General features: G+C 32.0%; 2 protein-coding genes across 2 annotated transcripts; both read right to left on the reverse strand.

Moving 5' to 3' along the window:
* Positions 1-17,923: 17,923 nt before the first annotated feature.
* On the reverse strand, positions 17,924-22,480 carry LOC107422142 (MLP-like protein 31). The gene is made up of 2 exons (XM_016031549.4): positions 22,223-22,480; positions 17,924-18,719 (listed from the first exon to the last, which is right to left on the reverse strand). The coding sequence occupies exons 1-2, from the start codon at positions 22,407-22,409 to the stop codon at positions 18,430-18,432; spliced, it is 477 nt and encodes a 158-aa protein (XP_015887035.2). The 5' UTR covers positions 22,410-22,480; the 3' UTR covers positions 17,924-18,429.
* Positions 22,481-57,678: 35,198 nt separating this feature from the next.
* LOC107422136 (plant UBX domain-containing protein 11) lies at positions 57,679-65,328 on the reverse strand. Its single transcript, XM_016031542.4, has 10 exons — positions 65,160-65,328; positions 64,129-64,228; positions 63,489-63,541; positions 63,302-63,383; positions 62,303-62,368; positions 62,124-62,191; positions 60,736-60,951; positions 60,138-60,642; positions 58,835-59,086; positions 57,679-58,193 (listed from the first exon to the last, which is right to left on the reverse strand). The coding sequence occupies exons 2-10, from the start codon at positions 64,226-64,228 to the stop codon at positions 57,961-57,963; spliced, it is 1,575 nt and encodes a 524-aa protein (XP_015887028.2). The 5' UTR covers positions 65,160-65,328; the 3' UTR covers positions 57,679-57,960.
* Positions 65,329-72,089: the final 6,761 nt, after the last annotated feature.

Genomic DNA, 72,089 nt, shown 5'->3' on the forward strand with positions numbered 1-72,089 from the left:
GGTATATCAATACTAGAGAGCATTTATTCCTTTGATTTATGCAACCTTGCTGTAGGCACATATATTTTTGACAATATTTGTTAGGTATATATAACTTGTATAATATTTGTTTAAGTGCTTAAAGGTATTTTTAATATTTTCGAAATGATTATTTTTGAAAATTAAAAAAATAATTGAAAATTTAGTGTATTTAACAAGTTTTTGTAGTGCGAATAGAACTTCCATTTTTTTTTTCTCCCATTAGATTTTTTCTAAATTTTTAAAAATACACTTCATTATTAAATGCTTGTTAGAATCCAATTAAACAATATTAAATTATTCATTAGACTCACGCTAAACAATACTAAGCTGTTTAGCATATACTAAACAATATAAATATGACGACGAACTAAAATTAAATGTATTTTTTATATTAAAAATCTAATTATTTTCTTATTCAAGTATAGTAGAATTTATTCATAAATTTTATTAAATTATTTTAGATATAGTTATATTTCAACGAAGAATGTTTAATTCAACAAAATATTTATCAAAAAAAAAATCAAAATTGAAAATTATTTATTAAAATATAAATATACAAGAAAATATGATTACCATTGGAGCCTTGGAGGATATTTAATCTCTTTTTCTAATAAAATTATATTTAAAACAATTAAATAATAAACACGTCTAAATTTTATACATTATATGTTTTTATTAGAAAATTAATTATTCTTTAAAGATTAAAAATATATTTAATTCTTATTAATTAAATATTATATTATTTTTTCTAAATATTATTAAAAAGATATTATTTAATTGATATGTAATAAACAACTTAACATTATTAATATTAACGTTCGGATGATATATAGAAAACGCGGTAAACCTTTAATGAGAAACGGTATTTTAAAAAATTTATATAAAAAGTAAGTGTTAAAAAAAAAAAAAAAAGTGTATTGCAAAAAGAAGAACAGCCCAAATACAAAAGAGCGACCCAGCCCATCTTTGTCAAAAGAAAAATGGACCCAACTATATCTACCTTATTTCCTATTAAAATATAATATTTTATGTATAATAAATTTCTTATTTCAAAATTTATAAATGTGAACTAATAACACACGTGTTTAAAAAATGCATCATTTTAATTTTTATTTATTTTATAAAAAAATTTAATAGAATGTCATATATTTCAAATATATTAATTATAATAGTTTTAAGTATCATTAATATTTTTTTTTTATATTGGAAAGACAAACGCACCAATGCTTTAGGGTTTACACCTTGTCTCATGAGAAATGTAACGTCTCATTTTGCTCATTTTGCGTTTATGTAGTCTTTTAAACACCACTTGGAGCTTGGCAACCAGCCAAATTGTGGTAAGACCTATTCAAAATTTCTCAGCGAAACCCTAGACAAGCCCTGATTCCAGGGAAACCCTATCGGACCCTCCAATGGAAAATCTGGCAGAACCTCCCCTAAGGGTTGGACTTACCATAATTTTCTTGCACTGAAAACACACTTCTAGAAACATCCCTTTATTCCTCCCATATTACTACAATATAATTCCACAAATTTGAAGTACTCCAAAATAATAACAGGGAATTAATGCAGTATTGAATAAAATGTGTCTAATACAGTATACATAGCATTATACAAATAAATATGAAATTAATACAATGACAGATAAAGAAGTAATACAAGATGGAGAGGAAAAAGGGAGAAAATGCTTCTTGGACTTTCAGCAATGAACTTAGACGTCGGGCTAACCCCGGACAATCAACGTCTCCCAATATTTGTACTTAGGGGAACGGAATTTAAAAATATGAGATACTAATCATCTCAGTAAGTGATCCTATGTACTGTACAATTATAATAGGAACGATAATTATAAAAGAAATTTAATTAATCAATACCAAACAATTAAATAAATAATTATAATAAATATTTGAAATAATGTTTTCTCTAAAAAACCCTTACAGTTCACTCAGTTGGAAAAGTTTTCCTTTTAAAATATTTTTGCAAAACCCAACCTTTTATGCCCCAAAAATCAAAGAATAACTAATCAAATAACTTTCAAATAAAATACAAGAATTTAAGGATCCAAATTTATAATGGAAATATAGAATAAAACATCATTGGATACAATAAATAAAATCATAAATAAACTTGTATTAAAGAAATTTGGCATAAGAAAAAAAATAAACCCAATATATAAATTATAAAATTTATTAATTAAATCAATAAAATAATCAAAGAAACATTTTAAATCAATTTAAACATTGATAAAAAACAAATGATAAAAATATAATAGAATTTATTTTAAAATACCAATCAATTTAAATAATAAAATCAAGCCAAATAACTTTTAAACATTAATGAGAATAGGTAATAAAATCACTGATATCAATTTTATAAAATTTGTGTAAAGCTTTAAATTTAAATAAATAATAAAAATAACATTAAATACATTCTAATTTAAATACTGCTTTAAAACTTTAGGAATTGAAATTTATATCAGAAAAATAATTACTTGATGCATCACACTATATACCAGTTATGTCCCACGATACCCAGCGTCCCGAGTACCGTGTAACGGGAGGTTAAAGAGAGAAACTTGCATACGGTCACTTCGACGTTCCGACAGCACCGCTACTTAAACCGTCATCTTGGCCATGGAGGGGGGCAGCTTATGACCAATATCAAACTTGCCTGCTCTCGGTCCGATGGCAACTCATAGGAGACATTATAACTTGCGCGCTTATCCACATATACAGCACATAACACCAGTACTATATGAGTGCGTATAAAACAAATAACTAAATTTGTTATCAAAATACCAAATTTTCCAAAATTCACCGTGGAAATTATACCATTTTTTAAATTCACCTTCCCACATTTTTCTTAAATAACACCAGCATAAATCCACCGATAATAATATACAATTAATTTTTTCCCAAATCATAAAATCAATCAAATAATATTCCAAGGCATAATTATACAATTTGAAACCACCAAACTTAAACCAATATTTCCTTGAAATATTTAAAATCAAATCATGCCCAAAAATAATGTTAAAACCACATGAAATTCATATATAATTTAATTCCACAAATCCTCAATACCATAAAATAATTTCCACAATGCATAAATTTATATAAATGCATTTTTTTATTAATCAAAATAAACACACAAATAAATTCCACAATAAATCAAATAATATTACTTTTACAATTCCTTTAAATATCAAATTGTCATAAAATCTAGATTCATAATTTATCAAAAATCATATGTGATTTAATGCACATATACATTTCAATTTATCCAAATTGTGCCATCAAAATTTCAAATATAATTTTACTAAATATTTAACACATAAATATTAAATCCAAACATTTAATCACCGCCAAATAAATATAATTTAACATCCGAAAATAATTTTGAAGGTGGATCACTCACCTCGAGCATGCAATTAATCCAAGATCCTCCATGGGATCAATTCACTGACGTACACGTGCTCCTAGAACAACAATATTACACAACTCAAATGAATTAATATTTTATTCGGGTAAATAATACCTGGTACCTGGGGGACTAACACAAACGTTAACCAAAATTTACAAGTAATATACCGAATCGAAGCTTGTGGAACGAGGATAGTATTACCGGCCTCCATTGACCCCAATTCCGCCGGTGGTGGTTGGAATTTGCCCGGGAAGTACCAGCCGAACTTCACCTCCTCATAACTCGCGAACCACTTCGAATTTAAACAATTGGAGACCATATTTGAACTCAGAGGACCCAAACTAGGGGAAAAAGGGTGGAAGATCAGACTGGGTTGGCCGGAGACGGTGAGAATTGCCGGAAAACTCAACCCACCTCCACCGACTTCACCGGTCTGATCTGGGCACGTCCGGCGGCATTTGGCCGGGAAATTTGGAGGTTGGTGTCATCAGGGACTGGGCTCCTTCCCTGGCCAGCCCGTGTGGCTGTCCGGCGACCGGAAACTGAGAAACGGCAAGGATCTGAGAGGAGGAAAAGGAAGGAGAAGAAAGAAGAAGAAGGAAGAAGAAGAAGAAAGAATTGGGGGGGGGGGGAGGTGGGCTGTTTTTTCCCACGTGGGGGAGGGAAAAAAAAAAGAAAAAAGAAAAAAAAGAAAAAGAAAAAGAAAATAAAATAAAATAATTAAATAATATTATTGTATAGAATAATAATAAAATAATATGGTATTTAACTATAGTTGACATGTGGCATCTCACCGTTGTGACACATGGCATACTGTTCACATATTTAAAAATAATATTAAAATAATACTGTATTTGAAAAATTTTACAAGTCCATAACTTTCAAACCACATGTCCAAATCGGACGTACCGCTAGTCTATGAACTCATGTCGATAAGTACTTTACAACCATGCATGAGTCAAAACTCAACTTTGTATGATAAAAAGTCAACTCCGCACCCCTTGGACAGTTTGGACCTCAATTTGTTTTGCTCATAACTTTCAAACCGTAGCTCCGTTTTCAACGTGTTACTAGTCTATGGACTTGTGACAACGTGTACTTCGTAACGGTATCTCGGTCAATGTGAAATTCCATTAGGAACAAAAGTCAACATTTGACCTCTTCTCGGTCAACAATGGTCAAACCCGGTCAACCTTGGTCAAATTTGAGAAATTTCTAGTGTACTTCGGGACGGGGTGTTACAATATTCCTCCCTTACAAAAATTTCATCCTTGAAATTTTATACGTCACAGAAACGCATAAGAATATTGGTTGCGGATTTATGCCTTGAGCTTTCACGTCGCTTTCTCGACTAGATTAATTCACCATGAGACTTTTGACTTGAGAAAATAGTCTTATTGACCCATACACATTCTTCATGATTTAAAATCTGCATTGGTCAATCCTTACATGATAGGTCTTCGATGTCTTTTTGTAGCTCCGATGTGTGAAATACGTTACATACCTGTGTTAACTCTTCCAAAAATGCTAACTCGTACGTTACAACACCAATTCTTTCGCTAACCTCATAGAAACCAAGATAATGAGAACTTAGCTCTCTCTGTCAACCAAAGCATACGTGTAACACCCTGTCCCAAACTACATCGGAATCCTTGCACGTTGACCGAGGTTGACCGTTGACCGAATGAGTCAAAAAGTTGACTTTTTATTCTGGTTGAAATTTCTAGTTGACCGTGGTACCATAGCAAAGTACATGATATCCCAAGTTCGTAGACTAGTAGCACGTCGAAAAGGAAGCTACGGTTTGAAAGTTATGGGCAAAATAAGTCGAGAGCCAAACTGTCCAAAAGATGCCCCAAGTTGACTTTTTATAGTTGTAGAATTTTGTTTTGATTTTTGTATGGTTGTAAAATACTCGTTGATATGAGTTTATAGACTAGCGGCACGCTTAAATTGGACATCTGGTTAAAAAGTTATGGACATGCGAAATTTTCCGAATACCGTAATATTTTAATATATTTGGCTTGAGTGAACAATGTGTGCCATGTGTCGCAATTTCAGCCAATTTTGTGAGTGAACAGTATCACCCATGGGTGGCTTTTATTCAGGCAAAAATGCATGAGCCGACGGAAGGAGAGAGAAAGAGGGGAGGAGAGATAGAGAGAGAGAGCTAGAGAGAGAAACCGACCGACCATCGCCACTTAGCCATTTTCCGGCCACCCTTTCCTCACACGCGCCACCCCACCTTGAAGCCCACCTGAAAATCGACCGGCCAGCCAAAAACCACGGCCAATCGACCACCGACGCGCCCGAATCGAGGCTTTTTTCGGTGGCGGTGTCGATTCCTTCAAACCCCGATTTCTCCCTATTTCAGCCACCGTTTGCCTCACCACCAGTCCCATTGAGTTACCCATCACCAGATCTACCTTCCCACCAAAAATCACGGCCAGTGGCCACCGGACGCGCCGCCGGCGGTGATGGGTTTCGGTGACCACGGTAGGTCGCCGGAAAAATTGACTTTTCGGCAAGTTTCCGGCTGCACCGCCCCTCCTTTCCCACTAATTCCGACCCTTTGAACCCAAATTCAGTGTCCCCTTTCCTCAAATCTCAACGGATTGTGAGAATCGAGGGTCTAAAATCCGTGAGATTTCCGGCGAGATTCCGGCCACCTCGGGTCCGATCTCCTGGAAGTAAGACCAGATTCATAATCCTCGTTACTCAAGCTTCAATTCGGTATATTACTCGTCAATTTTGGTTGTCGTTTGTGTTTGCTCCTCCGGTACCCATTTGGGAGTTATCCGATTAAAATATTAAAATAATTAGTTTTGTGTATTGTGAATATTTTAGGTGCACGTGTGGGTAGTGGAGTTGATCCTGCGGAGGATCTCAATTGATACACATGCTGGAGGTGAGTGATCCACCTTTAAAACTATTTTGGGGTGATTAATTATATTTATTTTGTGTGAATGAATATTTGAAATTTATATTCTATGTGATAAATATTTAGTGCATTTATATGTGGAAAATTGATGCCCAATTGAGTGAATCAAAATATTTATATATTAAGAAATATTTTGATTTAAAGAATTTTATGAAATTGAAAAAATATTTATTTTAATTATTGATAATTTCATTGATGGGTTTATTATGTGTTTGAAATGTATATTTATGAGAATTTTGATTATTGTGGATTTTATGAGGATTAAATGACATATTTGATTCAAATTGGTTTTTGAATATTTGAGAAAGAAATATTGATTTAATTTATTATATTTCAAAAATATTTATGCCATTGGAAAATTTGAATATTTAAATTGATGTAATTGAGAGCTGGTGGATTTGAAATTGATGGAATTTATGCAATAAATTTATGATGATGATTTAAAAAGAGAATGTGGAAAATTACGGGTTTAATTGGATGGAATAAACCCGATGATATTTATGAGAGTTTGAGATTTGAAAATAAATATATTGATTTTATGATTTTTAGATGCACTATACACGTACTGGTGTTCTGTGTACATGGATGTGATTAGTACGCACATGGATATGATTAGCGCGCAGGTGGGTGTGAGTAGCGCACAGGTGATTTGTGGGGTTGTCCTGTGGTTGCCATCGGATGAGGGTGGCCGCCCCTCCAAGGGCGGAACGCCTGTTTGCAGCGGTCCGGTGGGACGCCACGCGACCGTATGCCGGTTTCTCTCTTTAACCTCCTGTCTGGCAGTACCTCGGAATGCTAGGTACTGTTGGCGCCGCTGGTATATAGTGGGTGCATCAAGTGATTTTCAGAATTTGGATTTCAAAATAAATATTTTGAAATTGTATTTAAATTGAGAATATATTTAATGTTGTTTTTATTATTTATTTCAAACGGAGGTTTTAATTTGATTTAATTTTTCCTTTGCTTAATTATTCAATAAATTGATTTATTTTAATTATTTAATTATTTCCTGAATTGTCTTGACGTAAGTTTCATTAATATTTTTTGTATTATTTGTTTATGACATTTATTAATAATTTAGTAATTGTTACGAAATTATTTTTATTTCTATTCCTATTTTATTTTCATTATAAATTTTGGATGCTTGATTCATTATATTTTATTTGATATTTAGTTGAATAATTGATTCCTTGGTTTTTGGGGAACACAAATACCGGGTTTTGCGAAAATGTTTTAAAAGGGGAAGTTTTCCAACCGAGTGAATGGTGAGGGTTTTGAGAGAAAATATTATTTTCAAATAATTAATTATTATTTATTTACTTATTTATTGTTAATTAATCAAGTGTACTATAATTATTATTACTATTATAATTGTACAGTAGATAGGGTCACTCACTGAGATGATTAGCATCTCATGTTTCTAAATTCCGTTCCCCTAGGTACAAAGATTTGTCGACGTTCACCTAGAGCGAACTTAATCTCCGTCGTTGTCGTAATTCGAGAAGTTATCTTTGTCTTCATTCATTTCTATTGTAATATTTCTTTCATCCTTATTGTATAATTTCCATACTTAATGGTACTTTATGAAGCTCTGTATATTGTCTTGGATATTTATTTATTAATTATGCACTGATTTCGTATTATTAATTTGAAGTGCTGCAAATTTGTGGAATTATATTGTAGTAATGTGGGAGCAATAAGGGGATGTTTCTAGAAGTGTGTTTTCAGTGTAGGAAAATTGTAGTAAGTTCAACCCTTAGGGAAGGTTCTGCCGGATTTTCCATTGGAGGGTCCGACAGGGTTTCTCTGGGATCAGGGCTTGTCTAAGGTTCCGGTGAGGAATTTTGGATGGGTCCTGACAATACGATTTTCTCCTACGGAGATAATTTCAAAAACTCAATCTCGGACTTTGAATTCAACATCTTTTCCATGCATGTCAGCTTAACTCATTATTGATCCTAAGTGGTCTTCAAACTCTCTCGGATGACCTTCACCTTATTCATAGTCATCCGTAGGTGTTCGCATCCAATTTAAGTTGGTCGTCGTATGGTGCTTCTCCTCACCCACGTCACTTCAACACTGTGGGGTTCGGTGTTGTCTCTTATATAGAGCTTCGTATGAAGACATTTCAATACTTGCTTGGTAGTTAATATTACAACGGACCTTATCAACGACAATTGCTTATTCCCACTTCATTCGATATTACATAATGCATGGTTTCAGTATAACTTCCGAAGTATAAATTTTGCACTTCGCTTGTCCAATGACCTATGGTGGAAGGCGATGCAGTAGTTAAGTCTCGCTCCAAGTGTATCTGTTAACCTTCATCATAGTCTTGAAGTAAAGCTCTAATCTCAATTAGATGTAATGGCGATTGATGCTCTATGCAGACTCATAATACGCTTTACGAACAGCTTGGCCGACTTGCCTCAGTGAGAACCACTCTCGTACCAACAAAAAGTGCGCTAACATTTCTACTTCCCGCTTCCACTAGTCGGCAACTTACGTACCTTGATTCTAATTCGGCAACTTCCTTTATCGTGCCAATCCACCAATAATACTTGGTGAGCATTCGATATATCTTTATACCTTTGGGGTGTATCACATACATCGAATCACGTGCTTCCTTTAGGATCTCTTTTTTGAACTCAATGATATCCTACTCTTGGATTCTCAATTGGCGATACTTAAACCTTAAGTCGCTCTTGGAAAAACCATAACATAAAACAAATGATAAATATATTTTTCAAATATACCACCAACATAAAATATATACGATTCATCAACCTAAATTAAATTTTCAAATTTCCTCAAAAATCAAAAATCAAAATATAATTTATGAAATTTACTAATTAAATCAATGAAATAATAAATAATAAGCAAATTATTTTAATTAGTTTAAAATACCTTAACTTGCATAGTCAATTGTTAAAATTCCACATTGAAACAAAAATAAAACATGAATAAATGCATTTTAATAATCATTTTAAAATAAGTAAAATGAATCGATTAAATAATAAAAGAAATATTTAAAACATGCATTTAAAATAAGAGTAACAATATAATAAAATTTATTTTAAATCATCCAATCAATTTAAATAGTAAGGTCATGGTAAAATGCACATTTAAAACATTAATTGAATAAATGATAAAAACACATTTTATGTAAACTCTCATAATCAAGGTAAATTATAAAAACATGTCAAAATATATTTTAAGTCACAATTTTAAATAAATAATAATATCAATGTAAATGAAATTCATGCTAAAACATCGATTTAAATACATAATAAAAACATGAATAAAATACCTTTAATTTCAAATATCACTTTGAAAAGCATTTAATTTTTGATAATCTATCGGAAAAATATCTTGACACCTTGAGGTTGATCGACACACATTCATACTCGACAATAAGTATCGACTATGGGTGGTGACCTTGTTAAGTCATTGGTAACCGATACACACCCTTAGGCAATCATCCTTCTTCTCCATGAACGAAACGGATACCATTCACGATGATAAGCTTGATCTAGTGAAACCTTTATTCACCAAATCTTGCAGCTGGGCCTTTCAGTCCTTTAACTTTGATAGAGTCGCACGGTATGGCGGTACTGAAATAGATCGGTATCCAAAGCCAATTCAATGGTGATTTGATATCCTTTTTACGGTTGTAATCCAGGTAACTTGTTGGGAAAATGCTTTCGAATTGCTTCCCACTAGGAGCATTTCCAACGCTCACCATCTACTCGAGCATCAACCACATGGGTCAAATACCCTTGACAACCATTCTCCAATAGCTCCTTGGAGACGAGGATAGAAATTAACTACGGTAAAGGCCTCCTAACTCCTCCACGAAGCACTACTTCAAGTAAGCTGAAACATTTTAACTTTACTCCTTTATGCTAGCGGTCCATAAACATAAGATTCATAACTATTCAATCCATATCTAGGACCACTTCGGATCCCAAAAAGATTCACAGAATTGGATCTGCCCCCATTATTTGACCTTCGATAAGTAAAAGGCAATCCTCGACCATTGACTAGGCCATAGGAATTCCCCGTTAGGATAGGTGAGTCTAATTGACACCCTCGTAGACTAGAGTTATTTCAACTTGGGCAACGAATTTGCTTCGAGATAAAAGGAAAGAATGCTTTAAGATGATTAAAACAAGGGAATAGATGCGGATGGGACACACAACAATGCACAGTCCCTTAGGATTACTAGAACCTAGAGCTCTGATACCAATTGTTAGGACCCGTCCAAAATTACTCACCGGAACCCTAGACAAGCCCTGATCCCAGGGAAACTCTACCGTACCCTCCAATGGAAAATCCGGCAGCACCTCCCCTTGCACTCTTGCACTGAAAACAAACTTCTAGAAACATCCCCTTATTCCTCCCACATTATTATAATATAATTCCACAAATTTGCAGCACTCCAAAATAATAACAGGGAATTAATGTAGTATTGAATAAAATGTATCCAATACAGTATACAGAGCATTATACAAATAAATATGAAATTAATACAATGACAGATAAAGAAGTAATACAAGATGGAGAGGAAAAAGGGAGGAAATGCTTCTTGGACTTTCGGCAATGAACTTAGACGTTAGGCTCACCCCGGACGACCAACATCTCCCAATCCTTATACCTAGGGGAACGAAATTTAAAAATATGAGATGCTAATCATCTCAGTGAGTGACCCTATCTACTGTACAATTATAATAGTAACGATAATTATAAAAAAAATTTAATTAATCAATACCAAACAATTAAATAAATAATTATAATAAATATTTGAAATAATGTTTTCTCTCAAAAACCCTTCCAGTTCACTCAGTTGGAAAAGTTTTCCTTTTAAAATATTTTCGCAAAACCCAACCTTTTATGCCCCAAAAATTAAGGAATAACTAATCAAATAACTTTCAAATAAAATACAAGAATTTAAGGATCCAAATTTATAATGGAAATATAGAATAAAACATCATTGGATACAATAAATAAAATCATAAATAAACTTGTATTAAAGAAATTTGGCATAAGAACAAAAATAAACCCAATATATAAATTATAAAATTTATTAATTAAATCAATGAAATAATCAAAGAAACATTTTAAATCAATTTAAACATCAATATAAAACAAATGATAAAAATATAATAGAATTTATTTTAAAATACCAATCGATTTAAATGATAAAATCAAGCCAAATAACTTTTAAACATTAATGAGAACAGGTAATAAAATCACGATATCAATTTCATAAAATTTGTGTAAAGCTTTAAATTTAAATAAATAATAAAAACAACATTAAATACTTTCTAATTTAAATACTGATTTAAAACTTTAGGAATTGAAATTTATATCAGAAAAATAATTATTTGACGCACCAGACTATATACCAGTGATGTCCCACGATACCTAGCGTTCCGAGCACCGTGTAACGGGAGGTTAAAGAGAGAAATTTGCATACGGTCGCTTCGGCGTCCCGACAGCGCCCTGCTTAAACCGTCATCTCGGCCATGGAGGGGGGCAGCTTATGGCCAATTTCAAACTTGCCTGCCCTTGGTCCGATAGCAACTCACGGGAGACAATTATAACTTGCGCGCTCATCCACATATACAGTACAGAACACCAGTACTGTATGAGTGCGTCTAAAACAAATAACCAAATTTATTATTAAAATACCAAATTTTTCAAAATTCACCGTGAGAATTATACCATTTTTCAAATTCACCTTCCTACATTTTTCTTAAATAACACCAGCATAAATCCACCGATAATAATATACAATTAATTTTTCCCCAAATCATAAAATCAATCAAATAATATTCCAAGGCATAATTATACAATTTGAAACCACCAAACTTAAACCAATATTTCCTTGAAATATTTAAAATCAAATCATGCCCAAAAATAATGTTAAAACCACATGAAATTCATATATAATTTAATTCCACAAATCCTCAATACCATAAAATAATTTCCACAATGCATAAATTTATATAAATGCATTTTTTTTTATTAATCAAAATAAACTCACAAATAAATTCCACAATAAATCAAATAATATTACTTTTACAATTCCTTTAAATATCAAATTGTTATAAAATCTAGATTTCCATAATTTATCAAAAATCATATGTGATTTAATGCACATATACATTTCAATTTATCCAAATTGTGCCATCAAAATTTCAAATATAATTTTGCTAAATATTTAACACATAAATATAAATTCTAAACATTTAATTACCGCCAAATAAATATAATTTAACACCCGAAAATAATTTTGAAGGTGGTTCACTCATCTCGAGCATGCAATTAATCCAAGATCCTCCATGGGATCAATTCACGACATACACGTGCTCCTAGAACAACAATATTACACAACTCAAATAAATTAATATTTTATTCGGATAAATAATACCCGGTACCCGGAAGGACTAACACAAACGTTGACCAAAATTTATGGGTAATATATCGAATCGAAGCTTGTGGGACAAGGATCACATTATCGGCCTCCATTGACCCCAATTCTGCCGGTGGTGGTCGGAATTTGCCCGGGAAGTACTGGCCGAACTTCACCTCCTCATAACTCGTGAACCACTTCAAATTTAAACAATTGGAGATCATATTTGAACTCAGAGGACCCAAAATATGGGAAAAGGGGTGAAAGATCGGACTGGATTGGCCGGAAAAGGCGAGAATTGCCCGAAAACTCAACCCACCGCCGCCGGCCCGATCTGGGCACGTCCGGTGGCATCTGGCCGGGAAATTTGGAGGTCGGCATCGTCGGGGACTGGGCTCCTTCCCTGGCCAGCGCGTGTGGCCGTCCGGCGATCGGAAATTGAGAAACGGCAAGGATCTAAAAGGAGGAAAAGGAAGGAGAAGAAAGAAGAAGAAGGAAGAAGAAGAAGAAAGAATTGGGGGTGGGGGTGGGGGGGGGGGGCTGGGCTGTTTTTTCCCACGTGGGGGAGGAAAAAAAAAAAGAAAAAAGAAAAAAAAGACAAAGAAAAGGAAATAAAAAGAAAATAAAATAAAATCATTAAATAATATTAAAATAATATTATTGTATAAAATAATAATAAAATAATATGGTATTTAACCATAGTTGACATGTGGCATCTCATCGTTGTGACACATGGTACCTTTTATTAAGTCACATGTGGCATACTGTTCACATGTTTAAAAATAATATTAAAATAATACTCTATTTGAAAAATTCTACAGGTCCATAACTTTCAAACCACATGTCCAAATTGGACGTACCGCTAGTCTATGAACTCGTGTCGATGAGTACTTCACAACCATGCATGAGTCAAAACTTAACTTTGCATGAACAAAAAGTCAACTCTGGTATCCTTTGGACAGTTTCGAGCTTAATTTATTTTACTCATAACTTTCAAACCGTAGCTCCGTTTTCAATGTGCTACTAGTCTATGGACTCATGACAATGTGTACTTCGTAACGGTACCTTGGTCAATGTGAAATTCCATCAGGAGCAAAAAGTCAACATTTGATCCCTTCTCGGTCAACGACGGTCAAACCTGGTCAACCTTGGTCAAATTTGAGAAATTTCCGGTATAATTCGAGACGGGATGTTACAGTAGAGATTTCAGTAAACATTAAGTTTAAAAGGTTTTGTCTCGAATAACTATAATTATATACAAATGTCAGTAATACTTCTAATGAATTCAAAGACTTTAGATGATCAATTAATAATCATTTGATAGCTAGGAAAGAAAAGAAGATGAAATATGCATGAAAGCTCTAATTTTGGTATTGTATAATTATTGCTTAAGTTTGTTAGTCTCTTATCCTCTATGAAAGTATTATTTACTTCCTAATATGTTTCTCTTATGTGTGACACATTTTTTCACATTTGGTTAGTATAAACTTCATTTCCTTTGTTTTTGGTTAAATTGCATAAAAAATATGCTTTATAAGGAAGATTTTAAATTTACAATCTTTTATGGTGAATGTACATATGTATTTTGGTCAATATTTGGGTTTGGTTGCAGGTGTGTACTTGATTTTACATATTAAGAGAAAATTTGGAAGCGAATAACAAAAAAGATGCAGAAAAACAAGATGTTTCTGTCAAAGCGTGAAGGCTTTGTTTTGTTGTATTTTAATTTTCTCAAGCTCTTGAAACTCAATTATTTGATTACTTTTTTTATTTGATATTTCTTTTCCTTGAAAAAACTACAAAAATAATATTTTCTAATTTTTATGTATTTAAAATTTTATGTTGACAGTGAGTTCTTCAAAAGAAAAAAAATTAATGGAAAAAATCCATTTTGAAAGCAATAAATACGATCAACTTGCAGATTTCAAGATGGAAGTTTGTTCTTATTGTTAAAGTGTGTAATCATTACATTTTTATAGTATTTATTCAAACTTTAATTTTCTAAAATTATTTTCAAACTCACACTATTTTTTGCAACTTATTGTTTTAAAATTTATTTATATTTTAATATATAATGTATTCAAACGTTATATTGGCTTAATAGGAAATAGCCATATTTGGATGGAAATAATGGATCTTTTTAACACAATTGTATAAAGACTTTTAATTATGTAAAGATTAGATGAGAAGAGGATTTTTATCCTAATTTTTTTTAGCTTCTATATGATGACGTTTGATAAGCTTTCAGATGGAATATGAGAAAACAATAAAATATTTGCTTGTATAGAACTACTCATGAGCTTAAATATTAGTATTTATCACTTACAGCCCATTTGTAATTTTAATTTTCACCAATAATATTATCAACTGCTAAACCTCCTTCACATTTTAAATAAAATTTTAAAATAACCAAATTAATGTGATTTGAAATGAACTATACTTCTTAATTGTTCGTGAATGTATATTACTTTTGGCAAGAAGTACAATACCAGTGACAAATCTTACCATACTCAATGATATTATCAACAAAAACACAATAACATAAGTTTTCAAGACATAAAAAGAAAATAAGTTTTCAAAATTTAATTTATTTACATATTTTAATAATTGATAAGTGAGTTTTAGCTCACTTATTTAGTTTTTTATATCTCGATTATTTGTGAAAAGCTCAAGCATTTATAGTTATATGTTATTGTATGCTTGTGTAAGTGAACTCTATAGTGAAATTAAGGCTAATTTATATAGTGTTTAAAGCTTTGGGATCAGTTTGGAGAGGAAAAATGTTCATCATGCCTAAATCAACTCAAACATGCCACTCATTATTCAAGATTTTCAAAATTTGACTGTCCATGCCTTTGATATCTAATTTTGACTTTTATTTACTTTGCTTAAAATAGAGTTTTAATGAAAGCATGTGCAAGGCATGTGCCTTTAGTATAGGATTTGCATGTGCGAATCATGTGAACTCATGAGAGTTACGTGCATATCTAGGACCTGTAATTATGATTTAAAGGTTGGAATTAACTTAAAAAGGCTAAGTGTTTGAAGATTATTTTCGGAGGCTTTATCTGGATGGCCTATATATATGGAAATAGGGGTTAGAAGAAGAGGAGGCAGCCACATTGGAGAGAAAAATTTGGCTAGAGAGCTTGGAGAAGAAGCTAAAGAGCAACACCCAATTTATATATATATATATATATATATAGAGAGAGAGAGAGAGAGAGAGAGCTAATTGTAAAGAGAGAAAGCTTGGGTTGGGAAGAAGATTGAAGAATTGAAGGGATTCATCTTAAAATTTCTCCTACTTTTGAGTTTTCTCTATTTCCTAATCTCTCTAAATTATATTTGAATATGTAGATATTGTGTATTTGCAACAAGGACTTAATGATATATATATATATATATATATATCTATATTATTTTGGATTTGATTTATATTTTGTACATGGATTGTTAGATTTATTATTTAGGATTTTGATAGAACTTTTGTCTTGATGATATTTGATTGATGGGTGGGTTGATGTTATTTTGTCTAGATTGAATTTTCTTGTGCAAATCTTGCAATTAATGCTTAATATATTCTTGCAATTGGAAAATTGCTTAGGCGTGGGGTAGATTTTCTAATTAAGAGTTGGAAAAGTTTAATTTAGTAAATTGGCCACTATATTTACACAATCTAAGTCCTAATTGATGTTGGTAAACTTAATTGGGGATTGAATAGCAATAAAATAGATAATTTAATGTACGAGGACTTATGAATTTTAAGAAGTAATTTATAATTTTCATTAATAATTCATAGTTTCTAATTTCACTTTTGAAAAAGGGATTGGATTAATTTATAAACTGTCTATATTAGAATTTAGATAGAATTGGTTTTCGGTCAACTTAATTAATTAATCAAATATAGGAGGGGTAGAGGGGAAGTCAAAGTCCTAGAGCTTAGATTACAATATTATCATTTTCATTACCTTGTGTGTCGTTTCTTTTGCATTGTTATCCTATTATCTTAATTTAGAACTAGGTTTGAATCATATTAGTATTTAAATGTTAGTTTAATTTCTCTTTATTTGATGGCCTAAATAAAGTTGAGTTGCGATTATTATGGTACTTAGCACTTAAACAATTCTATAATCCCTGTGGGTACGATATCCGACTCTCATGAGTCCACTTTATTACTTAATATGACCCTTGTACTTGCGGTTTACAATAAAGTTGCCAGCAAGTTTTTGGTGCCGTTGTTAGAGATTGACACTAGATTTGTATCTAACATTGTAAGAAAGTGATCTGGCTTCAATTTAGGGGAACTTTTCAAAGAATATAAGTAAGGTTTTGAGACACTTATTTCAATGATAAATGATTATTTTTATATTTATTTGATTCCACTTAGAGCTTGTCTCATAGTTTTGTTTTTAAATTGTTCCTCTAGACCTTAACTAACAAGTTACATCCACCATGTCTAGGAATTTTCGATGTTTGTATGGTATTCTGCTACTGACGTATTGTCTTTTTTCCTTTGATTTTAATAAAGGTAAATAGTTTTTCTTTCACTGAATTCCAATATATGCACTATATTCAGTATTTTCCACATTTTGCATTTGTTCATTGTACTACTTAGATTACTCTGTTGAATTAATCCAATACTTATGACTTTTATATTATTTTTTGATTGATATTTTTGTGAGAATTGCATTAAAAATATTTATGATTATCTTATCTATACAGTTGGATTACATCTAATTACAATAAGGTTTTACTTGATTTTGATAGGAAATTCAGCAAGGCTTTCCTAAACGGGACCACTTTGGGTCTAGGAGTAGTCTTGTCACGCTCCATAAGTCTCTTACTATATTATTTCTATATATATTTATATATATATATATATATATATATACAGTGTAGATCACATCAGGACTACCTAATTTTTATGTAAAGTTTTTCTTCATTAGTTAATAGATTATATCAAAGGTTACGATTTAAAATTCAAAAATAATAAAATATGAATTTAGTGACATATTAAAATTTTATTTAGAAAAAATAAACTTCATTGAAACTTGATATAAATATACCTGTACATTTGAAAAGAAAAAAGTGAGGCAATTATTATCCAAAGACATAAAAAGTGACACAACATGCAAACTTTTATTATAAAATTATACTTGATAATTTAAGCATAGGGTTACTAGCACCTATGCCTTTTCAATTATCAGTGATTTGCATCCTTGATTATTTTTTTGGCAGACCCTTTGAAATAGGATGAGCATTCCAATTTAGTCCCTTTTTCAATTTACATCCAATTTTTAACGAATTCATGTATGTGCAGGTCAAATAAGAGGGATTAAAGTGCAATTTTATATAGTTGGCCATGTTTAAAATCTGATAAAAAAATGCACTTTGGTCTGCATCACGTGATGTGCACATGTCTAAATATGTTAAAAAGTGGATGGAAAATGAAACAGGGACTAAAATGCAATACTCTTCCTATTTTAAGGGTTATCTGCCCCCCAAAAAAAAAAAAAAAAAAAAAACAACTCTTAAATACTCATAGTTGAGGAGTTATAGGTGCTATTACTCCTTAAGCATAGGAAAAGCTGTTGGAAAACAACATGATTGCAGAATTGATGAAGCACTAGGCGTGTTGCGTTTTTGGCTTCAAAAGGAGAGCATCAACATTTTTTATGATATGGACAATAGATTCAGCTGCTATTTGGGGGTTGGGGTCTGGGATTCCATCATGAAGCTTTTCATAGTCACTAATCCACTTCACCACGCTGCCTTCTCCTTTTGGAATAAATTGCATGGTGACATTGAAGCTCTTGAAGTGTTCCATAAATTCTCCTCCAATCTTTCTGAGAGTGATCGATTTGTTTTCTTCATCTATTGCTTCTACTCTCTCTATAGCAACTCTAGCTTTCCCATCTGTGACCAGCCAGAGTTTAATTTAATTAAACACGCTAAAATAATGAATACACTGTTACCTTGTTATTTATATGTCATTGCTAACATATAACAAGATTTCTCCATTTGGCTTCTCCAATAGAAATTGCACCAAATTTGCAATTGGCACAATTAATAGTGTATTCCAATATCAAGTCCGTGAGTTTCATTTCATTTATTGAATATATTATTATTATTATTATTATTTAAATTATTGAGATATGGATTCTATTATCATTTAATAAGATTTAAAGTCTAATATTTATTGGAATACCAATATTAAAATTTGACATTAATATTAACATTTATCATTAAAAAACTCATATCAATATCAAATTTTAAAATTACAATGTTAAAAAGCTATTTATATCAGATATGCTCTGTAAAAGTACATTAATAATTTTTATTTTTTTAATTTTTTTAAGCATCAATATCCCTTGAACTTCATGAATTGGAATCTAACCTTTAAACATAATGAATTTTTTTAGCTATTTGAACACACTTTTTTTTTTTTGGTCCCCAAAAAAAAAAAAAAAAAAGAAAACTAATTTCTCTTTCCACCTACTGTACGTAGCCAACCAATCTTTTTAACATGTAAAAGAAATATCTCCGAATACAAGAAGTTAAAACATGTTTAAAGCTTAGAGATTGTAAACATTTTTTTTTTTTTCTCTGATGAATGAGAGATTGTAAACATTGTTTATAAAGTCCATGAATGTTAATACCAGTAAAATGTTCAGATTAAAGTGCAAAATCGTTAAAATATAAGTATGGGGGCGCACATAGGACCATTTCTTTTATTGGTAAAGCCCGCAGGACCATTTTCTTTTACAAAAACGTTCTATTAAAATTTTGACATGTGGCTAATACGGGTTTTAAATTGCCAAATCAACTTTTTTTTTTAATTTAATTTAATTTTTTTTTTTTTGAGACAGAGTAAGGAATAGTTACTGCCAAAATGAGAGAAAACCAAAATATTAATTGGGAAAAAAGTTATTTTTATGTGGCAAAAATGGAAAAGAATTAAAAAATTAAATTGGGAAAAATCTTTAACAAAGAAGAAATTTTAGGTAGCAAAAATGGAAAAAAATAAGAAGGAAAAAAGAAAAAGCATTAAGCTGGGGAAAGAATTTTCAGATACATTAACATTTTTAATGTTTTGATCTTTTCGAATTTTGTAACTTAAAAAATTTCTTTCATTAAAATTTTTTCCCTAGTTTAATGCTTAGTTTGTTAATGTCAATAAATAAATAAATAAATAACTGTTTTTTTCTTTTGTTTCTTTTCGTTTTTGCTACATAAAAATTCTTCTTTATTAAGGGTTTTTTCCAATTTTTGGATAAGATGTTTAGATTGATCCATTGGACAATTTTTTTTTGAATGATTATTTATTTTGTTGATGTAATAAAAAAACAAAAATCTAACAATATATAGCCATTGGAGATATTTATTCTTCAATGGTTGTCAATTGTTTGCCTAATAAGATAAATGGGTAGTTTTTTTTTTTTTTTTTTAAAAACTCTCTTTAATAGTTCTATGCAATAGCTCAATTAAGCTGAGATGGTTGAAAAAAAAAATATAAATTATCAAAATGACCTTTTATTTCTGAATGGTCTGTTAGACATACTGAATCAGCAATTTACGCTCTCTCTTCTTTTTTTCCTTTCCAAAAAGCTAGACCCTCTATCTCTCCTTCCTTTGCAAAGTTCAAACTAAAACCTAATTATATAAAATTTAATTATTTGTCAAATATGAATTTAATGACTAAATAAAACCTAATTGACCAAATTGAACTTTGTAAGAACCAAATGATCATAAATGTATTTTTAAATATTAACCATCAGAGGTGTAAATGAGTCGAGTCAAATCAAATATTAGCATTCTCAAGCTCGTACTCATGTGATTTTATGAGTGTTTAAGTTTGGTTCAAGCTCAGTAAATTTTAAAATAACTTACTCAAGCTTGGTTTAACTTATTCACTAAAAGTTTGAGCTTAGTTCAGTTTAACTCATTATAATATAAAAATTTAAAAACTTAAATATTTGTTTTCTTAAAATAAAATTTTTTACATTAGTTATTAATGAATTTCATTTATTCTATTAATTTTATTATAAAATTAATTTATTTTTTTTAAAAATTATAAATTTAAAATATAAAAAATAGTGTTTATGCAGTATAAATATTCAATATATTTAAATTTATAATATAATTTTTATATAGATACATATAAATAACAATTCAAGCTCCTTAAAAGATAATCAGAGGTTTTATTTATTGTTCAAGATTAACTCGTGAGCCTTATTTCTTTCTCAACCTTGCCTTGTTTTCTTTATGAGTCGAGTTTGAGCGAGCTAAAATTAAACTGAACTCAAACTAATCACGAGCTGCTCGAGCCCATTTACAACCGTATTAACCTTTAAAGCAATCTAATGATTGAAAAAAGGTAATTTTGATAGTAAAAAAATTAGATTTACTTGATAGGAACTAGATTATATGTATAACAAAAATATCCTAATATCAAAAGAATATATACACAACCATATTTATATGTCAATTTACTTTACTATCAATATATATATGTATATAAGTTTGTTTCTTATAAGGGAATCCTTATTTAATACACTAAGGATGTTTATGTGACAAATACTATACTTATTGGTTGGTTGCATGGTATGACTAGGCTGGAGTGAAATCCCCCAAATTAATTAGAATATATTATATTCTCTAAAAAGAAAAAATTTAAAAATCTAAAGTGGAATATGACATTCTTTAGCAAGTATACATAAAAATCTTGATTTAAAAAACTCAAGGATAGATTAGTTTAAAAAAATATATATATATATATATCAGGGATAGAGAATTATTGTATATATATATATATATAGATATATATTTAATCAAGCTTGCATCGTTTTTTATTATAAAAAATCCATTAGATCAAAGTGATAGTTTTAATACCACATCTTCCTTTATTACTCTTAGATGCAAGGGCGGAGCCAGAAAGTTTAATTTTGGGGGGCTACGTAGAAGTAAAACAAATTTTTAAACAAATATATTGTATGTGAGATTAAATCAAAATAAATTTTTTTAAGTCTAATGAGAAAACAAATAAATAAAAACTCTAAAAATCTACAATGATATTTATTCATGTTGGTTTATAACTTCATAATTAAAAAGGGGAAAAACAAAACACAAATTATTAGTCTGAGTTTTTTTTTTTTTTTTCAGATATATACTTAAAATATAAATGAAAATCATTTAATTTTTAATAAAAACAATTGATATTTGAATTAAAAGTTTTATGGTAAAATTTTTATATTTATACTCTTATATATATATATATATATATATATCAATTATAGATGTTTTTAAAGGTGGAGATTTGAAAATCAATAGATGATAGACATGATAGTATAGAATATTTACCGAATGAATTGGGGTTTGTAAATCCAAAATGAAAGTAGGATTTGAAGCTTTAGTCTTACCCTTAATGTGAGTCCAGGAGAGAACGGAACCCACTTTTCCCCATTCACCTTCTTGCAATTCACAACTCTGAAGTTTGTCTGGTACAGCATCAGGGATTTGGTATGGTTTATCCTTCCAAATATCAAACATCTTATTAGCAGAGGCTTTGACTTCTATATCTGTCTCTTGTTTTTGGACGAGGGACATTTTTCTCTTCAGATATGAAAATGTGACTTTGAGAAAAACAATTTGAAGGAGGAATTGCTTGGATAAAGATTATGCTGTGTTCATGACCTTCTTATATAGAAAAGAATTGAAGCTGTTCTTGCCGAATCCAACTATTGAAAACCACTTTTAACTGGTTATATCATCATTTATTTATTTAGGTTGGCAGAATTAATTGTGGGCACCAGAAGGATGGAACAACCACAAACAATGTTGGGACAACTTCGGGGAAAATGCAATAAAAGCTAGGAGACCAAACCCACACATCCAAACGGATCCACATATGAGTGGAGGAGAAGAACGCTTGTGGCAATTCAGTGGCCATGCATGCAGGCAAGATGGGGCAGAGTAATTCCTAGGAGAGAAGAATTGACGTGTCCCAAATGAAGGAAATATAGGAGTGGACTAAAGAGACGAAAGAAAGAGAGAGACGCAACGTTTGATAATATATATTTTAGGGAATATTTCATATAACCTTGAAGTTAGATCTAATTATTCAAGTAAAAATAGAAGTTAGATCTAATTAAAAAGTCATACCTTTGGCTTAAAAGATATTAAATGCAACCCTGTAGCTATTTACTTTCCGTTAGAATTAAATGATGAAGGACAAGTGAATAATTTCAACAGCCATATACTCAGAATTGAAAGTATGGAGTTTCAAAACGTCAATTTTTTTTTCCCTTTATCTTCCTCTCCCCCTTCCCTTCTTCTTTTCCGATGGCACTAAAAAAATCCTACATCAGCAATGAATATTCTTGTTTTCTATAAATCTTTTTTTTTTTTTTAAACATAATCTGTAATTTTACATGCCATTTTGATAATTACAATAATTTTTCACATGAATATTGTTACATGTCTTTTTGATTACTACAACAATTTTTTCTTAACTACGGTATCATAGATTTGAACAGTATACTAACTGAATCAATAATATTGTTATATGCTTGATGATGACTTGTTACACAAATTACTTTCACCTATATAATAATTGTATATAAAAGTTTTTCTTGATAGGATATATTATTAGGCCAACCTCGCTCATCAAACTCACATCACAGTTTTTTTTTTTTTGAATAATTTTATTTGAATTTTCTACCGTTTGGCTGAAATACAAACACTTCCTTTAAATTTAACGAATCATCTATGCCTCTTATTGTAAGGCAAATTCTGTTAAAATTAACATTTAAAGGGCTGAAAAGTACTAGTATACCTTTAAATGAGGATAAAAATCACTACAATAATGAAAAAAAACTCTTTTAATCAAGTAAGAGGAAATTGTAAAAAGATAGTTATGTTGGAACCTGTAAAAATAGAGCAAGCATCTTCTTCTTCCCACTTTTTCATCTTTTCCATGTTTATTTTTCCTTCCCGTTTCTGTTAATTTGGACTCTTCAAATTTCAAACGAGGATAAAATTTGTAAGCCTAAAATCCAAAGGCATGGCTAAATACCTCTATTGTCTCACAAAAATTACTACCTCTAATAGCAAAATCTACGACCAAGCTTTTTAAATTTGCAAGAATTAATCAAGCAAAACGAAAAGGAAGAAAAACAATGATGCAACAAAATAATATGGTCTCAATACCACCATCATTAGTGGGTTCCATGCTTGATTCATCCGATTTTGGTAATGAAACTCTTCTCACTGAAAAATATTTGGAGCTTTGAAATCCTTCTTTGCAGACCCATAAGAATAAGGAAACACAAGAGAATGGGAAGAGGAAAAGAAACAACGATATTTTAAAATTATTTATTAAGGGTAAGAAAGTAATTCAAAATTGTCACAAAGCATGTACGAGAGACATGGTCAATTTCAAATGGTGTGAGAAAGTAGATTTAGCAAAAAAATAAAATAAAAAATGGTGTTAGAAAGTAGGGGGTGCAAATGATTTCTTTAAAACTCAGAAAGTTTTTGTAATTAAACCAAACCTTGTGGTATGCAGATGAAATTATCCTTTTTTGTTTTTTTGTTTTTTTTTTTTTAACTAATTCACATTTAATTTAATTTTTATTTTATTCTATTTTTTAAAAAAGACTCCCATTCCATTCGACAGTGAACAAGTGGATAAAGTCGTAATAGTGACCTCACTCATCACACTCATATTCTATATGTTTTTGGTGGAGCAATTACATTCCATTTGATAGCAAACAAGTGGATAACAAAAGCATCTGGCATGGTGTTTATAAGCTGTTATTGCTTATGAGCTATAATGACTATTCAATGGATAGTGATACTTAATAATTCTTCTTCAATGAATTCTGTTAAGAATATATTCAATGATCTATCCAGTGTTAAAAATTAGCATACCAACAAAAAACAAACAGATTTTAAAAAAATTCTCTCCAATAATTTTTGTGAAAAAACTCTATCAAGTTGATATGGTAGAAAAGAAAATAAAAACTGTTTAGTAAAGTTTTTATTTATGAAGAGTCTGTTAGATATGCTGATTTACCAATTTAGTCTCTCTTTATCTCTCTCTCTTCCAAAGCGCCACTTTCTCTTTCTAAAAAAAATTGAACCTTCTTTTTTTTTTTTTTTTTTTTCTCTCTCTTGCAAGGAGGCCTTCATCAACTGGCAACGATTTCCTTTCTTTCTCTGTTTTATTCAACACATTATATACCATATCGTCATTTGCCCATGATGAAGAAAAATTCAACAAATTGAAAGCAAAAATTACCAGGAAAAAAAAAAAAAAAAGAACAAAGAATTAAAGGAATCCAAAGAGGAAGAAACTCTCACTACTCTCCTAGGCCATTTTGGCCGAAATTGTTAGTGGGGTTCATTCTATTTATTTATCCAACTACTACTAGATAAAATTCTCATATTGATTCTGGGATTTGCTTGAAAAATTATATATATATATATTTTTTTCAGAGTTCTGTTTAAGGGTTGAAGTAGTGTTTGATACTATATTGGATCGCAAAAAAAGTATTCTTTAACTAGATGGGGGTTCCATGGAACTTGGAGATTGATATATGGATTGAATCAAAGACGATTGATGGGTAGAATAAAATGTCTAGGATAAAGCAAACCTAGATGATGAAAATATGATACCCTTGAGATTTTTTTGGGGTTTAATGGCTAAAATTACAAAATATAATCTTTTTCTTCTTTCTTGTTAGAATCTAAACAGGAACCCCAACAAAAGTCCTAAATCATTTGTTTTCGTGAATAGGCTGGCATGGATGTTTGTACACTAAGACGAAGAGAAATCAAAATATTCCACAAAATAGGAAATAAATAATAATAAAATAAAAGTAAAAAAATTAATCATTTAGAATTTTTCACAAAATCCATTGGAAAATAATTTTTAAAAGTCACGATCTGTTAAATAGACATTATGCCATATTAATATCAATATCTTCCAACTTTCATACTATATATATTCTAATGGACAGAACCATTAGAGATGCTTTAACTATATAAATTAATTGATCATGCATAATTTTTTTAAAAATTATATTGTTGTTTCAACTCTATTTCTTTCCTCCCTCATCAACACAGTGTAGAGCAAATATATCTCATCAACCTTATCCGACCATTAAAACTTCTACAAGAACAAAGAGAAGAATCAAGGATCAATAGCTAATTTAATTGTAGAACATATAAATTTAGATTCCTCTAGGAAATCACAAACATATTTGACCAAAAAGAAAAAAAAACAAAAAAAAAACAAAAAAAAAGGTCGAGCAGATGGAAAGAATGAGCAAGTGATGATGGAGATTTGATCAAAGACACTAAAGGCTTGAAAATCAAGGGAAAGATTGGAAAATTGGAATTAAAATGATTGGAAATACAGGAAACCCTAAAACATATGATCGCTTCAATTAGAGGATGCCATAAACATTGAAAAAAAAAGAAAAAAAAAATTGCTTTGTAGATCAACTTCATAGAATGGTTCATCGGAAACTAATTCGCTTTTCCTTAAATAGGATTTTAGTATGTTACTAAATCTATATTAAATTATTTTTTATTTTTTAAATCCTAATCATTGAAGTGATCTAATTGCTAATAAAAGAAAATTTAGCGATGAAAACATCAGGTCAATTTGATATAAGTCTAACTATGTATATGTACATGCAACCAAACTTCAATTAGATCACTCCAAAAGCTAAGATTTAAAATTTCATTTATGGTTCATCGAACCTTTATAGAGTTAATTTTCTCCAAATAGGGTTTTAATACATTACTAAATCTATATTAGATCTTTTTTTAAGTTTTAAATCCTAATTGATTAAGTGACTTAATGGTTAACAACAAAAGATTTAATGATAAAATTATCAATTCGACTCGATGTGAATGTGATCTATATACATTTTTCATTGTAACTAGAAGATAACAAGAAACTTTTTTTTTTTTTTTGGTCTTAATAACTTGTAACAAGAAATTGTTAGGAATGAACAATTTAAGAAATCAATCAATATATACATATATTTGTTTTGGTAATAAAGAAATCAATCAATATTCATACATGTATAACTATCGAGAGAAAAAATGACATAATATGTTAAGCTGGCAAACTTCTCTTATAAAATTATACTTGTTGATTTAAGCATAGGATTACCAACAAAGTGCTAGTCAAGTTGGTAGCAGACTATAGCCCCAAGAACTTTACGTAATGCCTCTTTCATTGGTGTCTTTTCACTCTCTTATTCCACCAATATTGTTTCCAATTTAGCCACTGCATTCTAGACAATATATGATTTATTATTCAGATTTTCTAGGAGGTCATTCATTCTAGCTAGGATTGCTCTTACTAGAGCATGCTTAATCCCAAAATTCATTTGTACTTTAAAGCCAACCACTTTGAAAATGTTTCGGTTGTTAAGAGAGCTTATTTACGTTACATTTGAATCATTATCATTCTACACTCAAGCGATGTGGGATTGGATATCAAGCGGCCTTTACTAGTAAGATAGTCTGTCGGTGCCTCTCACCTGCCTACACTTACCCTAATAGCATCACACTAGTTCACCCTTGATCGTCACAATCACTTTAATGTATTGTTCATTGATTTTGCCCATTTTTCCTTGCATCCTTCAAGGTTTATAGGTCTAACAATAAACCTTCCTTAGGACTTAAACATCTTCATTAACATACTTCCGATTAGGACTTAAACATCTTCATTAACATACTTCCGATTAGGTATAGACTCTGATACCAAGCTAATAGGACTTGTTTCAAGAACATTCCCGTGAACTCAGATGGTCTCATCTAAAGAAGTCCTACTGAGCAATCTTTATAGAAAATCCAATAGAACCTTACCTAAACAAAGAACAACTAACTTATGCAATATAAAATAATAACTTGATATCTATAGATAAAGCCACAATAGTATACAAGTTCCCATATACAATAAACAATTGTAGCCCATTACACTATAGGCTATTACTAAACATACATACTATGGTCACTAGCATGTTCATACTTTAGATTAGAGTATTGTAAGAGTAATTATAAATATAGATTATTCAAAAAACATATACAAGTGTAGAAAGATAAAAACAAAGCAATGAAAGATAAAATATTGTTGCTACTATAGAAAATACATAAATGACAAGTGATGTGCAAGGTAACCTGTTCGTGAACTGCTTGAACCTAAGGGAATAAATTAAAAAATAAAAAATAAAAAATAAAAATATCTCAATGTGTAACATAGTACAATAATAAAAAAATAATTTTTGATTTTATTTGGGTATTAAAGCTTGTACCTGCTGGAAGTATGCTAGCGAGGACAATGGATCACATAAGGGGTCGATTGTGACGATCAGAGGTGAACTAATATGATGTTGCCATTGTAACACCCCGTCCCAAATCACACCGGAATCCGTGCACGTTGACCGAGGGGGGTCAAAAGTTGACTTTTTATCCTAGTTGGAATTTCTAGTTAACCAGGATACTGTGGTGAAGTGCATGATACCCCGAATTCGTAGACTAGTAGCACGTCAAAAATGAAGCTACGGTTTGAAAGTTATGGGCAAAACAAGTCGAGGTGCAAACAGTCCAAAAGGTGCCGGGAGTTGACTTTTTCTTGTTGTGTAATTTTGTTTTGACTCTTGTATGGTTGTAAAGTACTCGTCGATACGAGTTTATAGACTAGCGGCACACTTAAATCAGACATTTGGTTAAAAAGTTATGGACGTTTGAAGTTTGACGGATACCGTAATATTTTATTATATCTGGCTTAAGTGCACAGTAACACCACGTGTCATCACCTGATTGGTCCATGTGGATGAACAGTGTCACCACGGTCGCTTTTATTTGGCAAAAACACCGGGGAGGAGAGAGAAAGAGAGAGAGGAGAGAGAGAGAGAGAGAGAGAAAATCGACCGGCCGCTGGAATCGTCCAATTTTCCGGTTGATTCTTGCTACACGCGCTGGCCAGGTGGAAGCGGCTTCCCATTTTCGGCCAAACCCCAAAATCTCACAGCCGTTGGTCGCCGGACGAGCTCGGATCGAGGCGGCGAAGCTCGGTAGGGATTTTCCCTCCACCGCCGGCCACCGCCGTTTGCCCTGTTTTCGGCCATTTTTAGGCCACACACGCCAGCCACCCCTCACCACCTCCTCAATTCAGGCTTACCCACCAAATTTCATGGCCACCGGACATCCGACGCACCGGGATCGGAGCGTTTTTCGCTGAGGGGCCGAAAATCTTCAAACCCCAATTTCTCCGCCGTCCGGCCTCCGTTTGCCTCACCGCCGGTCCCGTTGGAATCCTCTCCCCTCGATCTACAAAACTGCCAAAAATCTCAGCCAACAGCCACCGTACACGCCGCCGCCGGCGACGGTTGTCGGTGATCGCGGCAGCTCGCCGGAAGTTACTGTTCCGGCGAGTACCTAATTGCATCGCCGGTCCCTATCCACTGATTTCGACCTCCTGAATCCAAATCTGTCATTCTTTTCCACCAATTCGCAATGGTTTGGGAGAATTGAGAAGTCGAATCCCGAAAGCTTTCCGGTGAGATTCCGGCCACCTTGGGTCCGATCACCAGAAAGTAAGACCGAATATGTGATCCTCATCACTCAAGCTTCGATTCGGTATATAACTCGTAACTTTTAGATGTCGTTTGTGTTCGCTCCCCGCGTACCCATTTGGGAGTTATCCGATTAAAATATAATATATTTGGTTGGTATACTGTGGATGTTTTAGGTGCGCGTACGTGTAGTGGAGTTGATCCTGCGGAGGATCTTAGCTAATATACGCGCTTAAGGTGAGTGACCCACCTTTAAAAATATTTTGGGCAATTAATTATGTTTAATTGGTGTTTAATTGGTATTTAAATTATGCTCATGTGGAACAATTTAATTATGATTTTATTGTGATTTAATTTATTTATTATGCATGAGCAAAGTATATTTCGGTAATAATCATATGTGGTTTTAAAAATTAACTTGGGCATAATTGGTTTAAATATTTTATGAAAATATTTGTTAAATTGGTGGTTTAATTTTATAATTATGCCCACGGTATTTTATTTATTGAACCTCGTATTAGGAGAAAAATTATGATTTTATTTGTTATCGATGTTTTCGTACCGGTTTGTTAAATAAAAATATGTGGGATGGTAAGTGTGAAATTTTAGTATATTTTCCATGGTAATTTTGGAAAGAAAGGTACGGTTAATTAAATAATTATTTTAGACGCATTCATACAGTATTGGTGTTCTGGTATATGTATATGTGGTTTAGCGCACAAGTATTATGTCTCCCGTGAGTTGCCATTTGGACCGTGGGCAGGCAAGTTTGATATTGGCCACAGCCGCCCCCCTCCTTGGCCGGGATGACGGTTTCAACAGCGGTACTGTCGGGACACCGAAGTGCTGTTTGCAAGTTTCTCTCTTTAATCTCGCCGCCAGTCGGTGCTCAGGACGCTGGGTATCGGAGGGCATCACCGGTATATGGTGTGGTGCATCAAATGTAAATTTTCAGATAAAGTTCCAAACCCCAAAAGTGTTCAAAGTTATTTATTATGATTTACTACATTTTAATTATATATGGGGGTATTTATTTATTTATTGTTTATCAAATGGTTTGATCCCTTGGTTTTCGGGAAGTACGAATATCGGGTTTTGTGAAATTGTTTTAAAAGGGAACATTTCCAACGGAGTGATTAGTGAGAGTTTTGAGGGAAAATTATTATTTCCAACTGTTATTATTATCTATTTTTTAATTATTGGTATTAATTCAATTCTCTTATTTGTTATATTATTATTATTATTATTATTAAAAGTGTTCAGTAGCTAGGGTCACTCATTGAGATGATTAGTATCTCACGTTTTTAAGTTCCGTTCCCTTAGGTGCAAGGGGTGATAGACGTTCTTCCGGGGCGAACCAGTTCTCCGCCGCTATCGTGTTTCGAGAAGTACTTTTGTACTCATTCCTTTCAGTTGTATTATTTCTTTCATCTGTGTTGTATTTTTCTGTTGATTAGCACTTCATGAAGCTCTGTATACTATTTGGACACTTATATTTTATTTATGCACTGGGCTGCAGTTATTGTTGTGAAGTGCTGTAAATTTGTGGAAACAATTTGTAGTTTTGCGGGAGGAATAAGAGGATGAGTATAGAAGTGTGTTTTCAGTGCAGGTGATTTTTGGTAAGTCCTACCCTTAGGGGAGGTGCTGCCGGATTTTCCGTTGGAAGGTTCGGTGGTATTTCCTTGGGATTAGGGCTTGTCTAGGGTTCTGGGGAAGGAATTCTGGGCGGGTCCTGACAGTTGGTATCAGAGCATAGGTTCTTGTAATCCTAAGGGACTGTGCATTGCTGTAGAGCCCATCCGTCAATTCTTCCTTTTGTAATCGTGCTTAAGTGTCCCTGTTTCTAAACTCTTGTTTGTTCCTCAGAATTTGCTACGATGAGCAGGCGGGACACACGTAGAACTCGGGAACGCTCGGCTGAGAGTTCAGGGAGTAGATCGAGCCTTAGAAATCTGGTCTCTCAACTAACTAGAGCCTTAGGAGGTTCAAGCTCTAGTAATTGATCCGTGGATCAGGCTCAACGTTTAGGAGCCGTGAATTTCGATGGAAGCCAAGGCCCAGCTGCAGCCATGAATTAGCTATCCAACATGGAGAAAATCTTGGAAGAGGGGATGCAGTGCCCCGAAGAGGATATGGTGAGGATTTCTGGTTTCATGTTAGAAGGAGACGCCCGAAAATGGTGGCAAATAGAAAAGACTCGCAGAAGGCATACGTGGGATCAGTTTAAGGTTGCCTTCTCTACTGAGTATTGTCCTCCTGCCTATCGTGAGGCAAGAAGGAGAGAGTTCGAGAAATTGCGACAGGGGAACATGACAGTGTCCGAGTACGAGAGAAGATTTGGGGAACTATCAGAATTCTGCATGCACATGATTCCCGATGATCATGCGAAGAAGGTGAGGTTCATAGACGGCTTGAACGAGAACATAGCCTTCACCCTTTCTGGATCAGTACATCCCACTTATCAGTCCGCCAGGGATGTAGCGCTTGAGCTAGAGAGACAGGCGGAGATGCGCAGACCCTCGAGGCGCAGATCATTCGAAGGTTCATATAGTGGGGTACCTCGACAGGGGGCAGCTAAGAAAAGCCATAGTTCAGGCTCAGATAGTGATGGGTTAAGCCCACGAGGCAGATTTCAGAGGCGAGGTAGTTATCGTATGCCCCAGTCAGCTCGCCATTCGATCAGTGGGGATACAAGCTCGTATCAGCAGTCACACTTTGGTTCTCCGCGGATTTGTCCAATTTGTAGGAGGAAGCACTCTGGGCCGTGTCAGATGGATGGTTTATGCTTTCAGTGTGGGCAGCCAGGCCACATAAGGAGGGAGTGCCCTTATGGTAGTGGTAGTGTGCTAGAAGCAGGTCGACGAGCGCAGCATACTGGTGTATTTCCAGGTCAGAGTTCCCAGGGGAGTCAGGCAGTAGGAGCTTCTTCGGGATCAGCCCAACCGTCTGCAGGATCAAGTCGAGGTAGAGGAAGGAAACCCCAGCAGACAGGTTAAGGTCGGGTGTTTGCTATGATGCAGCAGGAAGCCAGGACTACGCCTGACGTTGTTACAGGTACTTTGAATATTTTTGGTAATGATGCACGTGTGCTTATAGACCCGGGAGCAACACATTCGTTTATCTCAAGAGCATTTGTCGTTCGGGTCGGTATGACCCCTACTCCTTTAGAATGTCTGCTAGAAATAGCCACTCCTATCGGAGAATCCTTGTGGCCTAGCCAGTTAATCAAGGAATGTTTCTTCTGCATCGAAGATCAAGTGATGGAAGCGGACTTGATCCTGTTGGATCTATCCGGACTTGATGTAATCTTGGGCATGGATTGGTTGGCAAGGAACCATGCATCCGTAGATTGCTTTAGTAAAGAAGTTACATTCAGGAGGCCAGGGTTGCCAGAAGTGGTATTCTGTGGGGAAGTTGGGAGGCCCTTGCCGAGGTTGATATCTACCCTTACCACCAAGAAGCTACTGAATAAAGGTTGCCAAGGGTATTTGGCTCCTGTGATAGATACCCGAGTAAGTGGGGTCAGGTTGGAAGACATGCTCGTTGTGCGGGATTTTCCGGATGTGTTTCCTGAGGAGTTACCAGGATTGCCTCCGGAAAGGGAAGTCGACTTTCCCATTGAATTAATTCCGGGTACTGTGCCTATTTCTCTACCGCCGTATCAGATGGCTCCAGTAGAGCTAAGGGAGCTAAAGGTCCGATTGTAAGATTTGGTAGATAAGGGGTTTATTAGACCAAGCATATCACCATGAGGAGCTCCAGTTTTGTTTGTGAAGAAGAAGGATGGTAGTATAAGACTATGTATCGACTACCGGCAACTCAATAAGGTCACCATCCCTAATCGCTATCCGTTGCCAATGATAGATGATCTCTTTGACCAACTCCAGGGTGCCAAAGTGTTCTCCAAGATCGACTTGAGATCTGGATACCATCAGTTAAGGATCCGAGAGTCGGACATTCCTAAAACTGCCTTTAGGACGAGGTACGGACATTATGAATTCCTAGTGATGTCGTTCGGACTCACCAATGCCCCAGCAGCTTTTATGGATTTGATGAATAGGGTGTTTCGTCCGTATTTGGATCGTTTGTCATTGTATTTATAGATGACATCCTGATCTATTCAAGGAGCCAAGAAGAGCACGTGAGACATTTGAAGAGAGTGCTCCAAACTCTAAGGCAGCATCAGCTATAAGCTAAATTCGACAAGTGTGAGTTCTGGTTGAATCAAGTGGGTTTTCTCGGACATATCGTGTCAGCCGAAGGCATCTATGTGGACCCCGATAAGGTGAAGGCAGTGTTGAGTTGGGAGCGCCCTACCACTGTGAGGGAAGTACGAAGTTTTCTTGGATTAGCAGGATATTACCGTCATTTTATAGAAAGGTTTTCGAAAATTGCTGGACCGCTTCATAATTTAACCAGAAAGAAGGTTGAATTTAGTTGGACGGACAGGTGTGAACAGAGTTATCAGGAGTTGGAGCAAAGGTTGACATTCGCATCTGTCTTAACTTTACCTAATGGGAATGAAGGTTTTGAAGTCTATTGTGATGCATCCCATCAAGGGTTGGGTTGCGTGCTAATGCAGAATCAAAGGGTGGTAGCGTACGCATCACGTCAATTGAAGCAGCACGAACAGAATTACCCTACGCATGACTTAGAATTGGCGGCGGTAGTCTTTGCTTTAAAGAAGTGGAGACACTACTTGTATGGGGTCACATGCCAAATTTATACCGACCACAAAAGCCTCAAGTACATTTTCACTCAGAAGGAGTTAAATATGAGGCAAAGGAGATGGATGGAGTTGTTGAAGGATTATGACTGTGTGATTGATTATCACCCAGGCAAGGCGAATGTAGTGGCAGATGCTTTGAGTAGGAAGGCTATTGGATCTCTTGCTCACATCCAAGCCATCCAACTACCTCTTATGGTGGAGTTGAAGAAGATGGGGGTGTTAATGCATATGCATCCTTCGGGAGTTCTTATGGCTAGTTTTCAGGTGCGACCGGTGTTGGTGGATCGTATATTGGAGACTCAAATGGAAGATCCTAAATTGAGAAGGATTAAGGGCAAGGTACAAGAAGGTCTTGATCCGGAGTTCTCCATAAGGAGGGATGGAGCCCTCGTGTATAAAGGACGACTTTGCGTTCCTGATATCCCAGAACTCAAGAAGGAGATTTTAGAAGAGGCGCATAGCTCGATGTATGCGATGCATCCTGGAAGTACCAAAATGTACCAAACGCTTGTTAAGTATTATTGGTGGATTGGCATGAAGAGAGAAGTGGCAGATTTTGTATCAAAGTGTTTGATCTGTCAACAAGTAAAGGCAGAAAGACAGAAGCCTTTAGGACTACTCCAATCCTTACCGATTCCCGTGTGGAAGTGGGAAGAACTCAACATGGACTTTGTATTCAAGCTTCTTTCCACACCTAGAAGGTATGACGGCATTTGGGTAATCATCGATCGTCTTACCAAGTCGGCACACTTCTTACCGGTACGAGAACGTTTTTCACCCGAGAAGTTAGCCCAGTTGTTCGTGCAACGTATTGTAAGTCTTCATGGGGTACCGTTAGCCATCGTCTCCGATCGAGATCCGCGTTTTACTTCACGAGTATGGCGGAAGTTGGCGGATGCACTAGGAGCAAGACTTAACTACAGCACCGCTTTTCACCCGCAATCTGATGGACAAGCTGAGCGCACAATTCAGACATTAGAAGACATGCTAAGGTCGTGTGTTATGCAATTTCGTGGTAGCTGGGATGAACAATTGCCATTGATAGAATTTGTCTACAACAACAGTTATCAGGCGAGTATTGGGATGTCCCCGTATGAAGCTTTATATGGGAGGCAGTGTCGGACACCTTTATGTTGGAGTGAGGTAGGAGAAGAGAGACTCCTTGCAACGAATAATGTGGTTGGATCTGAATATTTAAGGATGACTTTGGACAAGGTGAAAATCATTAAGGACCGATTGAAGGTTGCTCAAGATCGACAGAAGAGTTACGCCGATGTGCGTAGGAAGGATTTGGAATTCGAAGTAGGAGATTGGGTATTCCTAAAGCTATCTCCATGGAAAGGAGTCGTACGCTTTGGTCGACGAGGTAAGTTGGGTCCTCGTTATATTGGGCCTTACGAGATTACGGAGAGGATTGGCCCTGTGACTTATAGGTTGGCGTTACCGGAAGAGCTAGCCCGAGTGCACAACGTGTTTCATGTTTCGATGCTACGGAGGTATATTGCAGACCCCTCGCACGTACTCGAGACTCCTGACATAGAATTAAGGGAAGATCTTTCGTATGTGGAGCAGCCAGTGCAGATTTTGGATCGCGAGGAGCGGGTGCTACATAACAAGACTATTCCTCTAGTTAAAGTTTTATGGCGGAACCATTTAGCTGAGGAAGCAACGTGGGAGCCCGAAGCGCAGATGCGTGATCAGTACCCTTATCTGTTCCAGTGACGTGCGGAATTTCGAGGATGAAATTTTTTATAAGGGGGGGAGGTTGTAACACCCCGTCCCAAATCACATAGGAATCCGTGCACGTTGACTGAGGGGGGTCAAAAGTTGACTTTTTTTCCTAGTTGGAATTTCTAGTTGACTAGGGTACCGTGGCGAAGTGCATGATGCCCCGAGTTCATAGACTAGTAGCACGTCGAAAACGAAGCTACGGTTTGAAAGTTATGGGCAAAACAAGTCGAGGTGCAAACAATCCAAAAGGTGCCGGGAGTTGACTTCTTCTTGTTGTGTAATTTTGTTTTGACTCTTGTATGGTTGTAAAGTACTCGTCGATACGAGCTCATAGACTAGCGGCACGCTTAAATCGGACATTTGGTTAAAAAGTTATGGATGTTTGAAATTTGTCGGATACCGTAATATTTTATTATATCTGGCTTAAGTGTACAGTAACACCACGTGTCATCACCTGATTGGTCCACGTGATGAACATTATCACCACGGTGGCTTTTATTTGGCAAAAATGCCGGGGAGGAGAGAGAAAGAGAGAAAGGAGAGAGAAAGAAAGAGAAAATCGACCGGCCGCCGGAATCGTCCAATTTTCCGGCCGATTCTTGCTACATGCACCGTCCAGGCGGAAGCGGCTTCCCATTTTCGGCCAAACCCCAAAATCTCACGGCCGTTGGTCGCCGGACGTGCCCGGATCGAGGCGGCGAAGCTCGGCGGCGATTTTCCCTCCATCGCAGGCCACCGCCGTTTGCCCTGTTTCCGGCCATTTTCAAGCCACACACGCCAGCCACCCTCACCACCTCCTCAAGTCCGGCCTACCCACCAAATTTCACGGCCACCGGACCTCCGACGCACCAGGATCGGAGCGTTTTTCGGCGAAGGGCCGAAAATCTTCAAACCCCGATTTCTCTGTCGTCCGGTCTCCGTTTGCCTCACCGCTGGTCCTGTTGGAATCCTCTCCCCTTGATCTGCAAAACCACCAAAACTCTCAGCCAACGGCCACCGTACGCACCGCCGCCGGCGAAGGTTGCCGGTGACTGCGGCGGCTCGCCGGAAGTTACTGTTCCGGTGAGTACCCAGTTGCACCGCCGGTTCCTATCCACTGATTCCGACCTCTTGAATCCAAATCCGACATCCTTTTCTGTCAATTCGCAATGGTTTGGGAGAATTGAGGAGTCGAATCCCAAAAGCTTTCCGGCGAGATTCCGGCCACCTCGGGTTCGATCACCGGAAAGTAAGACTGAACCCGTGATCCTCATCACTCAAGCTTCAATTCGGTATATAACTCGTAACTTTTAGATGTCGTTTGTGTTCGCTCCCCGGGTACCCATTTGGGAGTTACCTGATTAAAATATTAATATATTTGGTTGGTATACTGTGGATGTTTTAGGTGCGCGTACGAGTAGTTGAGTTGATCCTGCGGAGGATCTTAGCTGATATACGCGCTTAAGGTGAGTGACCCACCTTTAAAAATATTTTGGGCAATTAATTATGTTTAATTGGTGTTTAATTGGTATTTAAATTATGCTCATGTGGAACAATTTAATTATGATTTTATTGTGATTTAATTTATTTATTATGCATGAGCAAAGTATATTTCGGTAATAATCGTATGTGGTTTTAAAAATTAACTTGGGCATAATTGGTTTAAATATTTTATGAAAATATTTGTTAAATTGGTGGTTTAATTTTATAATTATGCCCACGGTATTTTATTTATTGAATCTCGTATTACGAGAAAAATTATGGTTTTATTTGTTATCGATGTTTTCGTACCGGTTTGTTAAATAAAAATATGTGGGATGGTAAGTGTGAAATTTTGGTACATTTCCCACGGTAATTTTGGAAAGAATGGTACGGTTGATTAAATAATTATTTAAGACGCATTCATACAGTATTGGTGTTCTGGTATAAGTATATGTGGTTTAGCGCGCAAGTATTACATCTCCCGTGAGTTGCCATTTGGACCGTGTATCAGGACCCGTCCAAAATTCCTCACCGGAACCCTAGACAAGCCCTGATCCCAGGGAAACCCTACTGGACCCTCCTATGGAAAATCTGGCAGAACCTCCCCTAAGGGGATGTGAGTGACCCACCTTCAAATTAATTTCGGGAATTAAATTGGTGAATATTATGTGTGATTTGAATATTTGGAAATTAAAGTCTATGTGCCAAATATTTAATTGATTTATTGTGGAATTATTGGTGAATTTATTTTGATTAAAGAAAATATGCATTATATAAATTTATGCAAATGTGAAAATTATTTTATGGTATTGAGGATTGCGAAATTCTTGTGGTTTTAACATCAATTCGGGCATGATTTGATTTTCAAATATTTCAAGGAAAATATTTGTTTATGTTGGTGACTTCAATTTTTATAAGTATGCCCATAGAATATATTGTGATTTAATTATTATATTTCAAAAACAATTATGCTATTGGAAGAATTGGAATATTTAAATTGGTGGATTTGGGAGTTGGTGGATTTGAAATTTATGGAATTTATGAAGTTGATTATATAGGAATTGTGGAAAATTTACGGGTTTAATTGGATGAAATAAACCCGGTATATTTATGGAAAATTTGAAATTTTGAGATGTATTGATTTATGATTTTTAGATGCACTTTACACGTACTGGTGTTCTGTTTATATGTGATATGATTAGTGTGCACATGGATGTGATTAGCGCGGGTGGGTGTAAGTAGCGCACAGGTGATTTTATGGGGTTGTCCTGTGGTTGCCATCGGATGAGGGTAGGCCGCCCCTCCATGGCTGGGACACCAGTTAGCAGGGCGCGGTGGGACGCCACACGACCGTAGGCCGGTTTCTCTCTATAACCTCCTGTCTGGTGGTACCTTGGGATGCTGGGTACTGTTGGCGCCACTGGTATATAGTGGGTGCATCAAGTGATTTTCAGAACTAGGATTTTAAAATAAATATTTTGGAATTGTATTGGAATTAAAAATATAATTATTACTGTTTCTGGTATTTATTTGATTGGGGATTTTAAATTGGTTTAATTTTTTTTTCCCTTTACTTAATTATCCAATAAATTAATTTCTTTTAATTATAAATTTTGGATGCTTGACTTATTCTATGTTATTTGATATTCATTTGAATGAATTGATGTCTAGGGTTCCAGGAAGGAATTCTGGACGGGTCCTGACACCGTGGGCAGGCAAGTTTGATATTGGCCACAGCCGCCCTCCTCCTTGGCCGGGATGACAGTTTCAGCAGCGGTACTGTCGGGACGCCGAAGTGCCATTTGCAAGTTTCTCTCTTTAATCTCCCCACCAGTCGGTGCTCAGGACGCTGGGTATCGGAGGGCATCACCGATATATGGTGTGGTGCGTCAAATGTAAATTTTCAGATAAAGTTCCAAACCCCAAAAGTGTTCAAAGTTATTTATTATGATTTACTATATTTTAATTATATATTGGGGTATTTATTTATTTATTGTTTATCAAATGGTTTGATCCCTTGGTTTTCGGGAAGTACGAATATCGGGTTTTGTGAAATTGTTTTAAAAGGGAACATTTCCAACGAAGTGATTAGTGAGAGTTTTGAGGGCAAATTATTATTTCCAACTGTTATTATTATGTATTTATTAATTGTTGGTATTAATTCAATTCCCTTATTTGTTATATTATTATTATTATTATTATTAAAAGTGTTCAGTAGCTAGGGTCACTCATTGAGATGATTAGCATCTCACGTTTTTACGTTCCGTTCCCTTAGGTGCAAGGGGTGATAGACATTCTTCCGGGGCGAACCAGTTCTCCGCTGCTATTGTGTTTCGAGAAGTACTTTTGTACTCATTCCGTTCAGTTGTATTATTTCTTTCATCTGTGTTGTATTTTTCTGTTGATTAGCACTTCATGAAGCTCTGTATACTATTTGGACACTAATGTTTTATTTATGCACTGGGCTGCAGTTATTGTTGTGAAGTGCTGTAAATTTGTGGAAACAATTTGTAGTTTTGCGAGAGGAATAAGAGGATGAGTATAGAAGTGTGTTTTCAGTGCAGGTAATTTTTGGTAAGTCCTACCCTTAGGAGAGGTGCTGCCGGATTTTCCGTTGGAAGGTTCGGTGGTATTTTCCTGGGATCAGGGCTTGTCTAGGGTTCCGGGGAAGGAATTCTGGGCGGATCCTGACAGCCATGGTAAGTGTGGATGGGTATGAGGCATTACTAGACTACCTGTAACAGCCTAGTCCACCGGCATGTGATATTGTCCGCTTTGGGCTCCGTCCGCACGGGTTTAAAACGCGTCACAAGGGAAAGGTATCCACACCCTTATAAGGCATGCTTCGTTTCCCTTTCCAATCGATGTGGGATCTCACAATCCATCCCTTTTGGGGCCCAGCGTCCTCGCTGGCACTTCGATCCGGGTATTGGCTTTGATATCAACTGTAACAGCCCAGACCACCCGCATGTGATATTTTCTGCTTTGGGTCCCGCCTGCAAGGGAATAAAATGCGTCATAAGGGAAAGGTATCCACATCTTTATAAGGCATGCTTCATTCCATTTTTCAACCGATGTGGGATCTCACACTACCTTACTGGTAAAGGCTACCTTACTAAAGCTACATGATTAGGAATGTCAATGGGGCAGGACGGGGCTGATTTTTAAAATTCCATCCCTGTCCCTAGGGAGAATTTTCCATCCATCCCTGCAGTTTTTCCCGTTTCTTTAGAGACGGGGCAGGGACGAGGACTCCCCCAATCGGGGATGGGGCAGGGTGGTTTTCCCTTCTTTCCATGGCCATGCCTACGTCCCATAAATCATTCCCAACATGCTTCGGCTATACACCAAAAAAAGAAAAAAAAAAAAAGAAAAAGAAAAAGAAAAACCCACAAATTATTATTTTTTTCAAGAACCCCCATTAATTTTTTTGGAACAAAACTATATGAAAAAGGGATTGGAGTCGGATCTACACCCTAAACGAGGATAAGGAAAGAAAAATAGCCGGCCATGAGCGGCTTTGTGGATGTAATATTGAGCATTTCCCATCACACAAAGCATTCCCGCTATGATTCCAAGTGGAAGTGCCGCTTCCAACCATATCATTGTCATCTTCTTCTTCTTCATCCTCTCTTGTTGCCTTTCCTTGTACACTATAGTTCTGCAATTGAATCCTTTTCAAGCCCATTTTTGCCCTTGTGGACTTTCTCTTTTGGGCTTTCTCTCGTATACCCACAAATCCATCTCTTTCAAAAAGCCCAATATATCAAATGGGTCGAGTTTAAATTTGTATTGACTTATACTCTTGGGACTTGGAATGCAATGAATGATTAGCCCACTTATTATTAACTAAAATTACTTTGAATAATAAATAAATATACATCGGGCTGGGTTTAGGCCAGGGTTTTTATTCCTTGGTCCCGGCCCGTCCCGCAACCTCAATTTTTTCCCCAAAAAACCGCATCGTTAAGGGTGGTGCACCGCGGATTTTAGGGCTTTCGAGGCAAATTGCCATTCTTATACATGATGTCCAATTCTACATCGCTTGGGTATGGAATGGTGATGATGATTCAAATGTAAAGTGGATGCTTTTCTAACAACTAAGGCTTTTCAAAGTAGTAGGCTCCAAAGTTTGAGAGAATTTAGGGGTTAAGCATGCTCTTGTGAGACCAATTTTAATATTAGTAACTTCTTGAGAAGTCTAAATAAAATTAGATACCATCTATAGTGTAGTGGAGATAAGATTGATGGAGTAAGAGAGTAGTAGAGCCTTATAGTATCCCTCAATTATACTAGTTTTTGCATCGAGATAATGTTATTAGAGAGCCTTGAGTTATAATGTTGGTGATAGTTAGCCCTATAAACTTTTTTTTTTTTTGGGGACAAATTTGTTATTAAACTTGCTAACTTGTTACACTGTTAGTTCTTAATTAACTTTTCATCCACAATTTCGTCATCATAAGGGATTAAAGTGGAACTTTTATATAGTTTAGGGACTATACATATAATAAAAACACTAAAAAAAATAAAATAAATAATATTTGTAAAATATATTTTCAATAAAAACAATATTTTTTATCAATAATTATTTAAAAATATTAAAGATATTTTTTTAATAGAAAATCATGAAGATAAAATTGGAAAAAATAGTTTATTCTTTGAAATATTTTTAAGAAAATAAAAATCCTAAAATATGTATAACTTATTTTTGAAAAAAAAAATATTACTCTTAAAATCAAATCCATATAGTTAAGTTTCTTTCTATATTCTTTATTTATTTATTGTAAAAAAATATTTTTAAATTATTGAAATTCTTAAATCATATGTACCAACAACTAAAAAATGTCGGAGAAAAATATTTTTTAGAGATAATTTTAAAGTTAAAAAATCTTATGATTCATAAAATTCAACGGGCATGCTTAGTATGTGGAATAAATATAGAAATATAAAAACTATTTCATATGTTTGAATATTATTATGTTCAGTATATTTTTAATTTCAGAAAAATCTATTCCATATGAATATTTAAGTTTCGTTCCGAACTGATTTTTGAAGCTCCAAGACTGATTATCAAAGAATCTAAAATGTATTTGGTAAAATTTTAAAAATTATATTCTCTAGCAGCTGTTTTGGTAAGCAACAAAAGAATATCTATGAGATTTTGATTTTAGCTTCTCAAATAATCTATAATTAATAAACCAATGTTATCCCTTATTAAAATGTTAGTATCAGTTCTGTTATAGATCTATTGATATTCTACTAAAACAAAATTATAAATCTATTCTACTTGAATGGATATATTCATATTAAAAAATTAAAAATGGCCATTAACAAATCATAAGCAATTGGTATGCTTTAAATTTTTGTATTCTTTTTTTATTTTTCTCATTTACTATATATTTTTTGGATCAATATTTATTATATTTGTGATGAAAATAAAAATTATGCTAAATATTTATTAACATATGTTATATTTAAAATAAAAAAATAATATTACAAATAAAAAGATAATAAATATTGATAAAAAAAGAGGTGATAATAAATAATGTACTTCTTAGTCATTATATGATGTAACAATAATTAATCTTTATTATTTACTGGACAATTCTATTTACATTACAAAATTTGCTAGACACACTATAATTTTAATAATTTTTTAATATTACAATAATATCCATTTATAAAATATTAAGAAGGACAAATTCCTTAAAGAACCCTTCAAGTTTAGGGTAGTTACGTATTTGCTCCATGATTTTGTGATAACAGTTGAAATGTAACTATCTGGCTAGTTTGACCATGAATTTGACTATTTTGCTCTTAGTCAAAGTCAACTGCATATTAAAAAAAGTGAATATTATATCTGAACCTTGAGTTTTGGATTAACTATAGGAAATATCACATTTGAATCTTTAAAAATTTGTATTAATTACAATTTAATCTTTTGGATTTTAAAAGTTATAACTAGTAACCCTAAATAGGTATGAATAATATTATTCTTATGGGTGTGTATGAAACAGTAAGGGGGAAGATGATAACTTTTTTAAACTAGGCAAGGTCGATGTTATTTTTGTTATTTTTGATTTGTTTTCAGGTTTTATTTATTAATTAGGTTAAGATAATAAAAAGGGAATATTTTTTCTAATATTAGTTGAAATAGGTTTTTGAAAACCCTAAGACTATTTAAAGGTTATGTTAAGGTTCTATTTATTTTTTACCATACAAAACCTAGAGGGGAAGAGAGAAAATACAGAGGAGAGAAAACAAAAAATCCATAGATTTCTTTGAGGGTTTTCGAGGGAAGAGTAGAAGAGATTAGGAGTCATTAAAGATTAAGGTAAATGCATCATTTGGTTTGTGATTTAGGTTTTAGCTTAGTAACCTAGTCTAGAACTAAAATTTGTTTTTATTTTTGTTTTGTTGTTCGTAGTTGGGAATCAAATCAAGGAAGGCATTTTGATTTGTGAAAACCCAATGTAATTTACCTTGTTATGGAGAATAGTTAGCATGTGTGTTATATGTGCTTTGATCTTGTATCTATATGTTGTTTTGATTTAGTATTTTTGTATGGTTAGATTTGTGTTTAACCTATGTTTTAATATGAATCAAATGGTTTTATATTTGCTATAAGATGGTCTCTTTTTACTGCATAAGATGTTCTTTTGTTATGATTCTTTTTGGAATAAGATTTTGATGTTTCAAATGAAAAATAGCTTTTGGTCTCACTTAAACAAAACTTGTTTCAACCCCCCTTTCAACCTCTTAATGAAATTATTTTTCAAAACTGGATTTATCCTAAAAACTAAACTTATCAATGAACATTTTTCAATTTAAATGAGCTCTAAACAATTTTTTTAGATTTAGTTATGATTTTTCAAATCTAACCAATTTGCTCTATCTGCAAATCTAGACCAGATTAGAAACTTAAGATTTCGTTTTTATTAACTTGATTATTAGCCTTTAGATATATTATTTTCAAAGAGTAGGCTTAAAATTTTTCTTTTTAGTTAATAATAATTTATTTTGGATTTATATAGAATTAATTATGATATTTGGAACTTGATTGAGATACTGAAAAATTTGAAACATGTTCTTTTTACTTAAATAACTTATGTTAAATGATCTCTTTGAATGTATACACTTTTACTCTTGATATGATATGTATAATGCATAAACTAGACATAGTAAAGAAAATTTAGAATTTTATGTTATGTCATTTGGATTTATATTCATTTGTTAATGAATTTTACAATCTTGAGCTTGTCTGCTGGAAATTTACAATGGGATCACTAACACAGTTTATTTATTCTTTTTAATGGGTTAAATGAACTAAACTTCTGAAATTTATATGCAAATTCTCTTATATGTCTATTAGTTTTTGGTAAATTTTTAGGACTGATCATTTGTATTGTAACATCCTAACCCGATAAAATGCTCTGAATTTGAATTTTTAACCAAGTTTGATCAATGTTGACCGAGATTGACCAAGTGGGTCATATAGTTGACTTTCTACTGTAGGAGGAATTTCATGTTAATTGAGGTACCATGACAAAGTAATCATCAACAGGAGTTCATAGATTAGTAGTACACCAAAATCGAAGATAAGAGTAGAAAGTTATAGTAAAAAAAAGATGCGATTTGGACTGATCGACGAGCCTGAGTTAACTTTTTATTTATATAAATGTTGATGTTGACTCTTATACTATGTGATAGTACTCATCGATAAGAGTCCGTGGACTGGTAGCACGTTTAATTTGAATCTACAGTTGAAAAGTTACGAGCTTATAAAATTATATCTATTTTTTTGGTGACTAATTTTATCGGGTAGTAGAATATTCCAAGGAGTCTTTGAATTTTGCCACATGTCACCAATTGGGATGTACCACATGTCACGTTAATAAAGTGCCACATGTCATCCTTAATAAAATATTATTATGGTATATTATATTATATTATTATATTATTATTTTACTTTTTTTTCTTTTTCTTTTATCTTTTATCTTTTTTTCTTTTTTCTCCTCCTCCACCAAGAAAAATACCTTCTTCTTCTTCCTCTCTCCTTCTCCCTCTGGAGTTCCCACCAGAAAGCATGATTCTGGTCCTTCGTTGATTACATGCCCTGGATAAGGAGGGAGATGGTGGGAAGTTCAGCTGGTAGCCAAAAAATCATGGCCAGCAGTTGTCGAACGCTGCCAGATGGGGCCTCTGTCATCGACCATGGCGAAGCCTGTTTTCTGGCGATCCGGCCACCCGAGCCGAATTAACCCCCATTTCCATCATTTTTGGACCTCCTGAGCTCAGTTTCGAGGTCCATTCATCTCAATTCCTCGCCGTTTGGGAGATATGACAAGTTGAACTTTGGCCAAAACTTTCCAGCCAATCTTGGCGGCTTTGAGCACAACTAAGGTTAGTTTCATGTTCCTCATTCTCTTAGATTTCCATTGGTACCTTGTTTGTGAATTATAATAGTGTATTTAAAAAGATATCTTCTGAATAAATTATTATAATAATTGTGAAAATAAAAAAATAAAGTTAAATTGTGTATATATACATGTTTATGTACACATATGTATGTGTATGTTTGTAAGGATATATGTTTCATATATATATATATATATATATATATGTGTGTGTGTGTGTGTGTGTGTGTGGGTGTGTGTGGGTGTGTAAGTGTGGGTGTGCACTATCGATATGTGTCAGGACCTGTTCAAAATTCCTCACCGGAACCCTAGACAAGCCCTGATCCCAGGGAAACCCTACCGGACCCTCCAATGGAAAATCCGGCAGAACCTCCCCTAAGGGATGGACTTACCATAAATTTCCTGCACAGAAAACACACTTCTATATTCATCCCCTTATTCCTCCCACATTACTACAGTGTAATTCCACAAATTTGCAACACTTCAAATTAATAACAGTAATCCAGTGCATAATTAATACATAAATGTCCAATACAGTATACAGAGCATTATATAAATAAATATGAAATTAATACAATGACTGACAAGGAAGTAATACAGGATGGAGAGGAAAAAGGAAAGGAGATGCTCCTTGGACTTTCGGCAATGAACTGAGACCCCGAATGATCGACGTCACCCAACCTGGACCTAGGGGAACGGAATTTAAAAATATGAGATGCTAATCAATCAGTGAGTGACCCTATCTACCATAAAATTATAATACCACGATAATTAAGTAGATAAATAATAATTAATTGGAAATAATATTTTCTCTCAAAACCCTTACGATTTTCTCGGTTGGAAAAGTTCCCATTTTAAAACATTTTCACAAAACCCTTTATTCATAATCCCCGAAAACCAAGGAATCAATTTATTCAACTAAATATCAAATAAAATATAATAAATCAAGCATTCCAAATTTATAATTAAAAAGAAATTAATTTATTGAATAATTAAGTAAAGAGAAAATTAAATCAATTTAAAATTCCCATTCAATTAAATAATAAAAACAGTATTAATCATATTCTTAATTCCAATGCAATTTCAAAATATTTATTTTAAAATCCCAGTTCTGAAAATCACTTGATGCACCCACTATATACCAGTGGCGCCAACAGTACCCAGCGTCCCAAGGTACCGCCAGACAGAAGGTTATAGAGAGAAACCGGCCTACGGTCGTGGCGTCCCACCGCACCGCTGCAAATAGGCATCCCGGCCATGGAGGGGCGGCCTACCCTCATCCGATGGTAAACACAGGATAACCCCATAAAATCACCTGCGCGCTACTCACACCCACCCGCGGGCTAATCACATCCGTGTGCACACTAACCATATCACATATAAACAGAACACCAGTACGTGTATGGTGCATCTAAAAATCATAAAATTCACATATTTATTTTATATCTCAAAATATCAAATTTTCCATAACATACCGGGTTTATTCCATCCAATTAAACCCGTAAATTTCCCACAATTCCATTATAATCATCGCCATAAATTCCATGATTTCCAAATCAAGCAACTCCCAAATCCACCAATTTAAATATTCAAATTTTTCCAATGGCATAAATATCTTTGAAATATAATAAATTAAATCACATAATATTCCATGGGCATACTTATCAAAATTGAAGTCACCAACATAAACAAATATTTTCTTTGAAATATTTGAAAATCAAATCATGCCCAAAATAATGTTAAAACCACAAGAATTTCATATATAATTGAATTCCACAATTCTCAATACCATAAAATAATTTTCACATGGCATAAATTTATATAATGCATATCTTCTTTAATCAAAATAAATCCACCAATAATTTCCACAATAAATCAATTAAATATTTGACACATAGAATATAAATTTCAAATATTCAATTCACACAAAATATTTACAAATTTAATTCCCGAAATTAATTTGGAGGTGGGTCATTCACCTGGAGCACGCAATTAAACCACGATTCACCATAGGATCGATTCCACAATTCACACGTGCTCCTAAATTAACAATTTTACACAGTTAAATAAAATAATATTTTATTCGGGTAAATAATACCCGGTACTCGGGGGGTTAAACACAAATGTTAACCAAAGTTGATGAGTAATATACCGAATCGAAGCTTGAGCGACGAGGATTACAAATCCGGCCTTACTTCCCAGAGATCGGACCGGTGGTGGCCGGAATCTCGCCGGAAAGCTTTCGGGATTCAACTCTTCGATTCTCTCAATCCATCTCGAATTGGTGGAAAAGGACTCCGGATTTGGATTCAGGGGGTCGGAATCAGTGGAGAGGGACCGGCGGTGCAACTGGGTACTCGCCGGAACAGTGATTTCCGGCGAGCCACCGCGGTCACCGGCGGCAACGCGTGCGGTGGCCGATGACTGAGATTTTTGGGGGTTTTGTAGATCGAGGGGAGAGGATTCCAACGGGACCGGCGGTGAGGCAAATGGAGGCCAGACGGCGAAGAGATCGGGGTTTGAAGGTTTTCGGCACCTCGTAGGAAAATGCTCCGATCCCAGCGCGTCGGAGGTCCAGTGGCCGTGAAATTTGGTTGGCTGGCCAGAAATGAGGAGGTGGTGAGGGATGGCTGGCGCGTGTGGCCTGAAAATGGCCGGAAAGGGGTCAAACGGCGGTGGCCGGCAGTGGAGGGGAAAATCGTCGTCGAGCTTCGCCGGCTCGATCTAGATGCGTCCGGCGACCGACGGTCGTGAAATTTTGGGATTTGGTAGGAAATGGGGAGGCGCTCCCATCTGGCCGGCGCGTGTAGCAAGGGTCAGCTGGAAAATTTGTCGATTCCGACGGCCGGTCGTTTCTCTCTCTCCCTCTCTCTCTCCTCTCTCTTTCTCTGTCTTCCCCATCATTTTTGCCAAATAAAAGCCACGATGGGTGACACTGTTCACCCACGTGGACCAATCAGGTGACGACACGTGGCATTACTGTGCACTTAAGCCAGATATAATAAAATATTACGGTATCCGGTAAACTTCACACATTTATAACTTTTTAACCAGATGTCCGATTTAAGCGCGCCGCTAGTCTATGAACTCATATCGACGAGTACTTTACAATCATACAAAAGTCAAAGAAAAATTATACAACGATAAAAAGTCAACTCCCGGCACCTTTTGGACAGTTTGTACCACAACTTGTTTTGCCCATAACTTTCAAACCGTAGCTCCGTTTCCAATGTGCTACTAGTCTACAAACTCGTGCCAACATGTACTTCGTAACGATACCTCAGTCAACCAAGAATTCCATCCGAGTCAAAAAGTCAACTTTTGACCCCTTCGGTCAACGGTCAAAGTCAATGGTCAACCTCGGTCAAAGCTGGAAAATTTCCATTGTACTTTGGGACGGGGTGTTACAATATGTGTTAGGTTGATATATATACATTTATTTAATTGTTGAAAGAATGTGTATATGTATATGAACAAGTGTGTGGGAATATATAAATATATGTATATATATATTTGTATATGCATATGCATACATACTTGTGTATATATATATATGTGTGTGTGTGTGTATATATATATATATATGAGTGGTCCTCCTTCAAAATTATTTTGGGTTGTTAATTTATGTATATTTTGTGTTAATTAAATATTTGGAAAAATATATTTTATGTGTTGGATATTTAATAAAATTTCTATTTAAATTTATGGTGACAAATTGGGATAAATTAAAAATTATATATTGCATCATAATTATATTTTGATTTTTAAGAAATTATGGATTTAAATTTGGTTAAATTAATGTTAAACTTTATAGTTGAATTAATGTGCAAATTAAAAATGTTATTTTATGAATTCAAATATATATAAATTTTCAGGGGATTTTAAATGATATTTTGTATAAATAAATTTCAAGGAAATTTATGGAAATATTGGTATTAAATTATTGAGCTCAAGAATGCATATTTATGTATTTAAATAACTATGGATTTGTTGAAAAATTTGCGTATTTATGATGATGGATAAAAAGTAAAGGTGAAATTTTGTGGATTTGGTGAAAGTGCACAAATTTGATTGTATTTCTTCAAAAATTCGATATTTGTAATATTATAAAATTTTATAATTTTTAGATGCAGCATACAATACATGTGTTATGTACTGTATAATAGCATACAAGTATGTATGACCATCCTGTAGATGGTTACTTATTATGGCTATCCTGTGGGTGCCATTGACTTGAGGGCTGACAAGTGCATTTGTACGGTGAGCATTAGCCGCCCCTTCCTTTGCCGCAGGTGGTTGTTATGGATTAGTGCGCAGGTTACATTCATGGTTGTCCCTGTGATGGTAGGTAGATATAATATAGAGCAAGTACCAACCGTCTTCCCCTTGACCATAGAATGAATTTTATTACGGATTAGTGTGCATATACAAATGGTTATCCTGTGGGAGCTATGGGTATGAGGTATGGCAAGTATAGTGCATAGTAAGCATCAGCCGCCCTCACGGTCGAAGGACAACTATTTAGCCATGACAGGTTATAAGCAATCAGTACTGTGGGATGCCAAGGTGATCGATTGTAGGTTTCTCTCTTTAACATCCCTGTCGAGTAGTATTCAGGATGCTGAGTACCGTTTGGCACCACTGGTATATAGTATGGTGCATCAATATCTTTTCTTATGTACCTATATATATATATATATGTATGTATATTAAATTATTTTACATTTGTATGTATGTAACACACCGTACAGGGGCAACGATCCGATGTGGTCTATGAATAGTTTAACTTCGTAACTATGTTATCTACAAGTTCAGGGGGTCGGACGACCAATATAGGCAACCATTCTCCGGTTGTATTAATGCAAGTATCGGCTACAGCTGATATCATGGATCGCATAATATGTTATACGGTAACAGCTGATATCATGGATCGCATAATATGTTATACGGTATTGTATGCACCTCTGATACTATTGTGCATATTTCATAGTATGTTTATGAATTTTAAAATATTATTTAATATTATTTTATCTTATGTTACCATATCTACTCATAATTTGATTTCCTAATACTATACTTATTCGCCTTTATTGTTATTACTATTATTAATATTATTGTTGTTATTACTATCGTTATTATTATTATTGTTATTATTAGTTATTTATTTATTTATTAATTATTAGTATCATTATTAGCGGTTATTATTATTATTATTTATTATGATTATTTTTATTGTTATTTTTGTTATTTATTATTATTATTATTTTCATTATCGTTATTATAATTATTGGTGTTATTATTTTTTATTATCAATGGTATTTACCTTTAAAATTGTGGCAAATTATTATCGTAGTTGTTATTATTAATTATTGAGAATATTATAATTATTACTACTTGTTATTATTATTATTATTATTATTATTATTATTATCTATTCATTATCATTACTTGCTATTCTTATTATTATTATTATTATTATTATTATTATTATTATTATTATTATTATTATTATTATCATTATCATTATTATTATTTTTATTGTTATTATTATAAATTATTATTATTATTATTATACGGTAACCTTCGGATAAATATGTTAGCCTTCGGACAAGTGTAAAAGCCTTCGGGCCAATATGTTAGCTTTACGGCAAATATGGAAGTCTTTAGGTAAGTATGTTAGCCTTTAAACAAGTGTGGTAACCTTTGGGTAAGTTGCGCTATTATTGTTATTAATATTATTATTATTCATGTTGTTTTATTACCCTCTTATCTACATTATGCATGGGTACGTTTATAAAACGATATTGAAATATAGTATGGCACTAAATGGGTGGTGTGGGCGGACATGCATATTTAAAGGTAATTCTTGTCTATTAAATTATCTCTAGTATATATATATATATATTGATATTTTGTTATTGAAGTGATGCAAATTGTGGAATTATTTGTAGTAAGTTGGGAGAGATAAGGTGGTACTGTATAGAAGTGTATTTTCACGCAGGTGATTTTTGGGGCATGCTTTACTCTTTGGAGAGATGTTGCCAGATTTCTATACGACGATTTAGTAGGGTTTCCCCTAGGATCATGACTTATCTAGGGTCCTAAAAAGGGGTTATGGATGGGTCCTGACATGTATTCTATAAGCAATTAAATTTTGATTGAAGTATTTTTTTTTTTTTTTGGTTGGAAATTGATTTTCAAATTTTGACTTATGTTTTGAAAAAATTGAATTGAATCTTTGTACTTTTCTTGGTATAATAATTTATTTACAAATTTTCTATTATGTTTAATTTAATTTTGAAAAGTTTCATTTAATAATATTATGTTTTGCCAAGTGATTTTATTTGGTTATAAATTATGAATATACGAAAGTTTACATGAATATGTATGAAATATGATATTACAATGGTAAGAAATATGCATGGTTGATTGCATTATCTATTATTATCATTTGTAAGTGTATAATATAATATTATGATATGTTAATAACTTAAAATGAATTGAGCACAGAATACGAAGTTCTAGTATCATTGTCTAGGTTCGTTATGAGCGGTCATGGTACTTTGCATTTAAATTTGAAAAGTTATGTGCCTTATGATAAGAATATAATATGATAAGTGGGTGTGTTGCACATTATGATATAATAAGTAGATATTTTACACCCAATAAGATTAAGTATGTTATAAATTATTTGATAAGTATTATATTAATATTCATAAGTGTTGATATATTTATTATGGGATATATGTTATATAAAGTGTTATATAAAGAATTATTTTGATTGTATTCATATACATTTGAATGGTAGACATATGAATGTCTATTCTTTATAACTTGGAAAATTATTAAGTTTACTTGTAAAATTGCTTTTTATTTGCTATTTCTTTTAGGTAATGACAATAAATAAGTTTTTTTCTAATTGTCTCATGGGGAACATCATAGCAACATAAAAAGAACTATTTAATAAATTTGTTTTATGGAATAAAGTCATCTTTATGTTGAACTTCTAGTTATGTTGATACTTTGTTATTTTATGTTTTTAAATTGTTTAAGTTATTTGATAGCCTTATTTTAATTTTTAGAAATATTGTTTTGCATTTAAGGCATGAGACTTGAACAACATAAATTTATGAAAAGTTTCTAAAATTTCACATTTTTTGTAAGTAAATGGTAGCCACTTTAATTATACTCAACTTATGAGGTATGATTTGGGTGTATTACATATATATTACCTGCAACCCTAATTCCAAAATCTCCAAATGCCTTTAACCTTCAACAATCCCTATTGATTTTTTTCTTATATGCAGCAGTCAAGAACGTTTGAATCTACAATCGCTCATTAACTCATTTCTTTTTTTATTACTAGTCAATTTCCTTGCTTCTACTGCTTTCTTATTCTTTTTTCTCCATTTTTATGCAAAAACAACAATAAATTAAAATGGGATAAATCTATTTGACTGGTTGCTATGTTATTCATCTTTGACAATCCTTCTCGGATTACTCATCTACAACAATATTTCGTTCTTTTCCTTTTTTTTCCCCCTTTGTTTGTTGTATTTTTTTTATAGTCCGGTAGCTCGGATGACTACAAATTGTATGGGTAATGTATACCGAGCGACTATGTGTGACTTCATGGATTTTTGTGTTCCGTCTGAATTATATAATCTGTATGTTATTGAAATAGACCTATATACATAACTTAAATGTGTTCAATTTGTCTGCGCTATGTATACCGAACGATTTCGCAAATTGTTTAAACAATTATTTTCTTCAATATATAGAATTCGGACATGATCAAACCGTTCGAGGTACATATACTGTAATAATTTTCAGAATATATATAACAAAGATAATTGGTTGGAAGAACATATAGAATGAAAATTAAATAAAAAAAATTGGATAAAAAATAGAGAAAACAAATAAATATTAAAAGAAAACTAAATACTTATAACTTTAGGACTAAAAGGAATTTTCCAATTATTTTTGTCAATTTTTTACTCTTAATTGCTAAACTTCATTGTCTCCATTTTTAAGAATATTTTTTTAAAACTTTATTGTAGTGTATGTAGCAATTTATTTTTATTTAGTTTATGTACTTAAGGGTATCTGTGACTTTTTAATGAAAGATATTATTTGAAATATTAAAAAGTAATTAAAAATATAGTATGAGTATCAAAATTTGTAGTGTGAATAGAATTACCATATCAAATTTTAAAATGCCTATAAATTATTCCCGTAAATTAAAAAATATATTTTATAATGAATAAATGAATGAAGTAAAAGGAAACTTTATTAAATACATTTGATTTAAGAATAATATTATTAAAAATAAATTTTATATGTTTTAAAAATTTTATCTTTTTAAAAAATATTTCAAAAAAGTATAAAGGTTTTTTATTATTTCATTTTCATGATTTTCTATAAAAATAATATTTAATTATTAGTTAAAAATATATTTAAAAGTATTATTTAGGTTTTTTTTTTGGTTATGTTTTATTGCATGTATGATCCCTAAACTACATAAAAGTTTCACTTTGCCTCTCAATAAAAATACAATTTTTGATGAAAAATTAGTTCTGGACAAATGTTGAAACAAATAAGCAAGTTGAAGAACCAATTTATAAAAAATAATAATAATAATAATAATAGTTTGGGGATCTAAGCGTTACTAGCAGTATAGTTTAGGGACTCCATGTGATACTATCCCTTTTTCATTTTGCTTCTTATACTATAAAATTCCTTATATTGCCTTTTAAGCTATAAATTTTATACCATTTGAGTCCAATAATGCATTTTGACAAATGAATTTGATTAAGAAATACACATTGAGTTAACTTTGTTCAGAAACTATTTTGTTTTATTTTACTTTATTTTTGCACAATATGCAAAACTAATTTTACCAAACTTATGTGGAAAAATTGTACGATTAAACTAAACTGGGAGAAAAAAAAAATAATAATAATAATTCCAAAGGCAATTTAAGGGGCTTTGTGTTTAAAAGACAAAATGTAAAAAACAGTATAACTAAGGGGAGTAAAATGTAGTTACACCCAAAGATGAAACTACATGGAGACATACCCCCCACACCTTTCCATTATTATTATCTTTTTAATACTCTAATATAATAGAGTTTTTTTTATCTTAATTAAATTGATAATTGATTAATAATTTTTGTACTATCAATAATCAAGTTATAAACAATGTAATAATTTTATACCCAACTTAAGTTCAAAATATTTAATTTAATTTTATTGCAATTAAAATTTAATTTGATTTTGACATTATTTTTTTTTATTGATGTTGTTTAGTTAAATACATATTCCATACAATATTATTACTTAAAATAATAAAATCCAATATGAAAATTTTCTTATAAATAATTTGCTATAATAATTGGTTAGAATATTAGAATTAGTTAATGAAAAGTTCTAATTACACTATTGAGTGAACTCTATACAGTTCCATTATATATTAATATTTTTATCTCCATTTAAAATTACTATTAAAAATATTTAGTAATTAAACATATCTGTATTAAGAAGTATAAGATTGAACATTTTAAATAATAAAAAATATATGATTGAACATCTTAAATATATTTAAAAATATGTGATCGAATATTTTTATATATAAATATTTCAGATGTGTTTAAAAATATGCAATTGAACATCTCTAATGCATTAGAAGTACACAAGTGAATGTCTTTACATATAAACATCTCAAATATGTTTAGAAGTATATGACAAAAAATGTTAAATATGTTCAGAAGTATATGGTCGAACATCTTTAAAGATATTCATAATTTTAAAATCAAATACTTTAACGAATACATTTAAATATATAAAAAATATAAAATAATTTTATACCCACATTTTGTAGTCTTAACTAACCCAAAAAATATGCTTTTTTTTCATTTTTTATTTTTTAATTTTTTTTTTGGGTTATCTTAGTTAATAAATAACATATTTGTCTAATGTTATTATATATTCTTTTAACAATTTTCTTATATAATATTTTTATAATGTTAAACATATTTTGAGTTAGTTACACTTTATTATTCTCGACGTCCAAGATTTTTTAATTTAGACCTTCAATTTTTAACTGCATATTGGTCCAATTTCAAATTTAACGAACAGATAGATATAAGTTTCATATACGTGGATATCATGTGATCCCATCTTTCACCTAAATATGAAAAAACCTTATCCGTCAAACCAATCCATTTGTTATATTGGAAATTGAACCTATTTAAAACAAATTGAAAAATTGAAGGTTTAGACGCCAATTGATGTAATGGAAATATTTCATTTACACCTTTTAAAATTTGGAAACATCCCTAAAGTTTTGAATAAATCAGCCATATCCCGTTGTATCAATCTAAATTACCTTTACACATTTAATAAAATTAAATTATCTTCAAAAGGTTTGTGTTTCTTTTTTGTTTCGCAATAATTATTTTGAGAACTTCAAAGAGCTTTTTTTTTTTTTTTTTTTTTTTATACTTTTAATTAAATTTTATTTAAACTATGTACAATTTTTTTCCTTTCTCCAAAAAGAAAGGTATATGATAATTTAAATTATATAAGCTTTTTAGAAGTAAGTTATATATATTTGCAAATACATTTAATTAAATATATTTGAAAAATTATAATATATTTATAATACATTTTAATAGATTTAGTTAAATATATTTAATAAATTATCACTTAGCTTATATTAAAATCATCAAATATATATATATATATATATATATATATATATATATATATATTTTTAACTGAAAAACTATCATATAGGTCAAATAAAATTAGTTACAAGTATGGATTAATAAAATTTTGTTATCCCTAAATTATAAGAACTCTTTTATTGCTCTTGGAAGTGTTATTTATTTATGTTGATGTTTGGTAGGAAGGATAGAAATTAGGAATGATAGATAAGATAGGAAGGATTTTATCAAAAAGAAAAAATAAAAAAGCGATAAGGTAGAAAAAATAAAAAAGCAATAAGGTAGAAAAAAAAAAAACATTAAAAATGGAAGGATATTGAAAAAAAAAAAATTATAAATCCCACGTATTGTTTGGTAAGGGTGAAAGAAGTGAAAATGAAAGAAAAATATTTTTGAGTTACTATTTTTAGCTATTTTTTTTTTTTAATCATGCACTATAATTTCTTTTTTCATTTTGCATCTCAAATCCACAACCTTTTAAATATAGATATGAGTAACTCATTAATTCACTTGACCATAAATACAACCTCTGAGATGTTGATGTGGATATAAATGACCTAATTAAGCCAACGTTACTTGATTATAAATACAACCTCTGAGATGTTGATGTGAAAAATTCACTAATTAAATCAATCTCATATGACCATAATACAACCTTCGATGTGAATAACTTACTAATTGAATCAATCTTACTTGACTATCAATAGTATGTATAAATAAATATAATTATTTGAGATGAAATGCAACTTAACAACTGTCTTATATAACTTATTAACGGTGGAACTCAATATTACTCGCACAATTTGAAATGCGTTCTGAAGACATCATGATAACACTTACTCTATGTTCATAAAATAATGAAATTAATTAAAAGGATGCACATCCTACAACAGATTGTTATACAATTTTGACGGATCATTACTTCCATAGCTGGGATATATTTAAAAACAATCAAAACAATATCTAAATAAAATTAATATTATTTAAATATATATTTTACCAAATAGGACATTCCTATCATGGACTCCTTGACATATCCTATATTATAAATTTTTTTATAATATAGACATCTCCAAATTATCCGCATAGAAAAATTTTATACACATATATATATATATATATATATATATATATATATATTGGTAAGTATCCCCCCAATCATCCCCAATGTAACAACTTACAGCGAGAAAAATAAAAAAGACCCCTAATCTGATTGAGAAAATTGTCTACAAAATTTTACTTTCTGAAATATACAGTAATATTTACAACCATGAAACACAATATTATAAGATTTATGTTCTATAAATTCTTGTGAAAATAGACAAAGTGAAAAAAATGATACCATCGTAACTTTTTTACTTTATGGGTAGTACCTGCATTCTACATTCTACAGTCCACATCAACTTTCATAATTAAATTTGATTTCAGAGTAAGCAAACCGCTTAGCAGCCTGAAGTCTAAATCATTCGACTGGCTGTCAAAACCATAAACCTCATTTGCCATCATTATCGCTACCACCACCACCACCATACTGGGTAGAGTTACCATTCCAAAAAGAATTTCTATCATTGAACCTTCCATCATCTTCATCATGCTTCAGCGTGTGAATATTGCTTCCGAAACGTGATGTTGTTGGTTTCCTTCCTTTATCATCATTTCTGCTGGTTCCTGAAGTGCTTCGACTTCCTGCTTGGTTCAAGTTACTCTGGAGGGTGGCATTTGGACCTACAACAACAAAACTAGAATAAGGCATATATTTCATGAAAGCGTTTTGCCTCAACAATTTTCTTGAGTCGCTCCTGTTATTAAACAAACTGAAATTATTCTCATGGAAGAAAACTACAGACAGATAGTCCAACTGTACAATTTCATTTTGGCATTAAGCTCACTGAAGAATCAATGAACCTTTCCAGATATCATGACCAATGATTGAGGGTGAAAAGATCATTGCTAAAACATTTCTGAAAAAAGTGAAATAATCTTGAAGGAAGCATTTGAATTTGACGAAATATAAGCAGATTAAGCAGGGTGAAAAGTATCAATAGCAGATGTGATATGGTGGCTCTTAATTGCAGAAGTTGCAATAACTATGCCTAAGGGTAGCTTATTCCATTTTGACGTCAACTGTCTACTAAAAGGTAATTGCTACGTGATAGGATCATCAATAAGGATGCAATTAACATTGTGCAAACACATATTAGCCGTGGTTAAAACGACCTTTAACTTGCTTGTGGGTGATACATACCATTAATTTTGAACTTCAGCACACCTTAGAAGTAAGTTAACGAAAACCTTTTCATAATCCTAGACATAAGAGTAGAAGAATAATAAGTAAGTTGGCACCATGGTAGCGAAGAGAGACTCACTATATTCCCACAAGCCATTCTGAGACTGTTCTCCAGAACTTGTGGAGCTGGAATCTCCACCAAGATAAGAGAAAGGATTTATGAAAGAAAAAATTCTCTTCACATATGCAAAATATCCCCCATTACTTTCATTCGAGGAATCAACACTATTTATTGTAGTTGGCCTCGGTTGATCAGTTTCTAGCCGGTGAGGAACCACTATCAGTGCCTGCCTATCATACAGACCCAATTCTGATAATGTTTTGCATAAATCTGCATCAACATAAACATATATATATATATATATATATATTAAAAAAAAAAAAAAGGTAAAATATGAATAATAAATTTGAAGCATAGAAGAAATTTGCAGAAAACCATTGTTGACCTAAATAGACTATATAATAAGAAAATTAGGTTATTAGTAAGAGCTTGTTTGTTTCTCCATGGTAAATAGACAAAAGCCAAGTTAGATAATAACGGACAGAAGAAAGATCTAACATCAGCGTACAACTTTAGAATATAAAGCAAAGGTGAAACAACCTTGAAACAAAACCAATAAATGAGACAAAATTCTTCCAGTGATTTTTCTCCTAGAACAAATGTAGAAAGTTGAACCAAGTATCATTATTTTTATTGACTAGCATACATCAAGGCACTTAAGATTACATTCACAGATGAGTTACACAAATGAATCTAGCATGCATCAAGGCACTTCAGATTATATTCACAGATGAGTTGCACAAATGAATCTCAGATTCTACATAACAATAGAGAGAGAGGAAAGGAGGGAAAATGAACATGATAACCACCCATCCATAGCTATTATCTCTCTATATAAACATAGTGGTGGAAATATTCCACTAACACCCATTTAAAAGCCTGAAATAAACCAAATCCTCCAAAAGCAACAAGCATGATAAAAAATTTAACAGTGGCAATGTCATGTAGATAAATTTTCCAGCGCGTGCCCATCAGAAAATTTAGGTTTAAGCTCTTCATGCTACATTGTGTAGGACCCCCACAAATCATGTGCAACAAAGCGTGTCAATGTACAATATCCTAGTTAAGCGAACATTTATTTATAAATATTCATTTGAACACAGTGGTCAGCAGGTTTCTTAGGTTACCCAAAAAATCACAAGTGTGCTTGCACTTGATACACAAGAGAACCACTATACCTTATCCAAAGTACCATGCAAAGCAATAATTATGCACATAAACTAATTTATAAAGCAGAAAGAATATCAAAATACAAGGTAAAATGATGATCACACAATCTATATTCTTGCGAAGTATTTGACGTGCATCCCATAATCTTTACCTTGATCATCGAATACCTTGCGAGGATAAGGGATGGCTAGATCATAAGAACCAACAACACTTGTTTGATGTTGATCAACATAGTCTTTGACCCTTCTCAAGGTGCTTGTCACAGAAAACTTCTCTTGTAAGTTAGCACCATTAGGAATTCGGATATTTAAATGAACATCATTGAGTTTCTTGACCGTTGTAGCATTATCAAATGCATCATTCTTTTTATCATCTACAGAATCACCCTTCTCATCTTGCATAACCACGGTAGCTTCAGTTTGTGATCCTCCAATTGAAACTGAATGATTATCAGAATCCTTTTCCAAGGCAGGAGAACTATCTTCAGCACTTGAAGAAATACGATGAGCTACAGCATTCTCGAAGTCTACTGTAGCAGGGCACTGTAACTCTTTGGTAGCTTCATTGGATGAGTTGGACTTTTCACTAGTACTCTCTACCTCTTTGGTATCAATTAATTTTGAAGAGATCACACTTCCTAATTCATTACCCTTTGCCTGTCAATGTCCCAAAAGAAAAAGACAACCATATCATGCAAAATTCAGTTTCAATAGCAATAAACTAACAATAGCAAGCTGGTCTCTATTTACCTCAACAGTGCATTCACGACTTTCATTTTCCTCTCCTGTGCTAGAGTTAGCCTCTCTTGTAGATTCTGGTAATTTACTATTTTTTCCTGTTGAAGGTGACAAAGCAATTGTACTTGCGGAGCTTCCTTGTTCAGATCCCATACTAGAAACACCAGAAGTAGATGTCTCTGATTTCTTTGAAGCAAGTGCTGCACTAAGGACAGTCACAGTTGTTTCCTAAATTTCATCATTAAATAATTATTGTCATTTTCTTGTACAAATAAACTGAAAGAAGAATGATCAGAGAACTTTAAACATGCACAGAGAAAGCTCCTAAAGAAAAAAAAATAAAAAGACATGCATGAGAATTAACTATGAAGAATAGTAGACTAGTGATAGTTGGATTATTCTGAATTGATTGGCAGAAGACTAGTGGGTAAGGCAATAAAATAAAGTATTAGTGTGCGATACATGAACAGCATGTGAATATATGTTAGTAACAGTGTTTTCAGGGCCAACAGTGAAACAGGAAGCATTCTAGTAGTTTCAAGGCAATACATAAATTGTTCGGGTTTAAATTTTATAATTAATAAGTTGTGTAAATTTATTATGAAGAATAATTAATAATAAATTGGAAAAGCTTAATTCATATCTAATTCTTCCCTATGCATTATCATTCAAATAATGCAATCAAATTAATATTTTGAGAGTTTGGCTGTAGAAAGGGTTTCCAGACACAGAGTTAGTGTACGTAACTTACTCAGTATGATGAGAAGAGGAAACGTTATAATATTAATAAGAATGATGGACCTTGACTTCATTATGGACCTCCAAGAAAATTATCATAGATAATTAAAGAAGATCTAGACTTTCAACTTAAAATTTCAGATACAAAATGAAAAGACTTGTGAAACATATCAATATTATTTTACCATGTTTCAAATTTTACCCCGTACAGTATCAAAATCTGAAAGAAACTTAAAAAAAAAAAAAAAAAAAAAATTATGTTTAGACATATCAACATTTCTCTTTACTTTTCTTGTCTTCTTCCCCGTCTCTCCACCTCTTGTTCCAAAAAAGAAAACAAAATACGGTTACCAATCAAAATTTCTGATTTTTATCCAAAAAACTACAAACATTACCAAATGATAGCGCAGTTTTCACATAAAATGTTGAATGATATGTGATAAGCAGGAGGTAGGACAATTATAATTTGTTCTTGGTGTCACAAAAGGCTAAGGCAAATCTTTCATAAAGATTATTAAAGCAAAAATGGTCCTAAGAATTTGACACAAGTAAATAGAGTCTAAATGACACAATAGTTCATGTAAGAACATTTCTTTGAAATGATAGATAAGATAATTTTTATACCTTAAAAAAAAATTGACATCAAATTTTAACAAAATTACCTGTATATGAAGACTCAACCACACCTTCTCCAAACTCGATGCCAGGACTTCTGCACTAACAAACCCCTCTACATATTCAAAAAACAAACAATAACCAACTTCTAACAATTAGTACATGTGTGGCTCAATAGACTTTCATAAAAAAAATATACATTTTCATTAACAAATATACATCATACCATTTTGCCAAAGTTGCAGACCATTGTATCCAACAGCTGTGATACAAGGAATTGATTTCTGTGGGTCTGTGAGATTATTGATGCAAGGATACAACCTTAATCATATACAAGCGTAAAACACTAGAAAGAAGCTATACTCAAACAGTCAAAATAGAAAATTACAATTGGTTATAACTGGCATGCCCATTTTATAGAAATCTCTGCCAGTAACGAAGAGTAGGATTATGAGGGAAAAAAACCACTAACACAAACAGTAAAATTAAGAAGTACCAAGTTTGAGACCACATTAATGCTACAATTCAAAGAATGGTATGACATTATACGTAAAGTGGTCATTAGATGTCAGAAATTGTCAAATCACAATGTCTCAAGGCTTCCAATATTTCCTGCTTTCGTACAGGAAGGTAAATGGATTCGACGATGGAAATCAATAGACAATCAACAAAATGTCATTGAAAATACTTGAAACTATTATTCAATTGATGAAACCACTGAAAATTTTGAACACGCTCTTGCAACCATCATGAAGGACATTGAAAATACATAAAAGATTGACAAAGTTACAAATCGATGTCAAAACTATAATGTGAATGAAAAGAATAATTTTTTTCATTATGTCTGAAGAAAATTGAAGAAAGTATCCATTGCAGCTACACAATTTGATTTTATCTGACAAAAATAAAATATATAGATGCTTAAACAGGAGTAAATAATGACGAGCAAGCTGACTAAATAAGCTCGGGTCTAATGTAAAGTACCAAAAGAAAATAGGAAATTATGCACCAATTAATTGACTTATATGACTTGTATATATGTATTATCCCCATGGCTGGCATTCTCTTGTAATCATTTCAGCAGTGCAGAGCGGACATTGGTTCAGAAGGATTGCTTCACAAGCAATTTTCAGATATGATTTTATAGTGCAGAGTGGACATTGGTTCAGAAGGATTGCGTCACAAGCAATTTTCAGATATGAATTTATCTTCTATAGAAGGATACATATTGCAGAAAATTGTGCAGCATCAGCGCCTCCTTCGGGGATATGCAATAAAATACAATATTTTGATACAGACTCTGCCACCTAAATGCCAAACATAAATATAATAATAAGTAACAGAACATAAACAAAATACTGATTAAACTTCAACTAGGAAATAAAATTGAACAAGAAAAGGAAAAGACCTACCTTAGGATCAGTCCATGTGGAATTTTCCAACTGACTGGACTCAGAATCTTTACCTGAAAATCAGTAAAAATGAACATAACAAAAACATATAAGAACTTACAATAAGCAGCAAGTTTTGGCAAAAATCATGATAAAGTAATCTTATATGGTTATACCCATCCACCATGATGTTTAAACCACCATAATATAAAACATCACATACTAGAAAATATCCTTGAACCATATGTTGGGTGCTACCAAATATGTAGTTACATTTTACATATGGACATACCAACAGGTACAAAAATCAAACCATTAAAATACTAAAATACTATGGCAATACATAGAAACACCACTAGTGCACTACAATTACTAAAAGAGAAACTTAAAAAGATAATAATAATAATAATAAACAGTTCAATATTAATTCCTATATTCTAGAGGCTAAATATTGCTCTCCTTCAATGCATGCTCAAATGAAAAGCCCCAAATAATAAACAACTTAACAATGAAACAGTATAGTCCTTTTTCCTGGTTAAAAAGAAAAAAGGCTATCAGTAATAAGCAGAAGAAAGTAAGAGGAAGAGAAGAAAAGAAAACTACATGCATGCCAATTGAAAAACCATGAAAATAAAACAGGACACAATGAAGAAATACTTACCTGAGATATAGACAACAAACAGTTTCTTTTCATTCTTTGCTACATTGATTGCTTCAGGTATGGAACCTTTATATGCAAGAGTGGAAAGAGACTGTTCCATCTGTTTGGAAACAGGTCAATATTTAAATGGCTTGAAAACTCCATAAGACACCTTTTGATTACAAATGAATTAAATATCAAATGCTTCTAGTAAAGACTAACAAAACATATTAGGATACGTTCAATGTACCAGTATAGTCACAATCATAAGATAGTCCAAGAACTAAATTATTTTTTTACAATTCAAAAGATAAAAATCAAACCATACGACAACAGCAATAACATCTGGATATCACGAGTTCTCACAAGATTAGCTCATTTAATAAATGTAGGATACCAAATGTTATATTAAAAGATCGTTTTCCAACTCGCTTGAAGCCATTACCAACCACATGTTTGTGCTCTCTAAGGCATACGTCAAATTAGATTCAACCCCATTCCAGATTATTACACCAAATTTACCACAATTCACCGATACCCCCACATAAATTTTACTCGGGGATTTTCAATTCCTCAAAAATCCAATAATCATTAAACCAGTAAAGTCATCAACAAAATCCCATTTGCAATTGCTATTCAAATCAAGTAAATACTAAAGATTTTTCAGTCGTTAAACTGCAACACCCACATAGTCCCAGTTAAAAACCTAAAGACACCCAAAACGCAAAAAAATAAAAAAATAAAATAAAATAAAATAAAATACTGCTCCTTCAAATTCAAGGTAATTGAACCCCACTTCATAAGCAAACTCCCATATGGGTATTCGAAAACCGCTTCAGAAATCCCCATCTCTCAATTTTCAAGTCAACAGCACTATTTCAGATTAAGCTATTCGATAACAAATTTGCAGCTAACAGCATATAATCATGAAAACTAAACCCAAAAGTTTTAATAGGAAAAAGAAAAAAAAATAAAAATTGCTTCGATTTAATAAGAAAGCAAAAAACAAAAAAATCAAAGCTAAGAAAGAAGAAGGTAACAGAGTAATTTACCTTTAGCAAGCCAAACAGTGAAAGAGAGATAGAAGAGAAGCGAGGACTTGTAAATAAGGGAGACGATGCGATTTGCAGTCAGGACGTTCAAGTAGACTTTGATGCAATGTCGGTTCTCCACCGCATGGGTTTCCTACCAGACTTCCTAAAGACCAATTTTCTTGGTAATTTTACCATATATATTTATTTTTATTTTTTATGATCTTTTTTATTGTTGAATTTATATTTAGGCCCGTTTGGTTTGCTCGGGGTTAAGTCACGGCCGTCAAAACAATAACAATAGAAATTACACCAAATTATTGGTTTGTAACTTTGTAGTAGGACTATGGACTCATTTATACTTAAATTTTTTAATTAATAATATAATTACATATTATTGGCCACGTGGTATAAGTAAATAATTCTTTGTCTGTAGCTTCTAAAAAACAAAAAAAAATATACCACCACAGTGACCAATCATTAATGTCCATGTGGTGGTTTGGATAATTTAATAAGCTGTGTTCACTTTTTTATATTTAATTTTTAATTTTTAAAAATAAAACAATTATTAAATATAATATATTAATATTTACAGTGATAAATAATAAAATTTTATTTTCTATTTTTTATAGAACATATCATTTTATTTTCATATTTATTTTTTATTCATTATCGTATACCATCTTAAATAATCCAAAAACTTTTGATTTATTGCATTAAAAATAAATAAATAAATAACTCTAGAATATTGACTAACGGTAACAGTTAATTTTCTGAAAAATGGTCAATTCCACTATAAACTCTAGAAAAATATGTCCCTCAGATTTTAGTCCACATGTTATATAATTTTGTCAGTTTATCTTTATTTATTTTATTAGTTTTCAATTTTCATCTTAAGATACTTAATTACTTTTCTTTTAAATCCTTTTTAGGCAATTAAAAATTTTAGGCTTAGTTTGGTAATGATAAATTTAGTAAAAGTCTAAGATGATATTTATTTGGATATTCTATGTTTGTGTATTTATTTGGAGAGATAAGAAAGTGCGCAATGTGGGAAAGTTATTCCCACTTACGTGGTGTCACATTGAGATTATTTGGAAAACTAATTTTTTATTTTTTTTACATAAAAATATGCTATAATTTATTATATAAAACTAATTTAGTTACTTATAAATCTTAATTTTTTTAATTTTTTATTAAATATAACAAGAGAAGAATTGATTTCAACAAATTAATTTTTAAAAAACTAAACTTTAGAAATCAATTCTTCAAAAATTTACCCCTAATACGACTCATATAAATGCATTGTAATAGCCTTTCTTTTTTTTTAGTTTAATTTTTTTGCCTATTGCCTTTTGGATTTAGTAGATTTACATGAAAACCCAAAAAGAATTATATTAATATTGTAATTGAATAAATTTATCATTAATATATATATATATATATATTTGTAATATTATTATTATTTGAATGAATGTGCCAAGTACGTTGAAGTATATATATAATTTTGTTATAAAATGCAAGATATTAAGGATGTTTTCAATCAATTATATATAATTATATCTAATATATTACATATAATTGGATTATATAATCCATTATAAACGGTAAATTATCTATAATTAACTAGCATGCCTTCAATACTTAAAACATGTCTGCTTTTTACAACAAGATTAAATATATATTTATATATATATATATAGTCTTTCTATAATGCTAATGTTTGCATAATAAAATCATGCGTATACAAACACAAAAAACTATTATGGATAATAGTTTTTGAAATCTATTATCCATAAGCAAATTTATATAGTGTAGATATCTACACCATAAAATTTCAATATATATAGTAAAGATTTTTAAGAACAAAAGCAATACAATTTCTTTAAATAATATTGGAGCATTAAGAAATCTATATAAAGAGGTTTTATCATTTAATTAATTTATATTTAGTTATATTTATCATTTTAAATGGGGATATTAGCTATTAAGTATCTTAAACTTTATCAAAGTTGACATAATGCATCTGAAATTTTTTTTTTTTTTTTTCTGGCATTGTGCCTCCCAGATTTCCCTTTTACTTGTACGGTTGGTTTTTCTGTTAAAAATGTATAATAGAATGATCACGTGTCATGCACATATTTATCAAGTAAGGTTAAATCAGATAATTTCATAGTTCCCATCATGTGCCTCTCGCATGTGTGATAAGTGATCAAAAATTGATCTCCTAAAATTGGGATTTTGAGCACCAAAAAAAAAAAAAAAAAACTGAGATTGATCTTAAGAATTCACAGATTGATCTTAATTTGATCAAAAAATCCCTCTCGAACTCTTAAATCTCATCTCTCTATCGCCATCATCACCGGTTAGTAACCAATTCCAATCAAAAAAAGAAAAAAAAAAATTAAAATGGTTAAAATCCACGAGCGCATAACCTCAGAACTTCTTAAAGAGCCTCCAAATGGAAAAGAAAAGTAACCGGAATATATAATGAATGCAAGAAGGGTTACATCTTTGGCTGAGGTTTTAGGGTTATGTGTAGTTAGAATTCTAATTTTTAAATTCAAAACAGTAAAATTACATTATTTAACCTTATTTGAAGCACATGGGTGACACGTGATTATTCTGTTATACATTTTTAATAGAAAACCAACAGTGCAAGCAAAAAAAAAAAAAGTTTTGGATGCAGAATGACAGGAAAAAAAATTTAGAATATATTGTGTCAACTTGGATAAAATTTTAGGTGCTTAGCTGTAAATATTCATTTTAAATGCTTATCCATTTATATTTAAATTATATTAATTTTTAATTAATAAAATAATAATATCGTAAACATATAGAAATTTTTTTTTGGTATCCTTAGAATTATTCTTTTTTTTTTTTTATACCTTATTATTGTGGTTGACTAAAGCCATAGCAATTTTATTGGAAAAATGATTTCCTACAAATTTTAAATTAAAAATAACATTTTGTATAACCATATAATATTTTTAAACAAATTTAATTTTTATTTAAATCGAAGTAAGTTTCGGATGGGAAGTATACCATTCCACTGAAAGTTATTTCGCATGGAATATCTGACGCCGCTCCCCATTGACACAAACTTTCTCACTCTGCTCCTATACCGAAAATAAGTGATTATATTGAAGGAGACAAGACAAATATAAATTTACTTATCTTATATATAATATAAGAAAGCCAAAAATAGTTTTATGCTTTCACATAGCATGCGAAGTTTCTTTGAAAATTAAAACAATATTTGTAATACCAAAACATTGTTGGTTAGAAAAAAGGAAGTTCATAAATACATACAATTAAACTATGGAATCCACGGAATCACTTGTGGTAATTTTTAGGCTTGGATTTGAATAGACTAGTGCAGAATTTCCGTTAATTTTCTATTAGAATGAATTTTCTATTAACATTTTTATTATTAGTTTTTAAATTGCTTTAAAAATTGAAATTTAAATATATATTTAAAATTTATATAAATTTAATAAAATACAAAAACTTTTACAAGTGCAAAATATGCTATGTCAAGTAAAACTTAACCATATCAAATTTATATAAGAATGAGCCACATTCAATATGAATCTCCTTAATAAATTAAAGATATATATTAAAGTGTATATGTATATAGTCTGCTTTTGGTATGGATATTTCTAATACGGAAATTCCATTTTATAAAAAATTAGGACATGACTTTAGAATATGATTTTTAGAAAAATTAATGTTTCAATAATAACACTTTAAATAAAAAAAAAAAATTTAAGAACTATAGTCTGATAGGATGTCCACATTTTATCCATATTGAAAAATTCTTGTATATGTATATATTTCATCATGCATTCGTTCTATATTCTGGTTACTTTTCTTTTTCATTTCCATACAATTAATTAGCTAAATGAACAGAAAGTCACTAAATAGCATCAACCACAAAAAAATCATGCTTTATTCATTTACTTATTTATTTTCTGTCTTTTTGTTTCCATGGACCTCTAAATCTGAAGAGGCGGAGGATCTGAACTTTGATGCAAAGGGATCGATGATTTTCCTTTCTCCCAAACTACATTTGATTCCGAGCAGGAAATAACGAAAATAGAAAAAACCAAGCAAAAAAGCAATCAATATAACAAAGGACGATATGGAGCACTTGAGAAATAAAAAAATGATGGAAAATTTTCTCTGCCTTTTGATTCTTTTATATATTTGGTCAATAGTATGAAGCCGAAAATAGCACTGCCCCAGATTATAATAGACCCTATGAATAAATCTTTGTACTCCATTTCTTCTTCAACAACAGCCATTTCTATGCTCTCTGTCTGCAAAGAGCTAGCTAGGGTTGGTTACATTAATATATATATAATCCCAATATAATATTTATTATTATTTTTTAAATAAATCAAACTAAATTAATAAAGAAAAGAAAAGAAAAGAATAACATACCTGATGTTCCTAAATCAGCTGAATATAGAAAGCAAAGGAAAAATTGTATGGAAGCTAAGGAAATCGAGGAAAGTGGAGGCGTTGATTCAAGCTGATAATCAGCAGTTTGGAGTAGAGGATTAATTCAAAGGGGATGTATATATTTATCCAATCATATTCAATATGGTTATGAACTCTAAAAAGAATAGAAATAATAACGAGAGTTAAATGAGGAGGTTTAATTAACATTACTAGTAGGACTCGGACTTGGGATTTTTTTTTTCCAACTACTTTTTCTGTTTTCTATCAATCTTTTCAAGAAAATCTCAAAATTTATAGTTTTTTTTTTTAAATTTTTTTCCCCAAAGAACACTATTATTATTATTTCGGAAAATTAATCAATTCTTTCCGCTGTAATTTTTTTTTTTAGTTAGTTTTTAAGGTGAATTTTCCTCCATTTTGGATATTTCTATTACCAAAATTCTTAGTATAGCTCTTCACATTTTTGTTAAAGAATTTTTTTTAAACCGCCTCAGTTTTATCCAATTTATATTTATATCCTATATTTTTGGAAAATCATCACTTAACTTTCTTTAGTTTTTATATCTATCAAAATAAATCTATACGTAAGATTTTATCAGATAATTTTAATAATTAAAGACTAAAATCGTATTTTTATGATGTTATTCATTCATAAAATATTAATTTTGAACTTTTATTTGGTCTTTAACTATTAAAACTAACATATAAAAATTGACAAAAAAACATATAGATATATTTGTTTTGATAAACATATAAAATTAAAGGGGATTAACAACGATCTTTCAAAAATATAAAGGGTAAATATAAGTATGATATAATTGAAAGGTCTAAATAAATTTTTCTATATTAGGAGTATAATTACAAATTATTAAATATGATATTATTTGCAAGACTTTTAAATAATTTTAAATAGCATAGTCCAACAGGAACATCAAGATAATGTGACCATAAGGGTAGGTGATGTGTTCTTATTTTATTAATTAAAAAACCAAGAGGACAAATTTCATTTAGATACCTTTAATTTTTTCATAATTATATTTATATCCTATACTTTTGAAAAATTATTATTAATCTTCTTTTAGTTTTCTATATTTTTAAAATAGCTCTATTTGTTGAATTTTTTTTAATTAATTTTTATAGTTAAGAGCCCCAAAAAAAAGGATTAACTTTTATAATTTTTTCAAAAGCTGTCGTCTTTTCTTTTTGTCCTCATATGGACCGTCCTGATTATAAAATTATCCTATAAATATATATATATATATATATATATATATATATTTATAAAGGATACATTACACTAATGGAAATAAATAATATTTATATATGTATATAAGTTTTAATTTAGTAGGCTACTTAATTCATTTTATAGTGTTAGATTTTGATATGGCACAGTACCAAATGGGGGTGAAAAAAGGAAATACTCAAAATTTTTAATTTTTTTTAATGAAAAATCCAGTTTATCTAAATGCCATGTAATAGTTTAATTAGTTTCCATTAAGGACCAGTTTGGTAAGTATAAAAGTTGGGAGAGAAATTGATTTTCGGGATTTAATTTTCTAGAATTTAGTTTTCTGAGAATTAGTTTTTTCTTATTATATTTGGTGAGTAATAGAAAAGTAAGGATTTTTAAGTAATTAAATTTAATATTTTATAGTAAATTAGGGCAAATATGTATTTTAAAAAAAATTCAAAACTATTTTTTCCTGATATTCTCAAAATGATACCATAATAGATGGGAATGACTTTTTCATATATTTTTTTATATTGGTGGAAATTTAATTTGGATCTATACTTTTTCATCTCACAATAAATATTCAAACAAAAAAAAATTATCGTTTTCCCAATGGAATTAAATTTTCACCTTTTTAGTATTAAAAAACAATAAAAAAATTTAAATTAATATTACCATATATGATTTGCTGATCCAACTTTAGGGTATATGTAAATAAGTTAGGATGCAATGCAAATGACCAATTAATCCTGATTAATTTGCATACTTTATAAAATCAAAATATCTTAACCAGATTAGGATTGATATGTGTATATATATATATATATATATTTTTTTTTTCTATATTATATAAATCAAGGATATATTAGAAGAGTTAATTTTTTATAAACACAATAGACATGTTAATGAAAAACTATAAAATATATTAACGGATATAATTTATCCAAACTTCATCGATAGTTTTTAATAGTAGTACATAATTAATATTAATAATTACCAATAGACAAACAAATCTATATATGATTTCGGATAGATGAAAATAAATCATTTAATTCACTAAAAAACGGCTACAACATATCAAAGGGTTCATATATTGCTAGTTATTTTCAGTCATATTGGTCATTTCCAGACGTTGTTTGAGTTAGACAGCAGAACCACAAGACTAATGTTTTAATTACACACTTAATTAAACATATGCATTTTTTTTTCCAAAAAAAAAAAAAGAAAAAAAAGAAAAAATTTAAACATATCCC

Source organism: Ziziphus jujuba, chromosome 3, assembly GCF_031755915.1.
Source record: "Ziziphus jujuba cultivar Dongzao chromosome 3, ASM3175591v1".
Taxonomy (NCBI): domain Eukaryota; kingdom Viridiplantae; phylum Streptophyta; class Magnoliopsida; order Rosales; family Rhamnaceae; genus Ziziphus; species Ziziphus jujuba.

What these genes read in the sequence shown, in the direction of transcription:
- LOC107422142 (XM_016031549.4), bottom strand. Translation starts at nt 22,409, where the DNA reads ATGTCCCTCGTCCAAAAACAAGAGACAGATATAGAAGTCAAAGCCTCT. An exon ending in CTCCTGGACTCACATTAAGG is followed by an intron (nt 18,720 to 22,222) that starts GTAAGACTAAAG and finishes GGCTGGTCACAG; the next exon opens with ATGGGAAAGCTAGAGTTGCT.
- LOC107422136 (XM_016031542.4), bottom strand. Translation starts at nt 64,228, where the DNA reads ATGGAACAGTCTCTTTCCACTCTTGCATATAAAGGTTCCATACCTGAA. An exon ending in TGCACAATTTTCTGCAATAT is followed by an intron (nt 62,369 to 63,301) that starts GTATCCTTCTAT and finishes ATAATCTCACAG; the next exon opens with ACCCACAGAAATCAATTCCT. An exon ending in GAATGGCTTGTGGGAATATA is followed by an intron (nt 58,194 to 58,834) that starts GTGAGTCTCTCT and finishes TTGTTGTTGTAG; the next exon opens with GTCCAAATGCCACCCTCCAG.